At 37.6% G+C, this 72,089-nt stretch overlaps 2 protein-coding genes and 1 long non-coding RNA gene across 4 annotated transcripts; 2 read left to right on the plus strand and 1 right to left on the minus strand.

Annotated features, from left to right (window-relative positions):
• The first annotated feature begins 28,728 nt into the window (after window positions 1-28,728).
• On the plus strand, window positions 28,729-30,537 carry LOC107820736 (uncharacterized). The gene is made up of 2 exons (XR_001655981.2): window positions 28,729-28,935; window positions 30,253-30,537. It is a non-coding gene; the product is annotated as an uncharacterized LOC107820736 (long non-coding RNA).
• Window positions 30,538-37,837: 7,300 nt separating this feature from the next.
• Window positions 37,838-42,341, plus strand: LOC107820735 (squamosa promoter-binding-like protein 6). Of its 2 annotated transcripts, none has more exons than XM_016647076.2 (5): window positions 37,838-38,042; window positions 38,443-39,346; window positions 39,977-40,080; window positions 40,524-41,182; window positions 41,902-42,341. In XM_016647076.2, exons 2-4 carry the CDS (start codon window positions 38,562-38,564, stop codon window positions 41,159-41,161), a joined length of 1,527 nt encoding a protein of 508 aa, XP_016502562.1. In that variant the 5' UTR covers window positions 37,838-38,042; window positions 38,443-38,561; the 3' UTR covers window positions 41,162-41,182; window positions 41,902-42,341. The 2 variants fall into 2 exon arrangements, with proteins under 2 accessions (XP_016502562.1, XP_075096785.1); XM_075240684.1 differs by lacking the exon at window positions 37,838-38,042 and adding an exon at window positions 38,111-38,158.
• A 6,416-nt stretch (window positions 42,342-48,757) lies between these two features.
• Window positions 48,758-51,107, minus strand: LOC107809734 (uncharacterized). The gene is made up of 2 exons (XM_075241404.1): window positions 50,439-51,107; window positions 48,758-48,949 (listed from the first exon to the last, which is right to left on the minus strand). The coding sequence occupies exons 1-2, from the start codon at window positions 50,862-50,864 to the stop codon at window positions 48,917-48,919; spliced, it is 459 nt and encodes a 152-aa protein (XP_075097505.1). The 5' UTR covers window positions 50,865-51,107; the 3' UTR covers window positions 48,758-48,916.
• Between the last annotated feature and the right edge of the window lie 20,982 nt (window positions 51,108-72,089).

Consider the following 72,089-nt stretch of genomic DNA (forward strand, 5'->3'; position numbering starts at 1 on the left):
TTTAAAGAAGGAAGTAAGAAAGCAAAGTGGAAGAGTACCAATAAAGAAGAAGTCAAGATTCTACTAAAGATCTAAAAGTAAGAATCAAGGAATCAATCATGTTATGATTACGAGCTTCATGAAAAATAAATATTTGATTCCAATTATTTACGAAAGGCATATCAATCAAAACGACGTCGTATCTGGCCAATACCCGCCCCAATACCCAAAAAATCAGCCCAATACCCGCCCCAATCCAGTCCGTCTCTGGATATATCCAAACGATGTCGTATCTGGCCAATAAATCCAAGCCTTTGATTTGTTTTGATCGAACGGTCCAGATCACCCCTCCCATAACCCGTTTTTGATCCATTCCCTGTACCCGGTCTAACCCGATCCCCTCACAAAACCAAACGACGTCGTTTCTCATTAGTGAAGTAATCCAGGCCGTTGATCGTGAATGATCCAATGGCCAAGATCAAATTCCCACCCCACTATATAAGCCCAAACCATACCCCCGCCCCCCAAGCCAAACCACCCCTCACCTCTTCGTCTCTAAGCCTTAGAGACCAAAGGAACCCTCCGCCCCTTACCACCGTGCTCCGCCCACCGGAAATCGCCTCACGGCGGTTCCGGTGGTCCAATGACCCCCAATTTCACATCATAGCTTCCCCTCAACCTCCTCACCCCAACCCCTCTAACCACTACCTTCGAATCATCCCCGATCTTCTCGAATCTTCAATCAAAGAATCAGCCAAAAACCTCACCTTCTCCGATAACTACCAAATTCACACCCCTGAACCTTCTAACCACCCTCAACACAAATCCCTACCCCCTTAACCTCGAATCATTCCGGTTTGTTTCGAATCTTCAATCGAAGATTCGAGCAAAACCCTAAATCTACCTAACCAGTCCCAAAGTTACCCCATTGAACCACCTAGCTACCCTCGTCCCAAATCCCACCCCAGTTCTATCCGAATCTTGTTAGAGCCTTTCGAATTTCAAATCGAAGGCAAACCCTAAAAGAACTAAACTTCAGACTGTGTACGGAGTTAAAATTTTGAGGTTTTAACCGACTTTAGTCGAGTGTTCTCAGTCGAGAACACTCGATTAAGGTCTGTTTTGGCTTCAAAATTTCAAGACGAAGTGTCAATAAGAACGGAGTTCATTTGGTTTCTGATTTTGAGGTATTTCTCCTCTTTTCCTTTTTCTTTTTTTGATTGTTGTTTGTTGTTTGCCTAATTAGGTTTCATTGCTATGTTTGTCAATTACTTTTTCCCCCCTCTTTCGGACCTTTTTCTGGTCCAAATTTTCATCACTGTATTAATTGGATTTTATAGTTAATTGGATTTAGTTGAAATCGCTCGAACCCCTATCTGTTTGGTTTCACTCTGGATTAGTTTCTTCTTTACATTGTTGAGTATTTCGAGTTAGGCAAGTTCAGTGAGTGATTGTATAAAACTGTGATCGTTTGATATTACTGTTGGTTCAAATTATCTTATTATGTTATGTTTGATTCTTTCCTCTCCGTTGCCAATCAGTTTGTTGCATATGAATTCGTGATATTACAATGTTTCATTCATTTTTGTCTAGGTTTGGTTTAGAATTGTGAATGTAGTCGGTTATTCCCATATACATGTGCATCTTAGCAGTTTAATATCAGTTTGCTATTTGATCTAATCTGTATAGTTTGAGTTGTTGTTTGATTTTGACTAAGGAAATTGGTTGTAGCTGATGAGGTACAAGGGATTGGACTAGGACAGTAAATCACAGTAATTTCAGGGGTACTTTGGGGTTTAAAAGTTTGGCAAATGGTCTTGCTAGTGGGTTGTCAGTAAAGTACTTAATTAACCATTAATCTAATAGTTAGTGGGAAACAAAACATAATGGTATGTGGAGGCTTAAAAGGAATTGATTAAAATATAGCATTGCCCATACACCTTTGAACTAAACGATGAAATTAGACACTTAGTAGTGGCTGTCAGGGAATGTGATGGAAGAAACACATTTCTTAATGATTAAGTGTTAAAACAGGCTGGAAAAGGGGTCTGTCTTAGGGTATAATAAACAGGGAAGACCTTAGAAGGAGGGGGACAGAGTTTTGAGAGTTCTTTGAAGAGGCAGTCTCAGACAGCATTTTAAAGCTAAGGCATTCAGTTTTTTTAGAGTTCTGGAGAGTTTAAGAACAGAAAACCAAAAATATATTGTTTCATTGCATTCATAGGTGTAAGTCGAATTCTGGACAGTGATTCTCATTGATGAAATGGTTCAGTAGTCTACTGATTAAGTTTTGGTTTAATTCAAACTCTATTGAGTCTGTTCGTTTTGATATTTGCTGTTGCTATTGGTTTTTCAACTTGTTCTGGGTTGTGGTCGAGTTGATCCTAGGTAAAAATTGGTCTTGAACTGTGATGGTTGCTGTTTGAATTCCTGGTTGTTGTTGTTTGCTCTTCTGTTGCTAACTCCTCCTTCTACTCGATTATATTTCTAGGTACCTTGTTGTCTCTAATGCCTTGAAGTTTCATTCGATGTATCTGAATGATTATGAAATCAAATGACGAGGCACTGCTACCATATGAATTTGCTTCTGTATTTCACTATTAGTATAGCTTGTAGTTATAGATTTCAAATACGCATTAGTAATTTCTGAAACTTGTCTTGTAATTAAACTAGAGAGACTATGGATTATTGATTATATGACCATGAATCTGTACTGGACTGTATAAGCCACTCGGATTTGCTATAGTTAATTTAGTTAATTGTGACGTTAATGTGAAGGTGAATCTGGATCGTAATAGCCAATCACTATAGCTTCCATATTTAGGGTGTTGGGATCACAAACGGGTATAAAATTAGACATGACTAATTTTACGAATAACATGGTATAGTAGCTAATCACCTCAACAAGTTAAGCTTTTCCATGATTGTCCGTGTTAATTCCTAGCATGAACAACGGCTCTAAATCTGATAGACACATGAACTCGAGTTGGTAATTTTGGTTAGCATAAGGGCTGGGGTAAAAAAATCAGAATAATTGTTCGTTGAGTTGAGTTAGTTCATTAAACTTGATGGTTTAAAACTTTCAGTGAACACTTGTGCATAATCGAACTGAAGCATTGCTTAATTTGACGGCTGGGGCTCGACAGCACCTTTGCATAAAGTGTAAGCTTCAGGGCCGAAATAAATGGCCCAGGCCTGGGTCTAACATGCATATCCGTTTGGGGCCTGGACCCATGTCTGCGATTGGTCCAGTTTGTGTTGGGCCTGGATTATGATTCCCTCACGCAGACTGTTTGGAGTTTGCAGGTCTAGATGTAGTACTTCTTAAAAGATAATAATCAGTTAGGTTTTATTTTTTATTAGAGACAAGTTAAGTAGAAAATTATAGCTTGCTTTAGGATACCCTTTTAAAACAAATGAGATGAGCCTCGCCAAATAAAATGTCTAACTTGCGAGGCCTTCTTTCAAGGTTCGTATTAAAATACTTAGATTTCGGGACGGGCCGTTTAGCGAATTTCACGGCCTTCCCCAAAATAATAACACGTTAGTCTCTGTAGGCGCGTATTTTTATAACATTACCTCCCTAAACTCGAGTGCGCATTTATGTGACCCAAATCCAAATCCCAACGATGTTAAAGTATGTCCAAAATCCACGGGTGCATTTATGTGACGTGGTTCAAGACTTGTTTTAATGACGTTGCAATATTTTTTTTAAAATGAATAAAATCGGTTAAGATTAAAATTTGCACATAGGTTCATAATTGTTAAAATCAAATAATTTAAGTCAAATATAACAGTTGAGCGACCGTGCTAGAACCACGGAACTCGGGAATGCCTAACACCTTCTCCCGGGTTAACAGAATTCCTTACTCAAATTTCTGGTTCCCGGACTGTAATACAGAATCAATATTTTCCTCGATTCGGGATTCAACCGGTGACTTGGGACACCATAAACCTCCCAAGTGGCAACTCTGAATTAAATAATAAATCTCGTTTCGATTGTCCTTTAATTGGAAAAAACTCCCTCTACGCCCCTGCGGGTGCAGAAAAAAGGAGGTATGACAGCTCTGGCGACTCTGCTGGGGACGAACCCAGAATCTCTGGTTCAGGGTTCAGAATTCGAGCTTTAGATAATTGTTATAATTGGCTTGTTTTATCCGATTTTTACATGTTTGGGCCTAATGTGCTAAGTGATGCTTTTTACCGCTTTGATATTATCTGAACTGCATATAAACTGCTACGAAGCCCTTCTCTTCTCATCTTCGGGGATGTGCTCGCTGGTCAAGACTCTCTATTCTGTTAGTGTCATACCTTGAAATAAGAAAGAGGCTCGGACAGGTTACTAAGCCGGATAGCCTTTTGGTTCCCGGTACGTAGCCCCCTCCTCGACTCGAGTTGTCCGCTCGTGTACACATTCTAGAACAAATACCCAGGTTATAAACCTAGAATAACTCAGCTTCATGCCGGATCCCTAGTAGGAACGTTTGTTTGCATTACGTGCATTTGACTTTGGAGGCTCAACATAGGGGTTGGGTCTGTCTAGAACAGGTGTACCAAAAATGACAAAAGACCATCCTGATGCATCTTACTTGCTACTTGTGCATTTGTTTGCTTCGGACTTGCATGTTGACCGGCTTTTGAATATTTTGAAGAAAGAGAGATAGAGGTACGAGGGTTAAAGAGAGTTAATCACCTGTTTTGAAAAAAAAACAATGTCCAAATAGTGTCGAAACTCTGCCGAATTTTTGAGAAAATAAAAAAAAAGAAAAAAAAAGGAAAAAAATATAGTTTTATTTGCCAATGAAAAGAGTCTGGTTTTCAAAAAAAGTTAGTTTTATCGGCCTCAACTACGCCAGTTTGATTCTCACAGGGTGTGAGATACGTAGGCAACCCCCATCGGGTCCAACTTCACTTTGCGAAATTAGCCAAAAGAACAAAAATTTTATTTGAAAATAACTAGGGCGATGTCATTCTTGCTAGAAATAGCCGAATATCCCTAAAAAGGCGTCGGAAGGCTATTTTGCAAGAACAGCCGCCTGTGGTCATTTTTTAGGGCTTTCACCGGTTAGCCGACACAGCCTTAAAATCTTCGACCCCGAGGTGCTGAAAGGCCGTATTGGCAAAACCAGGTTTTATTTTAAATGAAAAAAAATAGAGAAAAGTGTCCATGTTATCTTTGAATCGTGATTTTTGCTTAACCACCCTAATAAATGTGCAGAATGAGCACAAGTCAGAATTTGCACGTAACAATTGTGAACAAGATCCCATTGGAGTTGCACATGTGGTGGGATGACTTGGGCGAATCAGGGCGCGACACAGTCAATCTATACATGGGAGGCCTCACTGGATTGCTGAAGATTAATCCTAGGGGGGATATCATAAAGGCCTTGGTCGCATTTTGGGACCCGGCTCACAACGTACTTCACTTCTCGGATTTTGAACTTACCCCAACATTGGAAGAAATATCCGGATACATCGGGGGTCCCAAGGTTCCTCTGAGACACCAGTACCTGATTGCTCCAAGGGCCGTAGCCATACACAGGTTCCTAGACTCTTTGAAAATAAGCAGGGAGTCCACAATCCAGACTTGGCAGCTGGTTTTTGTACTTTGCGGTTTATATACAATAGATATGGCCACATAGGGGGGTTCAATAAGCCGGAAAACAAAATCTGTAGCAAAGGAAATCGCCTTAAGTGGGAAGAACATAGGTGTTTTGCATTCATGGCAGCCTTTTTGGGACTCCTGGTGTTTCCTAGAAAAGACGGGAACATTGACATACGAGTATCTGGGGTTGTCAGCACTTTACTTACTCAGGCCAACAACACCCTCGCACCCATGATAGTAGCTGAAATCTTCCGCGCTCTCACAGCCTGCAAAGCTGGGGGAGACTTTTTGAGGGGTGTAACGCGTTGCTGCAGATGTGGATGATCGAACACCTATGTCGTCGTCCTCAATTTATGAGTTATGGGTCGACGAAGAAAACATGCATAGAGGAATTTCCTACGAAGTTTGACGGAATCAGCTTACCAGAAGGGGTCACAGAGTGGACAGCGCGCCTCCGTTCTGTCACTGCGAGCCAAATAGAATGGACATTTGGATGGTTGCCTGTGGATGAAATCATATATATGCCAGCTACTGGACCTCATTTCCTTTTGATGGGGCTCAGGAGTATCCATCCCTATACCCCTTATCGAGTTTTGAGGCAATTGGGGAGATGCCAAATAGTTCCAAAAGATGAAGATCTTAGTGGCCAAGTAGTCGAGATCGGGCCCAACGGACAATTTCATGAAGCAGCAGTCCAACAAATTTGGAGTGAGTGTCAATACTTAACAGCAAATACATGTGTATGTGATCAGTCCAAGGGTGAAGTTTTGCCAGGATACCTTGCTTGGTTTAGGAGAGAAATCGAGTTTGGGAGACCGGCCAGAAGACCCATCTCTAGGAGTTCGTCAAGGCGTCGCAAGAACAGTGGGATTGGTTGGCTAAAGAAGTGAGTTACAGGGAAGAAATAGGCAAGCTGAAGCAACAGATTAGAGACCTGGAATTTGAAAATAGTCTGCAAGTTGACGCCGATCAGGGAGAAAAGAACAAATTGGCCCAATAAAATGAGGCACTGAAAGCCCAAATCCGACAAATGAGGATAGATGCTGACAACCAACAAAGGAGTCGATCGGATGACCGGTTAATAAAAGGGTTGAAAAAAGAAATCAGTGAGTGCTGGAATGATTTGAAGCAATCTGAGGGTACCATAGCACCACTCCAGGCACAATGGGCAAAAAGAACAAAAGAACGCACATAGTACTTACAGCAGGCAAGGAAAGATTATGAAAAGACCATTGCCAGTCTAAAAAGGAAGGTGACCACCCTAGAGAGCAAGGCGGCTAAACAAGCCAAGGCTTTTGAAACCGAAAGTAAACACTGCTACAATCTAATGGCCTCAATGGAAGATAAAATACAGCAGTTACAAAAACAACATCTGCATGATTCTCGGGTTTTGAAGGCTAGAGGGGATCAGATAGAACGCCTACTCCTAGAGAAAGACCGAACCAGGGACAAGATTCTAACTATTGCTCATGCTATTACTAGGAAATGTCGGGTGTGTGAAAACATGACCCGCACTACTTTCTTCTCGACGGTGATGATATTTGTGAAGCAAATCATGTATGAATTGGAACAGCTGGAAAGGGACCTTACACCTAAGCCCGCGGCGAGGCCGAATGACGCCCCGCGGGCACCCAAATTTAAAACTTTAATGTGTTCATAGTTCGAATCTGCATTTTCTTTTTTCTTAGAGTCTGTTGTTTGTTAGAGTCTGTTTTTTCTTTCGCATCAGAGTCTATCAGAAGTTATTTAGTTCGTACTTGGTTTGGTTTCGAGGCTGTTATTTTCCTTTCCAAAAGCGTCTGATTTGTAATAGAATGTTTATTAATGAAAAATCGAAAATTTTCAAAAAATTGTCTCTTTACTTTTCGCACTTATAGGACAGAACTACGCACAGTCTGATTCATGTGGGGACATGATACGTAGGCAATCTCTATAAGATTCGACCACCACTAAAAACGAAAAAGGGGAAAATGAAAAATAAATAAAGAAGGATAGAATAAAGGAAGCTTAAAAGAAGGGGCACAATTATGAGAGGTCGGAGTGATGCACGCAACCGAAGCAAATACATGATAGAAAATGGTTAATTGTCTAGGTGCATTGCATCCCAACATGTAATTGCATATGTGTTAAACTTTAAAAACTAACAAGTTTGTTGATTTCTAGAGAATTCAAGAAGTTAGTTTATTTAGAGGATACTTGCACATTATCATTACCAAACCAGATCAAAGGGACCAATACCAGAAATCATGTCTATCCCGGAGGTCGACACTAGTGTTGAGGTAGAGGAGTTGGACGTCAATAAAATGAAAGAGGAGATGTTCAAGCTTAAGCAACAGATGGCCAAAATGTACCAGGCCTGGTCCCATGGGCAATCACCACCGTCTTACCCAGCCAACCCGGCTTTTACCCCACCATTAGCCCAGTCTCAGGATCATCCCGCCACCAATCCAGGTTTTCCCATTTATCAACACTACCATGGCACTACTTCTCATATGTCGCAAGCTCTACCGCCAAAATCGATTCCATGCCCTCCTCCGCCAGTCACCCCTATCTTTGTGATATCTCCACCAGTTGCACTCTATAGATCCCTGAGTGAACCCGTGTTCCAAGCTCAGGACAACCAATATTATCCCCTGAAACCCACATTCAAAGCTCCTGAAACCTACCCCTACGATCCACGTTCTGATTTCCCGAGAGAAGTTGAGAGACCAGCCAAAAATCCCGAACATGAAGAGATGTTCAGAAAAATGAAAAGCATAGAATAATCCTTCAGGGATATGAGAGGACTAGGAGGTCAGGTAAGCGTGGCTTACAAAGATTTGTGTTTATTCCCAAATGTACAACTACCGGCAGGGTTCAAAATGCCCAAATTCGACTTGTACAACGGACACGGTGATCCGGTGGCTCATTTGAGAGGTTTTTGCAGTAAGATGAGGGGAGCCGGAGGAAAGGATGAATTGCTAATGGCTTACTTCAGTCAGAGTTTGAGCGGAGCAGTATTGGAGTGGTACACCTGCCAAGATCACGGAAGATGGTACACATGGGATGATCTGGCACAAGCATTCGCTTGTCACTTTCAGTATAATCTTGAGATCATTCCAGACCGACTATCTTTGACTAAACTAGAGAAGAAGCACAGTGAAAACTTTAGAGAATATAGTTTCCGGTGGAGGGAGCAAGCAGTAAGGGTAGATCCCCCAATGAAAGAAAGCGAGATGGTCGATTACTTTTTGCAGGCTTTGGAGCCAACTACTTTGGTCATTTGGTGTCCGCAATTGGCAAGTCTTTTAATGAGGTTGTAAAAATGGGAGGCATGGTTGAGGAGGGGCTTAAGTCCAACAAAATCATGAGTTATTCAGCGATCAAGGCGACCACTCAGGCCATCCAAAACAGCACTGGGGGTGTACTTGGGAAGAAGAAGAAAGAAGATGTCACGACTGTTGAGTCCGGAGCCTGGTTCGGATCTAGAGGCCCATCACCCTACTATATCCAATCACGACCCTACCACCAAAATTACCCCCACACTTCATATATCCCTCCACAGCACTACTACCCACAGCCAGATCCCTATTTTTCCGTCCATCATGCACAAGCCTATACCCAAACCCCGGCACACGCACAATGGCGTGTGCCGGCTCCACAAAATACATACCCAGCTCCACAAAACACATATCCACCCCCAAGGGCCTACAGAAATCCCCTCGGGACAGGTTTTCGACCAAACCCAGCCCTCGAGAATGAGAGGACATAGAAGTAAAAGACTTTCACTCCACTGGGAGAATCATATACCAGTATTTTCCACAGATTGAGGCAGTTGGGCATGTTGAATCCAATTGAGCCTAAAATTCCAAATCCTCCCCCTAGAAATCTTGACCACTCGGTGAGTTGTGAGTACTGTTCAGAGGTCCCTGGGCATGATACAGAGAAGTGTTGGAAACTAAAAACAGTTGTGCAAGAGCTTATTGATACTCATCGAATCGAGGTTCAATCCCTAGAAGCACCAAATATCAATCAGAATCCACTACCAACTCACTAGGAGACACACATGATTGAGTTGATACACAAAGAGGGGGAGCCCAGGAAGCCCTCACAGACGGTAATGATGATCCGTTCCAGCGAAACCAGCTCAAAGGAAAAAGTAATCAGTGGGAAATCAGCGGTCCAGTTGAGAGGGGTAGATGATAAGCCAGCTGTGGTAGCCGAGAGAGGGTCGTCAAGCATTGTTGTAGTGAAACCAGAGAAAGTTAAAGTGGTAGTGTCAGGCATCGCAAGTAAACCTGTTGTGGTCGTGAAGGGTGCTCGCACAGAGCCTGTTATTATAAAACCAGTAACTCAGCTTCCAGTAATCAACAGCAAGGTTGTTCCTTGGAATTATGAACGGGTGACGGTGATTTACAAGGGGAAAGAAGTCAAAGAAGAAGTTTGTGAAGTGCAAGGTTTGACTCGCTCAGGAAGGTGTTTTGCTCCCGAGGAATTAAGAAGAGCCAAAGATAATTCAACGCCGATAAAGAAAGCTGTAACTAAAGAAGAGGCAGAGGAATTTTTGAGGAAAATGAAAGTACATGACTATTCTGTTGTAGAACAGTTGAGGAAAACGCCCGCTCAGATCTCATTACTCTCTTTGCTAATCCATTCAGATGAGCACCGTCAATCACTGATGAAAAGCCTGAATGAGGCCCATGTTCCCGACAAGATCTCGGTAAACCATGTAGAAAAGATAGCCAACAAGATTTTTGAAGTAAACAGAGTCACTTTTTCCGATGATGAATTGCCGAAAGAGGGTACTGAGCATAACAAAGCCCTTTACCTAACAGTGAAATGCGAGGATGCCGTGGTTACCCGGGTATTGGTTGACAATAGTTCAAGTGCGAACATCTGTCCTCTCTCCACTCTAAGCAAGCTGAAAGTAGAAGAGGAGAGGATCCATACGAACAGTATCTATGTGCAGGGATTTGATGGCGGAGGAAAAGACTCAGTCGGGGAAATAATGTTGGAGCTAACCATAGGTCCAGTAGAATTCACAATGGAATTCCAAGTGCTGGATATCATTGTTTCCTACAATTTGTTGTTAGGGCGACCGTGGATTCACGCCGCTAAAGCAGTGCCATCAACACTCCATCAGATGGTCAAGTTTGAATGGGACAGACAGGAAATAGTGGTGCACGGCGAAGATAATTTGTGCGCTCACAACAACACCATTGTGCCTTTCATTGAAGTGGAAGATGACAAGGGACCATGGGTCTACCAAGTTTCTGACGCAATGTCAATCGAGAAAGTTCCAGAAGGGAAGTGTATACCAAGTCCGAAGATAAATGCCGCATCAGCCATGGTAGCATATGAAATGCTGAAGAATGGTTTTGTACCAGGAAAGGGTTTAGGGTCAGATCTGCAAGGCATCATACAGCCCGTGTTTCTTCCTGAAAACTCGGGAACATTTGGTCCGGGATCAAGCCCACAGCCGCGGACATGAAAAGAGCCAGGAAATCGAAACAGAGGGCATGGGTCCTTCCAAAGCCAGTCCCACATCTTTCCAGGTCATTTGTCAAGTCTGGTACAAGGAGTCACCCAGTAACAGCAATTCCCAGTTCTGTGATTGATCCTGACAATGAGTTGATTGAAAGATTTGAGAAGTTGTTCGGCAGTGTGAACATGGTGGAAATTGGAGAAGGTTCTAGCAACACGGAAGTGCAATTTGTCGGGCCAAAAACAAAGCTTAACAATTGGAAGGCTACTTCTCTCCCTACTCGGAAGGAGTCTTGGTAGTTCGCTTTGATTTTCCTTTAAGTTTGTACGGATTATTCCAGGGTTGTAATCCAGATTTCATTTTTTTCCAGTTTGTTTGAGTGTGCAAACCTGGTTATCTTTTATCAATCAATGATATACAATCTCCCTTTCTTCATCATTCCTGATGGTTTTCCTTTTGTTTTGTTTTCTTTTCTATACAGTTCTTTTTTTGCTGGTTCTAATGACATGGCGTGCATAAGGAATCCTCAGCCCAGTCTTAAAAATCAATCTGATTCCGAAATGTTAGTTCAAGAAGTAGATTGTGGTTACGAATCAGAATATGATGATGAAGCCTTCGAAGAGATTAGTAAGGAGTTAATTCACTTCGAAGAAAAACCCAATTTGAATGACACATAAGCCGTCAATTTAGGGGACACAGACAATGTCCGAGAGACTAAAATAAGTGTCCACCTCAAGCCAAAAATCCAGGAAGAGTTAATCAAAGCACTCATCGAGTACAAAGATGTTTTTGCGTGGTCATATGACAACATGTCGGGTTTAAGCACTGATTTAGTGGTCCACAGATTGCCCACTGATCCGGCATTCCCCCCCCCCTCAAGCAAAAGCTGAGGAAATTTAAAACTGATATGAGTGTGAAAATTAAAGAAGAAGTACCAAGCAGTTGGACGCAAAGGTTATTCGGGTCACCTGATATCCTGTTTGGTTGGTTAATGTCGTGCCCGTATCGAAGAAGGATGGCAAGATCAGAGTATGCGTCGATTACCGCAATCTCAACAAAGCAAATCCGAAGGATAACTTCCCACTACCCAGTATCCACATTTTGATCGATAATTGTGCCAAGCGCGAGATTGGATCTTTTGTGGATTGCTATGCCGGGTATCATCAGATTCTAATGGATGAAGAAGATGCAGAAAAGACGGCGTTCATCACGCCATGGGGAATTTATTGCTACCGGGTAATGCCATTTGGTTTGAAGAATGCTGGGGCAACTTATATGAGGGCGATGACTACTGTATTTCATGATATGATACACAAGAAGATTGAGGTATACGTAGATGATGTGATCATAAAATCAAAGCATCAGGCCGACCACGTCGAGGATTTGAGGAAATTCTTCTAGAGGCTTCGCAGGTACAACCTCAAGCTTAACCCCGCCAAGTGTGCATTTGGTGTTCCATCCGGAAAGCTGTTAGGATTCATAGTCAGTCGACGAGGCATCGAGTTGGACCCATCAAAGATCAAAGCCATACAAGAATTGCCCCCTCCGAGGAACAAGACTGAAGTGATAAGCCTGTTAGGAAGGTTGAACTACATTAGCAGGTTTATTGCTCAGCTCACGACAACTTGTGAGCCTATTTTCAAGTTGTTGAAGAAGTACACTGCGATCAAGTGGACTGATGAGTGTCAAGAAGCGTTTGATAAGATAAAAGGTTACTTGACAAACCCACCTGTACTGGTTCCGCTAGAACCAGGGAGACCTTTGATTCTTTACTTGACAGTCTTGGAAAATTCATTTGGTTGTGTACTGGGGCAGCATGACGTCACCAGCAGGAAGGAACAAGTCATCTATTATCTTAGCAAGAAGTTCACGACTTATGAGGTAAAGTACACTCACCTGGAAAGGACATGTTGCGCCCTAAGTTGGGTGGCAAAGAAATTGAAACATTATTTGTCATCCTACACTACTTACCTCATTTCGCGTTTGGATCCGTTGAAGTATATCTTTCAAAAGCCTATGCCGACAGGAAGACTCGCAAAATGGTAGATTTTGCTCACAGAGTTTGACATAATCTATGTGACTCGGACGGCGATGAAAGCCCAAGCATTGGCCGATCATTTGGCCGAAAACCCGGTCGATGAAGAGTATGAGCCACTGAGGACTTATTTTCCTGATGAAGAGGTGATTTACATTGATGAACTAGAACAGGTCGGAAAACCAGGTTGGAAACTTTTCTTTGATGGGGCTGCTAATATGAAAGGAGTCGGAATAGGAGCTGTGCTTATTTCTGAAACAGGGCATCACTATCATGTTACGGCTCAGCTTCAATTTTATTGTACCAACAATATGGCAGAGTACGAAGCATGCATTTTGGGTTTAAGGTTAGCTGCAGACATGGATGTTCAGGAAGTCTTGGTCTTGGGAGACTCGGACCTTCTGGTACATCAAATTCAAAGAGAATGGAAAACGCGAGATCTGAAGCTCATTCCATACCGACAATGCTTGCATGATCTTTGTCAACGGTTTAGATCAGTGGAGTTCAGGCATATTCCAAGGGTCCATAATGAGGTCGCCAATGCTTTGGCTACCCTAGCGTCAATGCTGCACCATCCGGATAAAGCCTTTGTCGTCCTTTGCATATTCAAGTACGAGATCATCATGCTTATTGCAACATGATTGAAGAGGAATTTGATGGCGAACCGTGGTACCATGATATCAAGGAATACATCAGAATGGGGATATACCCAGGGCAAGCCACGGGGGATCAAAAGAGAACAATTCGACGGTTGGCAAGCGGATTTTTCTTGAGTGGAGGAGTTTTGTATAAAAGAACACCAGACCTGGGATTGTTAAGATGCATAAATGCTAGACAAGCTACGTCTGTCATGTCCGAAGTACACTCAGGAGTCTGCGGACTACATATGAGCGGATATGTGTTGGCAAAGAAAATTCTCCGAGCAGGTTATTATTGGCTCACCATGGAGCGAGATTGTATTAGTTTTGTGCGCAAATGTCACCAGTGCCAGATACACGGAGATTTGATTCATTCTCCGCCATCGGAATTACACACAATATCAGCGCCATGGCCCTTCGTCGCTTGGGGCATGGATATCATTGGACCAATTGAGCCAGCAGCATCCAACGTGTATAGGTTCATTTTGGTAGTCATTGATTATTTCACCAAATGGGTTGAGGCCGAAACTTTCAAATCTGTGACCAATAAAGCAGTGGTCGATTTTGTTCACTCTCATATCATCTGTCGATTTGGAATCCTGAAGGTGATCATCACAGATAACGATGCTAATCTTAACAGCAATTTGATGAAAGAGGTATGTCAATAGTTTAAGATTACACACCGCAATTCTACCCCATATCGTCCCAAGGCAAATGGAGCAATTGAGGCAGCCAACAAAAACATAAAGAAGATACTTCGGAAAATGGTAGAAGGTTCTAGGCAATGGCATGAAAAATTACCATTTGCATTACTGAGTTATCGTACTACTGTCCGTACTTCAGTAGGGGAAACTCCTTATTTGTTGGTATATGGAACTGAAGCCGTAATACCTGCAGAAGTTGAAATCCCGTCCCTTCGGATTGTCGCTGAGGCTGAGATTGATGATGATGAGTGGGTCAAAACCCGTCTGGAGTAGTTGAACTTGATTGATGAAAAAAGATTGGCAGCTGTGTGTCATGGCCAGTTGTATCAAAAGAGAATGGCGAGAGCATACAACAAAAAGGTGTGTCCCCGAAAGTTTGAAGTGGGCCAGCAAGTGCTGAAACGCATCTTTCCACATTAGGCTGAGGCAAAAGGCAAGTTTGCCCCGAATTGGCAAGGGCCATTCATTGTAACCAGAGTATTGTCCAATTGTGCTTTATGTTTAACAGATATCGAAGGAAAATGCATAGACATGGCTATCAATTCTGATGCAGTAAAAAGATATTATGTATGATTTCTTTGGTATAATTGATTGATTGCTTGTATTTGGCATTATTTTGAAGATTGAAATGATGAAGGCAATGTTCTACTATCTAAACACTTTACCCTTTGTTCCCCTTTTTGAGCCTTATTTATTTCTTTCATACCCCTCTTTTGGAATCAATAACGAAAAAGAAAAGAAAAAGAGAAAAGAAAAGAAGTGAAAAATATAACAACAAGGAAATTCAAGTATGAACTACGTTTGACCTGATCCATGTTAAGGGTATGTAGGCAGCTTTACGGCTCGGTCATAGTAAAATAAAATATCCAAAGATCCCTAAGCAAGAAACTGGGGCAGAGGTTGTATCTGTAATGAGAAATATGATTCCAAAAGTTGTAATCTTAAACCCATGTCAAATTATTTTGAGCCTTTGATACCTTTTCTTTCTAATCCCATCCAAAAGCCCACATTACGGTCCAAAGAAAGACCTTCTGATCAGTTTTTCAAGAGATGACAAGTCGAACAAACAGAAGTGATTCATATCAGGGTAATACTCCGGTCCAAGTAGGGAAAATAATGAAAATGAGAGAGTCTTATTGGTGAAAACCTTCACAGGCACCATAAGGTGACAGAAGTTGAGAGAAATAAAATGAGAGAGTCTTATCGGTAAAAATCTTCACAGGCACCATAAGGCGACAGGAGTTGAGAGAAACGAGAGAGTCTTATTAGTGAAAACCCCTTGAAGGGCACTATAAGGCGACAAGGAATTAAAAGGGGCAAATGAGATAAGCTTGATAGAAAGGATCCGTCGAGACATCAAGCAGAATAAAGATGTTGTTTCGGTAAAAGAAGATGGGTTGCGGGACCTTTTGAATGTAAGGAAGGGACATCAGAAAGATCGGTTGGTGTAAATAGACTAGGTTGATTAGTCCAAAATGCACGACATGACCATTGGGATCGGTTATACCATTCAGATAAGTTATTTTCTCTTCAAACAATTGCTTAGAAAGATTTTTCTTGTTCTATCTTTCGAAGTCATCATTTTCCATTTCTTTTTGGTCAGTAGTAGTTTGTTTTTAAGAAGGATTTTCAAAGCCAACTACCAGTTGCCAACATGGTGCAAGGTAAATGGGGATAAGACAGGCCGAAGATAATGTGACGGGACAAGAAAGACGTCATTATAAGACCAAATGATGGATTACTCTAAGATGTCGTGGAAAGTATGGAGTAAAAGTGGAAAACAACGGTTGAGAAGTTGGAGAATATAGAAGCATCAAGAAGGTTAAAAGTTATCGGCCAAGTTTCAAGACGGTCGAACAACGCAGAGCATGGAAAAAAGAAAAAGGGAAAACCATCCCCAGCAGGAACGTCCCCCACATTTTAAACTAACAAATTTTCTTTGATTTGAAGCAGGAACAGGAAATGTTATTGATGACGGAAAGACATGCCACAAGAAAGATTGTTAAACTGGGGTAGAAAATTTTCTTTCATTTCGAAAATTTTCTGGAAGTCTAACACAAGTTTTGAGGGAAGCGGTATCCCCAGCAGTTTTTGGAAGAAGGCAATACAAGTTTTAAAGAAAGCAATTTCGGGAGGAATATAACACAAGTCTTAAGGGAAGTAGTTCCAGAGGAAGGAAAACACGAGCTTTAAGGGAATTAGTCTTTGAAGGAGGAGGATAACATATTTTTGAATGAAACACTGGTGTTATCCCCAGCAGTTTTCAGAGGAATGAAACACCAGTTTTGAGGGAAGCAGCTCTGAAAGAAGATTATTCAAGTTAGAAGGAAAATGGTTCAGGAGGCAGGAAGGAACAACGGCAATAGAACGTATTTCTAAGAAGTTGTTGAAGTCAGGAGCCCGCCTGGAGAATGGAGGTGATATTGTTTTGTTGTAATTGAAGTCAGGAGCCCGCCTGGAGAATGGAGGTGTTATATTTTTAAGTCATTGATGAAGTCAGGCCCGCCTGGAGAATGGAGGTGTTATATTTTTAAGTCGTTGACAAAGTCAGGAGCCCGCCTGGAGAATGGAGGTGTTATATTTTTAAGTCATTGACGAAGTCAAGAGCCCGCCTGGAGAATGGAGATTGTTATATTTTCAAGTTATAGTCGAAGTCAGGAGCCTGCCTGGAGAATGGAGGTGTTATATTGTTAAGTCATTGACAAAGTCAGGAGCCCGCCTGGAGAATGGAGGTGTTATATTTTTAAGTCGTTGACGAAGTCAGGAGCCCGCCTGGAGAATGGAGGTTGTTATATTTTCAAGTTATAGTCAAAGTCAGGAACCCGCCTGGAGAATGGAGGTGTTATATTTTTAAGTCATTGACGAAGTCAGGTGCCCGCTTGGAGAATGGAGGTTGTTATATTTTCAAGTTATAGTCGAAGTCAGGAGCCCGCCTGGAGAGTGGAGGTGTTATATTTTTAAGAAGTTGTTGAAGTCAGGAGCCCGCCTAGAGAACGGAGGTTGTTATATTTTCAAGTTGTAGTCGAAGTCAGGAGCCCGCCTGGAGAATGGAGGTTGTTATATTTTTAAGTTGTAGTCGAAGTCAGGAGCCCGCCTGGAGAATGGAGGTATTATCTTTAAATTGTTTATTGAAGTCAGGAGCCCGCCTGGAGAATGAAGGTATTATCTTTTTAAGTTATAGTTGAAGTCAGGAGCCCGCCTGGAGAATGGAGGTATGTTATTTTTAAGATGAAGATGAAGTCAGGATCCCGCCTGAAGAATGGAGGTTGTTATCTTTTCAAAAGTTGTTGAATTCAGGAGCCCGCCTGGAGAATGAAGGTGTTGTGTTTTTAAGAAGTTGTTGAAGTCAGGAGCCCGCCTGGAGAATGGAGGTTGTTATTATTTCAAGTTATAGTTGAAGTCAAGAGCCCGCCTGGAGAATGGAGGTGGTATATTTTATGTCGTTGACGAAACCAGGAGCCCACCTGGAGAATGGAGGCGATATATTTTAAGTCGTTGACAAAGTCAGGAGCCCGCCTGGAGAATGGAGGTTGTTATATTTTAGTCATAATTGAAGTCAGTAACCTGCCCGAAGAGCGGAGGGTTGCAACAAAGATCCCCAGCATAAATTAAAGTTCAGAAGTCAGAAGGAAGGCAACTCTAGTCAGAAGAAGGCAGTTCAAGCTTCGAAGGAAAAATAATTCGAAGCTCACAAGAAGGAAATAAGCAGTTCAAATTTGACCATCAAGAGAAGACTACGAGTCAAGACAGAAAGAAAGAAACGTCAGAGGAAACACCAGTCAGCAAGACATCAAAGCAACAAGAGACACAAGAGCAAGACTGAAGATTTAGATAAGATTCTGTAATTCATAGACTATAGTTTGGTCTAGCTTCTTGTTTTTCTTTTAGCATGGTGTAATAAGGAGGTCAGTAAGTAGCGGCAGCAGCAGCAACAACAGTAACAGTAAAACCACAGCTTCATGGTAGTCCCAGCTATCGAAACTTCCCGAACTACATTGACCTGATTCCCTTTTAGCCAGGGATATGTAGGAAACCTTTGAAGCAGAGGTTCGGTCAAATCTTTCAAAAATGCTTCACACGGAGTAGCCCAACGGGCAAAAAGCGCTCGTATCCGCTCACTTTATCTTTGCACGAAAACTCTTCATGTTTTCGGACAAAGAGGGGCAGCTGTGAGCACTTGATTTTTGCCCTACAAGAACTACTCTCAAAAATTCAAAATAAAATAGTTTTGTGTTGCTTGTGATTTATTTGTATTTGTCTGTACATGTTTATTTTTTACTTTAATTAAGAAAAATACAAAAAAATGTGTTGCATGTGCATTTAGGATTTAATTTTACAATTAGGAATTAATTAAAAAATATTTGCGAGGATGAAAATCACAAAAAATATGTACTTGGCATTTTTTTTTAGCATTTAATCTCCAATTGTGTGATTTTATTTTAGTTGGTATTTAATGGTGTGATAATTGTTATTAGGAATTAATTAGTATTTTTTAATTTGGTTTATAATTTAATTTAGAATTTTAGTTTTATTAATTAGGAAATAAAAGAAAAGAAGGAAAAGGAAACCGGACTGGGCCAAATTGGCCACAGCCCAGTTCTTACCCAAAAAATCAGCCCAATACCCGGCCCAATCCAGTCCGTCTCCGGATATATCCAAACGACGTCGTATCTAGCCAATAAATCCAAGCATTTGATTTGTTTTGATCGAACGGTCCAGATCACCCCTCCCATAACCCGTTTTTGACCCATTCCCTGTACCCGGTCTAACCTGATCCCCTCACAAAACCAAACGACGTCGTTTCTCATTAGTGAAGTAATCCAGGCAGTTGATCGTGAATGATCTAACGGCCAAGATCAAATTCCCACCCCACTATATAAGCCCAAACCATACCCCCGCCCTCCAAGCCAACCCCACCCCCCCTCTCACCTCTTCGTCTCTAAGCCTTAGAGACCAAAGGAACCCTTTGCCCTCTTACCACCGTGCTCCGCCCACCGAAAATTGCCTCACGGCGATTCTGGTGGTCCAATGACCCCCAATTTCACATCATAGCTTCCCCTCAACCTCCCCACCCCAACCCCTCTAACCACTACCTTCAAATCATCCCCAATCTTCTCGAATTTTCAATCAAAGAATCAGCCAAAAACCTCACCTTCTCCGATAACAACCAAATTCACAGCCCTGAACCTTCTAACCACCCTCAACACAAATCCCTACCCGCTTAACCTCGAATCATCCCGGTTTGTTTCGAATCTTCAATCGAAAATTCGAGCAAAACCCTAAATCTACCCAACCAGTCCCAAAGTTACCCCATTGAACCACCTAGCTACCCTCGTCCCAAATCCCACCCCAGTTCTGTCCGAATCTTGTTAGAGCCTTTCGAATTTCAAATCGAAGGCAAACCCTAAAAGAAATAAACTTTAGACTGTGTACGGAGTTGAAATTTTGAGGTTTTAACCGACTTTAGTCGAGTGTTCTCAGTCGAGAACACTCGATTAAGGTCCGTTTTGGCTTCAAAATTTCAAGACGAAGTGTCAATAAGAACGGAGTTCATTTGGTTTCTGATTTTGAGGTATTTCTCCTCTTTTCCTTTTTCTTTTTTTGATTGTTGTTTGTTGTTTGCCTAATTAGGTTTCATTGCTATGTTTGTCAATTACTTCTTCCCCCCTCTTTCGGACCTTTTTCTGGTCCAAATTTTCATCATTGTATTAATTGAATTTTATAGTTAATTGGATTTAGTTGAAATCGCTCGAACCCCTGTCTGTTTGGTTTCACTCTGGATTAGTTTCTTCTTTACATTGTTGAGTATTTCGAGTTAGGCAAGTTCAGTGAGTGATTGTATAAAACTGTGATCGTTTGATATTACTGTTGGTTCAAATTGTCTTATTATGTTATGTTTGATACTTTCCTCTCCGTTGCCAATCAGTTTGTTGCATATGAATTCGTGATATTACAATGTTTCATTCATTTTTGTCTAGGTTTGGTTTAGAATTGTGAATGTAGTCAGTTATTCTCATATACATGTGCATCTTAGCAGTTTAATATCAGTTTGCTATTTGATCTAATCTGTGTAGTTTGAGTTGCTGTTTGATTTTGACTAAGGAAATTGGTTATAGCTGATGAGGTACAGGGGATTGGACTAGGACAGTAAATCACAGTAATTTCAGGGGTACTTTGGGGTTTAAAAGTTTGGCTAAGTTTTGGTTAAGTTTTGGTTTAATTCAAACTCTATTGAGTCTGTTCGTTTTGATATTTGCTGTTGCTATTGGTTTTTCAACTTGTTCTGGGTTGTGGTCGAGTTGATCCTGGGTAAAATTGGTCTTGAACTGTGATGGTTGCTGTTTGAATTCCTGGTTGTTGTTGTTTTCTCTTCTGTTGCTAACTCCTCCTTCTACTCGATTATATTTCCAGGTACCTTGTTGTCTCTAATGCCTTGAAGTTTCATTCGATGTATCTGAACGATTATGAAATCAAATGATGAGGCACTGCTACCATATGAATTTGATTCTGTATTTCACTATTAGTGTAGCTTGTAGTTATAGATTTCAAATACGCATTAGTAATTTCTGAAACTTGTCTTGTAATTAAACTAGAGAGACTATGGATTATTGATTATATGACCATGAATCTGTATTGGACTGTATGAGCTACTCGAATTTGCTATAGTTATTTTAGTTAACTGTGACGTTAATGTGAAGGTGAATCTGGGTCGTAATAGCCAATCACTATAGCTTCCATATTTAGGGTGCTGGGATCACAAACGGGTATAAAATTAGACATGACTAATTTTACGAATAACATGGTATAGTAGCTAATCACCTCAACAAGTTAAGCTTTTCCATGATTGTCCGTGTTAATTCCTAGCATGAACAACGGCTCTAAATCTGATAGACACATGAACTCGAGTTGGTAATTTTGGTTAGCATAAGGGCTGGGGTAAAAAAATCAGAATAATTGTTCGTTGAGTTGAGTTAGTTCATTAAACTTGATGGTTTAAAACTTTCAGTGAACACTTGTGCATAATCGAACTGAAGCATTGATTAATTTGATGGTTGGGGCTTGACAGCCCCTTTGCATAAAGTGTAAGCTTCAGGGCCGAAATAAATGGCCCAGGCCTGGGTCTAACATGCATATCCGTTTGGGGCCTGGACCCATGTCTGCGATTGGTCCAGTTTGTGTTGGGCCTGGATTATGATTCCCTCACGCAGACTGTTTGGAGTTTGCAGGTCTAGATGTAGTACTTCTTAAAAGATAATAATCAGTTAGGTTTTATTTTTTATTAGAGACAAGCTAAGTAGAAAATTATAGCTTGCTTTAGGATACCCTTTTAAAACAAATGAGATGAGCCTCGCCAAATAAAATGCCTAACTTGCGAGGCCTTCTTTCAAGGTTCGTATTAAAATACTTAGATTTCGGGGCGGGTCATTTAGCGAATTTCACGGCCTTCCCCAAAATAATAACATGTTAGTCTCTATAGGCGCGTATTTTAATAACATTACCTCCCTAAACTCGGGTGCGCATTTATGTGACCCAAATCCAAATTCCAACGATGTTAAAGTATGTCCAAAAGCCACGGGTGCATTTATGTGACGTGGTTCAAAACTTGTTTTAATGACGTTGCAATTTTCTTTAAAAATGAATAAAATCGGTTAAGATTAAAATTTGCACATAGGATCATAATTGTTAAAATCAAATAATTTAAGCCAAATATAACAGTTGAGAGACTGTGCTAGAACCACGGAACTCGGGAATGCCTAACACCTTCTCCCGGGTTAACAGAATTCCTTACTCAAATTTCTGGTTCGCGGACTGTAATACAGAATCAATCTTTTCCTCGATTCGGGATTCAACCGGTGACTTAGGACACCATAAACCTCCCAAGTGGTGACTCTGAATTAAATAATAAATCCCATTTCGATTGTCCTTTAATTGGAAAAAACTCCCTCTACGCCCCTGCGGGCGCATCAAAAAGGAGGTGTGACAAAAGATATAATTAATTACAGTACAAGATATTCTTGATCTTAGAGTCTCAGAAAATATTGAATGAAATAAAGAGAGACAATAGGGAAAAGAAAAACTAGGAACTTAATCTTGAAGTGTGTGAAATCGAAAGAGATATTCTTCAAGAGGAAGTTCAGGAATTGCAATTGCAACTAAATAGCATGTATAAATCCACCAGTCACAGTTCTGTGAAGTCTAACCAAACGACTTTTAAGTCAACTAGTAAACGACCTATTGGAAATAAGACTACTCGCAAAGACACCAATAGTGGATCCAGTGAAAGATCCACTAATGTTTGTCATTTTTTAATAAACTCGTCGCAAGTACTCCTTTTATATATTTCGTAATTCAAATTCCGCCAAAAGGATCTGGAGGCCTAAAAATGACCCTGATATTAATAGAACTAATCAAAGGAACCAAGCAAGCTTGGATACCTAAAAGAAAGTAATAATCTTTCTTTCAAGGAGCACCATAAGAAAAGTCGAAAGGGAAGTTAGTATCTCGATAGGGCATGTTCTAGTCACAAATTTTTCTCAAACTCTCTTCAAAGAAATTACCAAAATTAATGGAGGAAATGTTAGGTTTGGTGATTACTCAAAAGGCAAAATTATCGGTACTAGAACAGTTCATTTTAACAATAACTGTGATATTACTGAAGTTTATCTTGCAGACGGGCTAAACTACAATCTGCTAAGCATCAGTCAACTATGTGATTTTGGATATGAAGTGAAATTCGAGAAAACTGGTGTGTTATTAAGGACGAATCAGGTAAAATCATCCTTTCGGGAAAGAGGTATGGAAATGTCTACATTTTAGATTGTATTGATAATATGGATAGTTATTTCAGTTTAGCATCCATCACTGATGCTCCTTGGCTTTTGCACAAGAAGCTTGGTCATGTCAACAAGCATTTGATTAAAAAACTATCCAAGCATGAATTAATCATTGGCCTTCCTAAGCTCAACTACTCTAGAAATCATATATGTGATGCATGTCAACTTGGTAAGCAAACTAGAACCTCTTTCAAACCCAAGGATATTGTTTCTATAATCAACCTCTTCAGCTATTACATGTGAATTTGTTTAGGACTACTAGAACTGCTAGTATAGGAGGAAAAATATATGCTTTTGTTATTGTTTATGACTACTCACGTTTTATATGGGTAATATTCTTGGCTCACAAAGACGAAGCTCTAAAGAGCTTTGAGTTCTTCTGCAAAAAGATAGAAAGAGAGAAGAGGTACCTTATCTCAACTATTCAGAGTAATCATGGAGGAGCATTCAAAAGCAGATCATTTGAGAAATTTTTCAATGACCAATGATACACTCATAAATTCTTGGCACCGGGGTCACCATAGCAAAATGGAGTGGTTGAACGTAAAAATAGAACTCTACAAGACATGGATAAAACCATGATGCTGGAGCACTCCCAACCAAACTACTTACGGGAAGAAGCAGTCATCACAACACGTCATATACTAAACATGTGATTGATTTGACCCATTCTAAAGAAGACTCCATGTGGAATATAGAAAGGTAAGAGATCTAACATCTGGATAAGCAAATGTTTTGTCTACAATAATGGTAAGGACAACCTTGGTAAGTTTGATACAAGAAGTAATGAAGGTATATTTCTTAGTTACTTTAATAATAGTAGATCCTTTAAAATTTATAACAAGCGTACTCTATGTGTAGATGAATCAGCTCATGTTATTTTTGATGATAATAACTCTATGGCCGAGAAAAAAGTTCTTGCATGTGATGAAGAGATCAACCAAAATCAACCTAAGATCAGTGAACAGATGTAATACCCTATATTTTTAATAAAGGTGTATTGGTCATTATCAAAATAATAATAATAATATTGTAATAAGAAACTAACTATAAAAAAAGAACTAAATAAATAAATACATAAATAAATAAATAAATAAATAAATAGCAATCAAATACTATAAGACAACAAAAAAATGAAATAATAATCTATCTATAATTAAAAGCCAAAGACAAAAGCCCCTCATAAAGCCAAGTGGCAGATTCCTAAAAATACACTTGACACTTTAAGACATTGCTCCACATTATTAGGAAATATAATATTTGGAGTAGCCTTCAAACCGTTCATGAGTAAACCGTTCCACCTTCTCTGAAATTTTCTTATTTTTTTTATATATAAAACATCAGCCATCATCCCTTAACAATTCCCTTTCCATCACATCACTTTGTAAAAATTTACTCTTTCACAAATTACCTCCACTACACACGATCTCACCCACGTCACACAGCACAAACCTGCACTTTTCTCTTTTATCCCACGTCCCAACCGCTATATCCCCTCAATCCCATATTCTCCCACTCCAACTCTTTTGGCACATGATCACATACCACTAGATATGCTCCTCTATAAAAGGGAGATATCACGTTGAGAAAAGGAGGTTTTTTTTTGGGGGAAATTTTGATTTTTGGGAGTGAAAAGGATTTCTTTGAGACAGTGAACTTTGAGAGAAATTTCCAGATCTTCTCTTCTTCATATTTTCTGCAATTTGCTAATATAGTTTTCAAAAAAAAAAAATAGTGTAGAGAATGAAAAGTTTGAATCAGCCGATTAGCTATTGTCATTAGAGTCCGACGTCGGAGTGTTCCTATTATAGTTGATCCGTACTCGCCAGGATTCCTTATTACATCAAAGGAGTTTTATTTTATTTTTGCTTTCAACCAGGTTCATATTCTTTCTTCTATTTTTTTTTGTTTAATTTTATGTTCTCCCTTTTCGTTTTTCTTTTTCTCTTTCTTTCTTTTGTGCTGCATTTGTTATCTTTATGTTTATATAAACATGTGTTGATTTTGTAATACATTTGTGTTTCTTATATTAAATATCATTCCCATGGGTTCTATTGGAAATATATTATGAATATTCCTACCGTGATGATTTAAATCATTTTATAGCTTATGTCAGTTTAGTGCATGGATTTTTTTTATATATTTTTAAAGTTAAAGGAAATAGATATTGTAGTTTGATTCATTAGCTGACATTCATATTTTAATTGTTAGTTCCCTTTCAAGTGTAAGGAATATTTTAGTACTAAAATTTGCATATGTTTATATATGAATCTTTCCTGGCCCCAATCATCTTGGGGTTTAGATATCGTTTGGCCCCAATCATCTTGGGGTTTAGCTGACATTCATATTTTAATTGTTAGTTCCCTTTCAAGTGTAAGGAATATTTTAGTACTAAAATTTGCATATGTTTATATATGAATCTTTCCTAGCCCCAATCATCTTGGGGTTTAGATATCGTCACAATAATTTTTTAATAAGTTCAAATTTCCTCTCTTCAAATCAGCTTGTATAATTAAAAGGAGAGGATAAAGCCCTCTCCTTAAGCCAAGTGGCAGCATAATTAATTTCTTTATTTTATTTTGTTAAATTATTTTCGTTTTTCTTTTTCAAAATAAAAAGTGTAATCTATCTATAATTAAAAGCCAAAGACAAAAGCCCCTCATGAAGCCAAGTGGCAGATTCCTAAAAATACACTTGGCACTTTAAGACATTGCTCCACATTATTAGGAAATACAATATTTGGAGTAGCCTTCAAACCGTTCATGAGTAAACCGTTCCACCTTCTCTTCAGTTTTCTTATTTTTTTTATATATAAAACATCAGCCATCATCCCTTAACAATTCCCTTTCCATCACATCACTTTGTAAAAATTTACTCTTTCACAAATTACCTCCACTACACACGATCTCACCCACGTCACACAGCACAAACCTGCACTTTTCTCTTTTATCCCACGTCCCAACCGCTATATCCCCTCAATCCCATATTCTCCCACTCCAACTCTTTTGGCACATGATCACATACCACTAGATATGCTCCTCTATAAAAGGGAGATATCACGTTGAGAAAAGGAGGTTTTTTTTTTTGGAAAATTTTGATTTTTGGGAGTGAAAAGGATTTCTTTTAGACAGTGAACTTTGAGAGAAATTTCCAGATCTTCTCTTCTTCATATTTTCTGCAATTTGCTAATATAGTTTTCAAAAAAAAAATAGTGTAGAGAATGAAAAGTTTGAATCAGTCGATTAGCTATTGTCATTAGAGTCCGACGTCGGAGTGTTCCTATTATAGTTGATCCGTACTCGCCAGGATTCCTTATTACATCAAAGGAGTTTTATTTTATTTTTGCTTTCAACCAGGTTCATATTCTTTCTTCTATTTTTTTTTTGTTTAATTTTATGTTCTCCCTTTTCGTTTTTCTTTTTCTCTTTCTTTCTTTTGTGCTGCATTTGTTATCTTTATGTTTATATAAACATGTGTTGATTTTGTAATACATTTGTATATCTTATATTAAATATCATTCCCATGGGTTCTATTGGAAATATATTATGAATATTCCTACCGTGTTGATTTAAATCATTTTATAGCTTATGTCAGTTTAGTGCATGAATTTTTTTTATATATTTTTAAAGTTAAAGGAAATAAATATTGTAGTTTGATTCATTAGCTGACATTCATATTTTAATTGTTAGTTCCCTTTCAAGTGTAAGGAATATTTTAGTACTAAAATTTGCATATGTTTATATATGAATCTTTCCTGGCCCCAATCATCTTGGGGTTTAGATATCGTCACAATAATTTTTTAATAAGTTCAAATTTCCTCTCTTCAAATCTGCTTGTATAATTAAAAGGAGAGGATAAAGCCCTATCCTTAAGTCAAGTGGCAGCCTAATTAATTTCTTTATTTTATTTTGTTAAATCATTTTCGTTTTTCTTTTTCAAAATAAAAGTGTAATTATTCACTAAAAGTAAATGTTATTGAGAAAAATATGATAAAATTTAATATTTAGTTAATTATTAGTTATTATTTTTGAATTTAAATATTTATAAAAAACAAAAATAATAAAAAATAAAAAAACTACAATATATATATATTGGTTACTTTATTTGAATTAATAAATATAGATCTTATAATTAGTTATAATAAAAAATGAAAAATATAAATATATAATAAAAATAACTACCCGTTCAAATTGGCGGGAGTAGTTTTAAGTTGGAGTTTTAAAATTATTTTAAACTAAAATAATTAGCTTTAATAATTAAATGAAAAAAAAGAAGAAAAACTACCCATTCAAATCGGAGAGTAGTTTCAAGTTGGAGTTTTAAAATAATTTTAAAATAAAAAATAAAAGTAAAAAAAAATAAAAATTACCAATTCAAATTAGGGAGTAGTTTCAAGTTGGAATTTTAAGTTTATTTTAAATTAAAAATGAAAATAAAGCAATTAAAAACATATGGCACAATTAGTTAATAACAATTATTTATTAAAAATTAACAAAGAAATTAACTACCTGAATTAACTACTCAAACATGAGTGATATAATAAAGATAAATACATAAAAAAAAAGTTATTCGATGACTACATAAGTCCCTTTAATTTAATCGAAAATTTGTTCATTAAAGTTCAGACAATATTATTGAGCACAATAGAATAAAATTTAAAATAAAATTATTGCAAGATTAATAAAATATATATCTTCTATTATATTACAAAAATAAAGTAGCAGAGAAAAATATTAAATAAAATAATTTGATAATAAAATTTTTTATTAACAATGTAATAATACTAAATATTGGATGATAAAATAAAGAAAAACTAAAAAGTTATTCGTTGCCTGTATAAGTCCCTTTAGTTTAATAGAGATTTTATTCATTAAAATTTAGATAATATTATTAAGAATAACAGAATAAAATTCAAAATAAAAAAATATTTCAACAAAAATTAATTATATATCTTCTCTTATATTAGAAAAAGAAAGTGAGCAGACAAAAATAGTAAACAAAGTAATATACAATAACAATATACCCAGTAATATCTCACATTGTGGGGTTTGGAGTAAACAAAGTAATATACTAATAAAAAATTCTATTAACAATGTAATAATACTAAACAATGGATAATGTAATAAAGAAAAATATAGAACAAAAAAGTTATTCGCTGACTATATAAGTATCTTTAAGTTAATAGAGATTTTATTATTGGGTATATCGTATAGACAATAAGATGACAATTTAAATTTAATAAAGCAATAAGGTCTAATAGGATTAAATAAACACGATCATAATTTAATTTAATTAATATTTTTTTAATATTTACCGCGCATCGCGCGGGTACGACTACTAGTAAAAATAAAGAGTGAATGTAATGAATTAGTGGGCCTTAGCCCATCTGATCAAGTACGGACAAAAAAGAAAGGATTTTAAAAACAAAAAAAAAAAATAAGGATTAAAATTTAAAAGGGCACGAAGCCCATTCTGCGTAAAAGGGTTAGAAACAAAACGAGGAAAAGGGGGAAAGCAGCAAAAGCTGCGTTAAAGAGAAACAGAGCTTTGAGCCTACAAAAACAAAAGAACACGGACCAAGCTCGGCAGAAGCAAAACGGACAGAGGCGATCAAAAGCAACACTAAAGTGAGTTTACTTTGTTCTAGCAAAGGGATTTACAGAGAAGGGGAACAAGGTAGGTAAATTTTGGAACTTAATTCATAGATTTTATTCATAAATTCCATGACTATAGAATTGGGGTTGAGAATTAGTTGAATAATTAAAATTAATGAATTAATAGAGTTCATTATTTTTCATGAACGGTACTATAGGTTTGGGGTATAAACTTATATATTCTGTAAATGCCAAAAAAAAGGAGAGAAGAAGGGATATTCCTTCAAAAACCTTTCCGTTTCGTTAGTGATTGGTAATCAAATATGATTTCTACTAATATTGGTGATATTGGAAAAAAATTTACAATGTAATTTTGGTAGCAATGAGTTGGGATACTGAAATTGGTCTTGATATTTCAAGCAGAACAAGAGGGATTTGTTGGGCTATTACAATTCGACGAATTAAGAGCCAAACATTAAACTCTGAGGGTTGGGCATTCTAAATTAGCTACGAATTAGCCTAAAAATGGAAATTAATATGAGATCGATATCATGTAATTATATATTGATTGGAGAAAGTTGTACGAATTGCTCGAGATGAAGTATTTGGTATTTCGGCACGAGTACTGTGAGTAGTAATCTTCCCGCAATTTGTAGTTTCATAACTTACATGATTTACACATGATTTTTAATATGAATATGTTACCGATTATTTTAAGTTGCATGTGGAACAAGTTTTTTACTCGATATGATACTGAAATAGTTATTTGAGATGATTACCGTTGTTTTAAATATTTTCGTTGTCCCTATATCTGTTTTACCGTTACTTGAATTTACTGTTATCGAAATAAAATTATATGATTTGATAAGAACCGAAATGCCCTATATTATTTTAAAATATTTTTTACGAGTATATACGGATACAGAGACAAGTATAAATGGGAGTAGACTTTGAAAGATCCCGTAACTAATGGCGGGTTCGCTAGACCTGGTGCACCTTGTAATTATCGATGACCGTTACAGCCCTCGCTAGTGGGAAGGTAGAACTAGCATACTGTTACCGATTTCCCTTGAGTAGGGACTACCTTTATATTTGACTTATTGCGAAGAAATCCACAGTTATACCGATTATATAATCCGTTCATTGAAACCTCCCAAATGTGAATATTGATATTATACAGTGGTTACCGAGTTTATTACTGAACTGTTAATTGTATTATACTATAAGAAAAGCATGATGAGATTGAAAATTATTTATTGTTTCTAAAAGGGCATTTTTATGTTATTTTCTTTTTGAGATACTAGCATGTTTTCTGACTTGTCCCCAGTAAAAATGGTTGTGGTTAAGTGTTATTACTCACTGAGCTAGCAACTCATTCCCCGCTAATTTTTTTTTACAGAGACAACAATTGACGCGGGCGAGGGTTTTGTTAATTAGAGAGCACAGGTTGATAGCTCTTGGTGAGCCTCGCACTTGTTCGCGTGGGCGGAAATTTTATCAATTGTTATGGTCTTTTCTTTGAACTCTTAAAGTCGCTCCATGGTCATTCTTTTAGTGTCTTGAGTATTCTTTGTTATTATATACTTATGTTGAGTATCGCTCATTCTTATTAAATTTGGAGATAAAGTCATATTTTTAGTTGTTAGTGGATGGACTATTAAAGGTAGATATTTATTTTGGTTAATTGATAAAGTTATTGTCATTTGAATTGTTATTAGGATGTTTGGTTGTTGATTTGAGACAGAGAAATTTTTTGGGATGGTCCAAAAACAGAGGAAACTTTGTCCGATTTTTTGTAAAATACCGATGAGACTTACTTGAGAGAACTTGCTCCTAAATGCCGGTCATGATCCTAAATTGGGTCGTGACAACAGATTAACCCAAAAGAATCAGTTGACAATGGAAATGAAATCCCAAAGTCGACTAATGAAGTTAAATCTCAGATTGAGTTAACTAGTCAACATATTAAAGCATTACCAAACGAATGGACAAGCGAACCTAAATATCCTCAGAAGTTTATCATAGGAAATCCAATTGACGGAATGAAAACAAGAGGAGCTCTAAAAAAAGGCTAACATTGCACTCATATCTCAAATAGAGTCAAAGAAAGTGGATGAAGCTCTGAAAGACTCAAGTTGGGTATAAGCTAAACAAGAAGAACTTGATCAGTTTGACAGAAATCAAGTTTGGACATTGCTATCCAAACTAGCAAATGCAGCAATTATAGGAACCAAATGGGTATCCAGAAACAAGCTGAATGAAGAAGTCAAAGTCTTCAGAAACAAAGCAAGGCTAGTCGCATAGGGCTACTCTCAGCAGGAAGGAGTCGATTATGAGGAAACCTTTGCTCTAGTGGCTCGGTTAGAATCAATTCATATTCTGCTTGCATATTCTTCTTTTAAAGGTTTTAAACCATTTCAAATGGATGTTAAAAGTGTATTTTTAAATGGTTTCATTGATGAGGAGGACTATATTAAACAACCTCCTGGATTTGAAAACTCACAATTTTCTTACCATGTGTTTAAGTTGACTAAGGCTCTCTATGGGTTAAAACAAGCACCTAGAGCCTGATATGAAAGACTAAGTTCATTTATGGTTAGTCGTGGCTTCTCAAGAGGTAAGATCGATACTACTCTCTTTATTAAAAGGTCATCTTCATGTAATCTCATTATTCAAATTTATATTGATGACATTATATTTGGAAGTGCTAACCCTGTTCTATACAAATAATTCTCACATCTCATGCAAAGCAAGTTTGAAATGAGCATGATGGGATAATTGACTTTCTTCCTCAGACTTCAAGTTCATCAATCAGATGAAGGTATCTTCATATGTCAAACAAAGTACACGAAAAAACTGATACAAAAATTTGCAATGAGCAATGCAAAGGTACTTGGAACTCCCATGAGTCCAGTTACATCACTCGACAAAGATGAGGAAGGAAAATCGGTGGACGAATCAAAATATCGTAGAATGATTGGATCTCTACTTTACTTAATTGTCGGTCATCCTGAAATAATGTTTAGTGTGTGCAGATGTGTCATGTTCCAATCAGCTCCTATTGAGTCTCACTTAATGGCAGTGAAACGAATTATTAGATATCTCATTGGGACTACATCACATGGTTTATGGTATCCACGTCGTAAGAAGTTTAAGCTTGAAGGTTTTTCAGATGCAGATATTGTAGGAGACAAAGATGACAGTAAAGCACAAAATGGAGCATGTCAATTACTTGGAAAATCACTCATTTCTTGGAACAATAAGAAATAGGGATCAATTGCATTATCTACGATTGAGGCTGAATATATTGCCATCGGACAATGATGCGCTCAACTACTCTGAATGACTCACCAACTAAGTGACTATGATCTGTCTTTTAAGCCTGTTAAAATTTTCTGTGATAATTCTAGTTCTATCTGTTTATCAAAAAATCCAATGCATCATTCTAGGGCAAAACATATAGATATCAAACATCATTTTATTAGAGACCATGTTCTTAAGGGTGACATTGAATTATCGTTGTTACTAAAAACTAATTAGCTGATATTTTTATTAAGCATCTTCTAGAGGACAGATTTCAAAACCTTAGGGACTTACTTGTCATTATTACTTTTTCTAATTAAGCTTTTGGAATTTTCGTACTCTACAAAGATTGTGTGCTTAAGTGACTTTGTTAGAAAATCTTTTTTTTACCGTGTATCTCATTATTACTACATGTTGCATTAATGAAGCGCCTCCAATTTTAGCATTTCTTTCCACATCTTTAGTAAACCAGGAAGGAAACAGAATAAAGCAGTCGTGTATGTTCCCTTTCTCTACAATATCAGTCACGACGGTTCAATCCCGTCTTTTCATGCCTCTCTTCCTTTCTCTAAGACTTAATCTTACTTAAGCCCCCACTTCGTAATCTTCACCCTATCTCTCAAATGGCTAAAACTTCGAAAAATCTTTTTGCTTCCACTCACAAAACACCCGGTCCAAAGGGAAAATCGCTTCTCAACCATAAAAACCAGTCACTATTGGGTCTGACTACTCTGAGGGTTTCTCATCTTTTAAAAATACCTCTCTGATGATACTCGAATGGAAAAAGCCCTAGGGAAGCGTCCCATGGAAGAAGGAGTAAAAAGCTTTCATCCCAAAAAAGTGAAGATAGACTTGGATAATGTGCTAGAGTTAGAATTGAACTACTGGGATTCACCCAACAGAGACAAGTTCGTCACTTTCAAGGAAAAGTCAATTGATCATGGAAGAATCATCAATTTGGAATATATGGAAGCCCTTAATTGCAAGGTAAACGACTTCTTTAGTTTTCAGGGATGGGAAATTTCTTTGTTCTAACCCTTCCAAAAGTCTATGAAGATCTTGTTCGCATGTTCTATACAAATCTTCGTTCCCCCAAATTTGATAAAATTAAGTCATTCGTGCTAGGTCAACGTATCATTCTAGATTGTTCTACCTTTGATTTTCTGTTTAAGTGTAAAAAAAATACGGTTACTCTGCTTTGTTTATAAACTCTTGCCTTAAGATTTTGAAGTGTCATTTGAACAAGTCAAACAATGTCTTGCTGATTCACTATCTGATCCTTTGCCAAATCAACTACGGCTTAGTGACATCAATTTTGAAACATGTATTCTTGCCCACACTGTTGCCGCCACCATTCTTTCCAAAACAGGACCCTACATTACTTTATCTCAAAGGGACACCTTATTGGTCTACTACCTTCTCACCAAGCACAAAGTGAAGTTGTCCTCTTGATAATCAATTTTATAGTTGAATGTGCTGAAGAACCATCAAATTTTCCTTAGGGGATGGTTATCACTCACCTCCTCAAAGCTTTTAATATCCCTCTCTCAAACTACCCTTATGTGTTTGTCTCCAAGTGTTATAACAATAGAGCGTTTGTTAGCATGGGTTATGTTGTTGTGGATGGTACTTAGATAAAGAAGTAGTAATTGAAGTCAAAATGATTCCCTCTAGCTCCAAGGTAAAGGCTTATTCTTCTTAGGTTGTTGTCAACCATCCAAAATTGCTTGCAAAGATTGTTGCACTTGATGACAAGCTAACTGTCATCAAAGATCAGCTCCTGACTACTCAGTTCTTAGTTGCGATATCTAAGAAGTTGCCAAGGAAAAAGGTTTTGATGTCTCTAAGCTGAGAGTCATAGTTCTGAAAACTGCAGAAAAGGCAGTAAAAACCTTCAAGAAAGTTCACGATCGAGTTGATGGATTCTCAGACACAATGAACGCAAGTTTTGATCGTCTCAAGGAAGCTATTTGCAATATCCTTACCTACTTTCTTCGTCGATGATCTATGTGGTTGTGTCTAGATAATTTTTTTGGATATTCTGAATATTTTTTTGCTTTCATGCTTTTGGATTATCTGGATGATTGTAATTAAACTTACTATCTGCTAATTTTATCTGCTTGTAGTTAAACTTACTTAGTGCTCTTTTTGAGTGACGCCAAAGGGGGAGAAAAGGATAAACTAACTTGTAGGAAAATTTTGAGTCAACTGCTGGGAAGGGCCAATCGACAAGTCAACTAACTAAATAAGAGTTGACTAGTCAATCCACAAAAAAAGGGGCCACAGGTTGAGGGGGGGTGGGGGCGACTCAAAAGACCCGACAACAAGTTGAGGGAGAGCTGACTGAAGACGAGATAAAGAGGGAGTAAAATGAATTAAGTTATTTTGTCATCATAAAAAAGGGAGATTGTTAGATATATGTTTTAATGATGGAAAATAACTTACTTCTATTTATAGAAAAACAATTCAAAAGAAGGAAGTCAAAAGGCAAAGTGGAAGAGTACCAATAGAGAAGAAGTTGAGATTCTACTAAAGATCTGGAAGCAAGAATCAAGGAATCAATCATGATATAATTACGAGCTTCATGCAAAATAAATATTTGATCCAGTTATTTACGAAAGACATATCAATCAATCTGCAAGGGAGATTTGCGGAGGATAATTAATCACATCTATCAGGGAAGCAATTGCTTGCTGCAAAAAATCAACCATGAAAGCAACAAACCAAGTATAGAAAGTTACTATCTTATTCTTGGAAGAAATCAATCTTGATTGATTCTAAGGATCAATTTCCTTGGGTTGCCCTCCGTCTATAGATCTATCACACTTAGAAGATTGGCGTTCAAATCACATATATACAACAAGAGGCGCAAAGGAAGAATATACTTTGATCGAACTACTATCAATCTATTTGTTCTACTCCAAACAAGTATTATAGTTCATTCAAGATTTACTATGTAACTAGGGAGAGAAGAAAGGGAGAAAAATCACTGGTGAGGCATTGTATCTGAAGCAAGAAAAGTACTACTATCGAGACGAAGTTGTTGGTGCATAACAACACCAACATACCAATATCAAAAGATTTCAAATACTTGAAAAAGGATTCCCTTGTAACCCAACGGGACTAGAGTAGGATTCACTTTGAATCTGAATCATTATTGAATATTGGGTGTCATTTACTTTCAGTTATTTATTATTCTGTATATTGTTTATATCTCTCGCATCAAGAATCCAGTCGACTAGAAAGAAAATTAGTCAACTACCTTGCAAAAGAAAAAGAAAAATTATAATTCAACCCCTCTTGTACTTCACAACGAACTCAAGAATCGATAGCAAATCACACTTTTATTTACTTTATATTAGAAAATAATGCAGAAGGAAGAAGGAGGATTCAGAATTTCGAAAGAAAAATATGAGGGAAATGACTTGGTATTTATAGCCAACACGTTTGGTTCGAAGAGGTACAACTCTTTTTGGTGACCTTTCGCGTAAAATAACTATTACAAAAATGATTATTTACGTAAAATAAAACGAAAAAAATAAAATCAGAGGAAAAGTTAAATACAATTACGATAACGGTCATTAAATACATAGAATAAATTAATTATTTAAGATTAAAGCAAAATTAATCAAAATTACCATATAAGTGATTTTATGAAAAAGGGTGAAAATTATTTTGATCCCCCCCCACTTCATCTTAAAAATCAAACCCATCCTCCAACATTAAACAATAAACGCCCCTTCAAACTCAATTATATTTTTAAAATACTTATTTTACAATCGATCTTACCGTCCTTGGTATATATTTTTTTTTCTTTTTAATATCACAATATTTTTCTTAATCTATGTTATGTATTAATCGCTAGTGAAAAATAAAAAAAATTAAAAATTAAAAAACGATAATCAATCATATATAATTTATTGAAATTGAATATGAAAGATATGTGCGCAACTAAAGTATTAGAATAAAAGATCTCACTAAATCAATCAAATAAAAGTTAGTGCAACAATATAAAAATAATAATTATAGAGGTAAATTTTATAATAAAGTACTAAAAGATATATATTAATAACTTAGATGTTCTTTAAATTATAGCTTAGAAAATATTTTGTTAATATATATTAATAACTTTTATATATATAAAGTAAAACTTAAATATATACTTAATATTAAAGTAACAATAAAAAATGTATGAACAAATTTTCTTCCAAATTCAGAAAAATAATATTCTAGTTAAATTTTATGAGCTTTAATTATGAAATTTATAATGAAATATTTAAATTGGTAAAACACTTAGCTAAAGGAGGAATTTAATTGAATAAAAATATTATATGCATAGAGGGGGAATTGAAAATATCAAGATAAAATAAACAACGCGTATAATTATACGGAGCATAATATTTATTGTTTAATATTGAAAGAGAAGTTTGGTTTTTTAGGTAAAGGTGGGAAATCAATATGATTTCCACCCTATGAAAAAATAATACATTAAAACCTTAGCCAACTATCAACTTTATAACTCTCAAGAGTAAAAAAGGAATAATCATTTTAGGACAGATGTAATGTAAGGATCTCAAGTAAGTAAAATTTGAAAAATCATTTTGAGACAGATGGACTGATAATCATTTTTACTAACATTAGAAAGAAGGAATATTCTTCAACTACACCCTATTTATGCCAGAAGAAGAAAATCACAACTTCCTTAATCTTCCTATATAGTACTATTTCTTTTCTACTCAACCAAACCCAAGAATAGGTGGCCAATCTAGAAATATCATCAAATGTCTTTCTTTTTCAAGTAACTTGAAATCCTAGCAGCAAATCAAACTATTACCCTATAGAAAGAAAATGAAATGTAACATAGAAAAATGTTATAAAATATACAAGATTGTGTTACCTTCCAACTTTGATGTGTAATTAGGTCCCTACTTAAGTATTAAATTGGACTAAAGTATAAGCGTGGCATATAATTGAAAGGTTGAGTGTCAAAGGCAATAGTAAAGGTCAGTTAGCATCAAATTTCAACACTCTATAGAGTCTAGTGATTAGACACACCTAACTACCTACATTTAGTAATAATTTATACTTTAGCCCCTTTGCTCCTCATAATTTAATCTTTAATATCACCTAAAAATGGAAACACATGCTTTTGGATTTGTTTTTTTTTTAAAAAAGAAAAAAAATGCTCTCTCTCTCCCTCCCCCTCTCTCTCACACACAGGTGGGGACAAAGCTATATTGTTAGTTATGGATTTGGACGAACCCAATAAATTTCGCTTAGAGCTTATATTTATATTAGATATATATAGTTTTGATTATTAATTTATTAATTGAGTGGTCGTTTTGATATAAGAACTGTGAAATTCTAGAAAAAATGTGGAAAAAAATTCAAGTTGAAAATGGTATTTGAAATTTAAAAATTAGAGTTGTGTTTGGACATGAATATATTTGAAGTTGTTTTTGAATTTTTGTAAGTGAATGAAGTGAAAATTTTGAAAAACAGTTTTTTGGAGTTTTTCAAATTCCGAAAAATTTGAAATTTAACTTTAAGTGAAATTTGGAATTTTAATTGCTAAATACTGATTCGAAAAAAAACATTTGAAAAAAATAATTTTTTTCAATGACCAGACAGCCTCTAAAATACATTAACTTTAAATCTTGACTCTTTAGCCCTCATTAAGCACCCATGAAAAGTTACAAAAGACCTTGAAGTTGCCTATTTTCTTTTCTTTTTTCTTTTTTTCCCCCCTCAAAATGTCGGGAGTGGAAATTGTGTTGACTCTTTAATAAGTGTATCTGGTTTACTAGTGCTTCTTTCCAAGAACAAAAAGTGGCACACCACCAAAGCACCTGTTCCCAGTTCTTTCCTTTTCCACTCTTTTTCTTGGTAAGTTTGATGTAAAGTTTCAATCTTTTTACATTAAAGATGATTAAATTTATCGTATCCTATGATTTTCTCAACTGGGTATTTTCTTGTTTGTTGTTTGATACTCTAAGATTAAGGTTCTGATTTGGTCAATTGCTTGTTTCCTGATTTGTAAAGTCTGATAGTAAATTAAACTTGGGATTTTGTTATTTGGGTGATCTTGGTTTTGACTTTAGTATCATTCTTGCTAATTTTAGTTTTAATTTTCTAGTTCTATATAATAGTGGGGGCAATTAGTTTTGCTTGTGTATTCTTGTAAAAAGTTAGTATATTTCATGTTTATATCTAAGGTTTGAATTTAAAGATTGGAACTTTAATTTATACTGATGTGTTTCTGTCACTTTGTATTTTTCATATTCAGAAATTCAGTTGGATTTGGCTAGTGGTGAAGACTTAACTGTGAAGTTTATAAATTTGAAGCACCAATTTTGTAAGTGTTTGCACTTTGTATAATTTGAGAAATTTTTGTTTCTGCCACTGATGGAACCTTTGAGCTATGGTTTGGAAGGGAGAGGTTTTCTGTTTCCTGATAATGTTGAACTGTCTGTTGACACATTTTCAAGAAGTAGAAATACTGTAAAGGAATGGAATTTGAACCCTTTTTGTGATGTTGATAAAAGCATTTGTGGTCCTAGCCAAGAAATAACTGAAAGCACGGGGTTCTTGGAATCCGGTATTGCTGATATTTTTAAGAAATCAGCAGCCAGTAACCCGTGCCCAGGAGCTTTAAGTGGTGAAATAGGTAATGGTTCTATGTTGGAACTTGGAGCCATGTTTAATCATAGTGCTACTAAATCTAATAATCCGATGTCATTACCAATTGGTTTGAAATTGGACGAGTTGACTGATTATGGAGAAGTGAGGACTAGTCAATCGTCAAAAGAAAGTTCAGTTCTTTCTTCACCAGAATCTTCATTGCCAACTGGAAAAGCTGCCCAAAGAAAGAGTTTGCATTCTCAGTTTCCTATCTCTCAGGTTCGTGGTCAGAAGGAGGAGGAGTCGATTGTTTATAGGGAAGTCAAGAGTAACCAATCTTTAAAGAGGAACCCGGATTTGTCTACAGTCAATTCATCATTGCAGGGAAAAAGACTACGTACTACGAATTTGCATTCTGAGGTTCCTTTCTGCCAGGTTCATGGTTGTAACAAGGACCTGACCTCGTCAAAAGACTATCACAAAAGACACAAAGTATGTGATGAACACTCAAAAACTGCTATAGTTATCGTTAATGGCATTGAGCAAAGGTTCTGTCAGCAGTGTAGCAGGTATGGTCTAGCTCAGGTTTGCTCCTTTTTTCATGTAATCTAGGTTGCACTCTTTGTTTCTGACTTGCAAACAGAATTGAATGTGTGTGTGTGTGAACGTATACACAAACACACATACAAATTTCGTTAATCTGACTTTATAAATGGTATTGCATTTGATCTGGGAAAACCAGCTATTATATTGAAGTTATGTGTTTCACGAGGCTTATGAAACTAAATCAAGGGGCAGATCTTGTGGATGTAATGTCCACGGACAAAAACATAAACTGAAATTCCTAAAATGAATACTCTTGGTTTAGTGTCGTAGTGTTTCTGTAAACTTCAGTTTGAATGATCTGCCAAAACCTCTACAAAGTTAGGAAATATAGAAGTTCCTTTATTCATTTGTAAAGTTACTTATCATAACCTGCTAATGGACCAGCCTCTGGATTCATTGTTCTGCATATCATCCTTAAAGTAGAGCACTGTTCTCGGTGTTAACAAAAGAGACCAGTGTAGGTTTTTACTCTGGCAATTTATATGCTGATTTTATTCATAAGTCTGAATGTCATAATTTCGTGGTTATGATCTGGCATGAATTTCTTGGCTTCTACTCCTGCATAGAATTGCAGTAACCTTTTAAAAATGCAGGTTTCACTTGCTGGCAGAATTTGATGAAGGTAAACGCAGCTGTCGCAAACGCCTTGCAGGCCATAATGAGCGGCGGAGAAAGCCTCAATTTGATAGTCACTGGGGTAACCTTTTCTCTGCTAATTGTCCTGGATTTGTTGATTATGTTGAAGTTAGTAAGAGTTCTATGCTTGATTTGGCTTTTAGTTTCTTTAAAATCGAGTTTTTTTAACTTTGTTGAACCTAGCGTTTCATTCTCTGCATTCCAAGTCTCTTCCTTTTTCCTATGCCAGTTTTGAATATAAAAGCATACTGTTGCTTTTCCTAACCCTGTTTTCATGTGAAGCCGTGATAGAACTTTTATTTCTTATCCCAACTTGCTTATCTTGGGTGTTTTCGGGAACTTTATTCTTGCTACTTATCCTATTTACTCAAATCATATCGAGTTAAAGGTAGTTTTTGTGTTAAGTTTTTCAATTTTATTTGGTTAGCATATCCTCAAATGCTTCTAGTCATTCTTTTAGCTTCTAGCATTCTCAGTTTGTTCTACCAATTTATTGAAATGCAGGATCAAGATTCTTGGATATGACTCAAAGGAGAGTTCCATTTCTTTTCCCAGAAATACTTCCTGGTAGTTTCTTTTATCAAGAAAATTATGAAGTGAATAACAATGACCAGCATCTTAGATTAGACCGTAAGCCATTCTGCATATCTCAATTGGCTATGTCAGTCACAAGCGGGCAATCCCCTGCGGAAAGCAATCAGCATCAGTACGGAGTGAGAAAACAAGATCTATCCAAAGTTCCGGTTGGGTCAACAATATTATCAGTTCAAGAAATTTCTGCAGGGCAAAACTCCTCTTGTGCTCTCTCTCTTCTGTCAGCCCACTCACAAAACCTTCTACGCAATTCAACCGGCATTTCACCAACTCTGCCGTGGATGGTTAAAGGAGATGCTCATGCCTACATTAAAGACGATCATCATAATCTTGCAAAATCTCCCAGAGTTAGTGTTCCTGAAATGCAGAGAGACGGACATGATCAAAGAGCAAACTCTATGAATTCCAAGAATTGCCTTTCTCCAGAAGGTGGACCTACTATGGATTTAGTGCAGTTGTCGTCGCACCTGCTAAGGGTGGAACAGCAGAAAAATTCTGTCCAAGTAAAGCAGGAAAATGATATCTTTAGTTCTTTTGCTTCCACTTGAGGGTCTTATGAGAGCTACAAGGTCTGTAAACATGTCCAGTTGATATTTAATGCTTCTTTCATTTCTATCAGGAATTTAAAATGTCAATACATGTAAATCCATACTGTTTGTCAAGAATGCTTTAAACCAAGGACTTATGGTAGTTGAAATGAAACTTAAGCAAGATGTTACATTTCAAAACAATGTATTGACTCATTACTAGTTATCAAGTTATAGGAAAAGTAAATGTGAGACAAAGGAATGCCCGCAACCAATAAACAAGTGTACTTCAGGTCGTATGTCTATGTTAAAACACGAACAAATGTTTCTGAGTTCAATAGACAAAAAATGTGACCCCCTGCTGTAGTGTAGCAGGCTACCAATGTGACTTTGCGTTATTAAGATCTTTAATTTTTTCAACCCTTCCACCAGAGGCGGACCTATGCCGTACCAAGCGGGATCACCGGCACCCATAAAGTTTGGCAAAATTTCCTTTATACATGTATATGTCGTTAGAAAATAGTGATATATTAGTAGTGGACACCCTATATACAAAACAGATTTTGGTTGAATCCAAAAGTACACCCATGACCTTCGAATCCTGGGTCTCCCCACTCCCCCAACTTTCTCCTTCTTGAAAAGAGAGAAAACTCAAAAGCAAAAGCTTTTAGGAATAAGAACTCTTTGTCTGAAATATGTACTCATATAAGTTGTTGTTTTCATATATGACCTTGTCTTGATTTTCTTCATTCTTACTGCAGCCTGAAGGGTCAACATCTGAAATGAAGATTCCGAAGATAATGAGGAGATTAAACTAATCCACAAGTGGCCTTTCCAACAAGTCAAAAGGCAAAGGCAGATTAATAAATGATTGATATCAGTATATCTTTTGTAAGTGTCAGCGATAGCTTTATATTTATTTTCTATCATACATCAAGTGTTCCTTTCAATAGATCCATTTCGTCGAAACAGTGTTCTTTTATTTTAGTAGTCGGTATTATATTTGGAATCTTGCAGAATATACTGATGTTTAAGAAGAAAATGGTATCAGAAGGATAACATTTCTTGTGTGTAATATGTATATAGCATCTCTTTTATGTTAGGTGGAAATGTAAAAACATGTAAAAACCCCTTGAGTTATAGGGAAACAATGGTAGTACTTGCCTTTATCATGACAGATATAAAGCTTCATTTTCCATCAGCAGTTTTTTGATGCAAATTCATCTCCTTATTATACTGGTAGTATGTACTGTGCTGGTGAGAGGCAGCAGGTACATAGTGGATTAGTAATATGGTCGACTGTCGAAGTACATGCAATCTGGTCCGAACACCGTCTTTATAAAAAAGAAAAAGTTGTACTTACTGTTTGTAGCAACAATATCAGTCTTTTTGATGGCTTAGTCTACTTTTCAGTTCAACACTTCTGCTGCCATGCATGTGTGGCATCAGCATCATTCCTGAGTTTAGTATTCCATTTTATCTTGTTCTCGTTATTGGTTATTGCTACTGCTCTTTCCTCATTTTTTCCTCGTGCCGAGGGTCTACTGGAAACAACCTCTCTACATTCACTGTAGGGGTAAGGTCTGCGTACTATCTACCCTCCCCAGACCGTACTTGTGGTACTCCATCCATGTGTGCACACGTGTATGTTAGCGAAAAAAGAACATTTCAAACAGTTATATATTGGCATAACTTTTTTGGGTTGTAGGCGTGCAGAATTGTATATGGAAAATATGATTAAGTATAGTTACTTATGTCAGGGTTTGTGATCTTTAGCTGAATTTTGACTTGGTTGGTTAGCTTTTCAATTCACTATTAGTGTTATTTTATGCATTAGATTAGTGTGTTTTTGTTGTGGTCCTTGATAAAGAAAGAAGGAAGAAAGAGGATGTGGTCCATCTATTCTTGGTTTTGCAACATTCCATTTGGTTGTAAAAATAGGCCTGTTGTTCCCATCATGTAGTATCATTCTAGTAAGCTGTGAAAAATTGTTCAATATTTCAAGTGGATGATTTTAAAAAACAGAACTTTTGGGAATAAAATTTGTGATTAGTTAATTTTCTTTTATAAACAATACAAATTGGAATTTCATAAAGTGGGATTGAGCATTGAGCGTTTGTTTGCTGGGAATCTATCAGTGCTAATTTGTAAAAATTACACGGGGCGACCAAATTTAACCTAGAGAGACTTTCAGAAATCACTATGTTTTATTGGTTATTAGCTAGTTGTAGCTACCATTTACTATACTAGTATTAGTACCCGCGTGGATGCGCGGACACTAATCATGTCAAATATTTATTTATTTGAATTATGTGTCAATAGTCTTAGAATTTAAACCTTCTTGATAAATATAGATAATTATTGGATATAAATTAAGAAACACTACATGAAAAAGATTAATTATTTCTCAAATTTTCTAGTTATAATTCTATTTTTTTTTGGCCATTCTCAACGGTGTCATTGAATCCTGAAAATAGTCAGGAAGCAAAATAATAACTCATATATATGTCAAAACAATCAAAGGTTAAGACTATGAAGGATTCTTTGGATACGACTTGACTCTTGTATTACTACTTGAACTCTTATTTGGTGGTTGATATCTTTCAAAAAATATTTCTATTTTAAAATTTTAGTTTCTAAAATTTTATTTTTTAATAATGATTATTTTTGTAATAATGGAAGTAAAAATATTATCCTTAATTCAAAAACTAAATTTAGTCGGGTATCTAAAAATTTAAATAATTCTTTAGCCAGTGAATTTATTTTTTTCAGTATGACTCCATTTTGATATTTGACACTAACCATATTAAACATCTGAGTTATTTGAATTATATGTAAATAACCTTAAAATTTAAACCTTCTATATAATTATAGATAATCGTCAGATATTAATTAGGAAATATTACATGAAAAAAAACAAATATTTTTTCATCTCGTAGTGATTTTTTTTTTGCACCATTCTTATTGGAGTAATTGGAACCTAAAAAGTCACGAAGCGAAATAATAACTCGTATTTATGGCAAAGCACAAAGGCTGACACAATATGAACAACTCTTTGGTTACGACATAACTCTTTTACTATGATTTGAACTCTTCTCTGGTATGTGGTTATCTTTCAAAAAATATTTTATTTTGAAATTCTTATATATGTGGTTATCTTTCAAAAAATATTTTATTTTGAAATTCTTATATATATATATATATATATATATGTGTGTGTGTGTGTGTGTGTGTGTGTATGTGCAAGCCAAGATATTATCCTTAATTTAAAATTCACTTTAATAGACTATCTAAAAATTTAAATATTTTTTAGCCGGCGAAATTTTATTTCAGTGTGGCTCTATTTTGAGTTTATCAATATCTCCAGCCACAGATTTTAAATTTTGAATACCCTATATATACAAATTTTTTGTTCTTTGAATCATTAAATGTTAAATCAGTTGATTGTTATTATATAACATTGCACATATTGTCTTAAAATTACCATGTAATTTTTTCTCGACACCATACTTGGCTTAACATCAATGCAAACTACTCAAATTGCATCTAAATTCATATTCGAATATCATATCAGTTTGTTAGTAATAGTAATTTTTTTAAAACGACACACAATGTAAATTAGAAAAATATATTCTAAGATATCCTTATCTTATAATCTATGTATTTGAGTTGAAAAAAATATTTTAAATCAATGAGATTAGCTTCCAATTTTTTTATACTCAACAGAGATAAAAGAGAAGAAGAAATTCGTTGTCATCTCTATTTTCTAGTTCTTAGATTTTCCATACATTTTTTTCTATATTTATTTTCTTTTATCTTATTTTTATGTCTTTCTTTTGTAACAAACAATTAATTTATATCGCTATAAAAGGATAATTTTTAATAGAAATTGTCTACATAAGAAATTTATTTATATTTTTAGTCTTTGGTTAAAATTATTTCATATTTTTTTTGGCTTTATCTAATCAACCTAAATATGTGCTCACCCAACCACTTAAATTAAAAAAATAAAGGATGTGTAATTTATATATAATCCATATATAATATGTGTATAATCATGTATTGTCAGTATATCATCTATGTATATCAGCTATAAAAGAGCAACAATAAATCTGGCCAGATATTTATGTAAATATTTCATAAGATTTCGGTTACTTGATTTCATCCATGATATGACTTCTATTATAATAATTTAAAAATTCTCTACTAAAATTCAAAAATATCTTATCCTTTTATTTTTAAAATTACATTATATTTTAAAAAATAATCACATTTTGAAATAATTTTTTTACAATATTTGGTGTCATACCATTTATTTTTAAATTGTTACACTTGAAAATTTGATATAGAAACTACCAATTAGAAACCAATATCCCTCTTGTTGAAATTCGAGAAACCTTTCACATAGTTTAATGATTCAAAACTAATATTCTTCAACGAAAAAAATATTATACTCATGCAATGATGGCTTGACTACATCTAAATGAAAAAGTTTCAACTTATACCCTTCAATTCCTAAAAGGTGCTAAATTAAAATTAATGATAGCAATTGTATAACCAATATTTTGTTATTTTTTATGTCCATTTATACAATTTGACTCTTCAAACAAACATTCTTCAAAAAGAAAAAGAAAAATAACTTTTTTTTTGAATATTAACACATTTTTGTGATGTTTCTTTCTATACCATGTAGGTTTACTTCATTATATATGTAAGTAAACTTTTATTTGATTTTTAAATTTTTTTTTGTTATTTGAATAAACATAGACATATATCCTATATATTATATTTATTTTAAAAGAAATCTGCTTTATTCAAATCTAGCTATAGTGTTTTAAAGAACTGTAATTATAGGGTTTTAGATGTGAAAAAGTTTAGAATTATATGGAATAATTTTTTCCCCTTTATTGCCAGAGGCAAAGTAGAATTTAAATAATTATAAAAAATTATCAAAAGTTTTTAACATGATTGCATATGATCATTAATTAAATTAAGCATGATAACATGATAACATGATAACAAAAGATAAATTTCTTTTTATTTTTATTTTAATTCAAATTTTAAAAATTTATATATATATATATATATATATATATATATATATATATATATTATTTGACTAACATAATTAAATATAGAATAAAGTTACCATACATTATCGACATTTATTAGCTTGCCACTTGGCTTAACCACAATGCTAATTATATTTGGTAACTTTATTCCTTTAATATATATATAGATTACTTCCTATAGTTATGTTTTCAGGTTTTCTTAGAGTGTATTCGATGTATTTAAGCTACTGTATTCATGAATATAGTAGCATTTCTTGGCGTGAAACATGGGATTACAGCTAGACAGATTATTGTATTCGACTGTATACGATTGTATTCACGCGTGAAACAGGGGATTACAGCTAGACAAATTATTGTATTCAACTATATCCGACTGTATTCACGATATGTATTTGTGAATACAGTAACGTAAATAGCGCAATTCATGGTCTATTCAGATGTTTTAAACGGAAAGTGAATCAATTAACACAATAGACTCCTAATATAACTCAACAAACACAATTATAAATCTGAATACATAAAATACATAAATTATATTAATTAAAAAAAATATATGAATACATTGATGGAATATAGCGAGATAGTGAGTACAATGAAATACATGGAATACAGCGAGATATATTGAAATACAATGAAAAAAGAAGACAATGAATACAATGAAATACATAGAATTTAGCGAGATACATTGAAATACAATGAAAAAAGATAATAGACTCTTCAAGTTGCTCAGCCCCAAACTCCGTCGTCTTTGTTCAAGAATAACCCTAATATCGTCTCGTCGATAGCAGATTTCGAACCTCTATTGTCAGCCCCAATTTACCCTATGTCAGATTTCGATATTAATTCAAAACATAAGACATTGATTTCTAAATAGACTCTTCAACCACTAAATCTTCATCTTGATCTTGACTCTTGACATAGAAAATCATGGCTTCATCTAAGTCTTGATAGAAAGAAAAGTTGGGGAAAAGAATAAAACAAAAGAAAGAAAGAAAAAGACAAAATGGAATATCTCAAAGAAGGGATGAATGAGACGTTTGGGTGGTGCAACTATTTGAGATTGGGGGAAAACGGGAAATAACGATGAACTTTTTGGTGCTTCTTCGATTTCTTCCATGGTGTATTCTGTTTCAATCTTCTGTTGTGTGAGAACTGGCGTTGAGAGAGAAAGGGTGGAGAAAAATCTGAAAGAATGAGAGAAAAAAATAATACAAAGCTTATTTTATGGCTTAAGGGTAGGAGGTGACCATAAATAGATATTTGGCTATAAAAATCAAAATGTAGCTATGGAATATAATTTTTTAAAAGGGTGTTTATTTAAAATAAATAAGGTATCAACATTTGCTATAGGAAGTAAAAATTCCTTTAAGCTATACCCATTTTTTTTAAAAAAGTTTTAACTTGTACCCACTTTTTAAATAACTTCAGCCCCCTTTCTACTGTTGTTGGTGCTGTCACACCTCCTTTTTCGCCCGCGTCGCCCGCGAAAGGGTGCAGAAGGGGTTTTTCCAATTAAAGGACAATCAAAACGGGATTTGTTTATTTATTTCAGAGTCGCCACTTGGGAGATTTAGGGTGTCCCAAGTCACCAATTTAATCCCGAATCGAGGAAAAGAATGACTCTGTATTACAGTCCGCAAACCAGAAATCCGGATAAGGAATTCTGTTAACCCGGGAGAAGGTGTTAGGCATTCCCGAGTTCCGTGGTTCTAGCACGGTCGCTCAACTGTCATATTCGACTTGTTTATCTGATTTTATACAAATATGAACTTATGTGCAGATTTTAACTCTTTACCGCTTTCATTATTATTATTATTATTATTATTATTATTATTATTAGGGGAATTGCAACGTTGTGAAAATGTATCTCGAACCGCGTCACAATCAATGTACCCGTGATTAGAGACACATTTCGACTCCGTTGAGATTTAGATTTGGGTCACATAAATGTGCACCCAAGTTTAAGAAAATTAAATTATTAAAGGCGCGCCTAAAGCGACTAGCGTATCATTTACTTTGGGTAGGGCCGTGAAATTTTGCTAAACGGTCCATCCCGAATTCTAAGCAATTTTAAAGCAAATATTTATTGAGGGCCCCGCAATTTTGTATTTTTATTCGGCGAGGCTCATCTCATTCTTATTTTTAAAAAGGAATTCGCAACGTCATGGACACGCATCTTGAACCACGTCACAATCAATGTACCCGTGATTAGAGACACATTTCGACTCCGCTGAGATTTGGATTTGGGTCACATAAATGTGCACCCGAGTTTAAGAAAGTAGGATTAATTAAGACGCGTCCTAAAGAAACTAGTGTGTTGTTATTTTGGGTAAGGCCGTGGAGTTCGCTAAGCGTCCTATCCCGAGTTCTAAGTAATTAACACATACATTTTGTGAGGGCCCCGCAATTTGCATTTTATTTGGCGATGCTCGTCTCTTTATTTTTTATTGTTTTTTTTAAAAGATAATCTTAGAATGACTACATTTTTTATTTTTTCCGTTTTCTCTAAAATAAATGAAGAAAATGTCCTACTTTATTTACATACTTTCGAGTTATTATAGTCAAGTTTCGAAAGTGAGTCGTTTAAAAAGTTTACATGGACAGCGGATATAATATTCTATATACAGACAGTAAAAGAAAGAAAAGACTACATTAAATTACAACTTCAAATCTTTCTCATTTTTGCATTCATGCTTCGAGTGACTTACAAGATGAACCAGTGTATCAGTTTGTGTACCTGGTATTTGGAAAGCAAGGAAAGAAGATGAAGATCAGTAGAAGCAGCAGTAGTGTAAATACACAGCAACACAACAACAACCCAACAACAGCAATTCGAACCAGGTTCAAGGCCCAGAAAACTTTGAAGAAAACCGAACAACTCAATAGAACAAACCCAAAAGTATGTAAACAAACTAAACAACAACAACCCGCGCGTGTATTAAACCCGAAACTAAACTCGTTTCTCACTTTGTTTTTGTTTTCTCTTTTTAAACTCTACCACACTCTCTTCAGATTTTCAGAATGCATTCCTCCTAAAATGTTCTCCTAAAATGTTCTCCCAAAATCCTCTTCAAGTTCTCTCCCCTTTTTTCTCTATCTTTTCTCTGTATCTTTTTCTCTCTGTCCTCTTTTTTGTTCTTTTTTTTTAAATCTGATCAAGTCCCCCTATTTATTACCATCTTTCAGCATTTTTAAACATAAAACCCACTATCTTTCCACTCATCCCCCTTTTAATCCCACTACCTAATGTTTTGTCCCCTAATGTTTTGTCCCCCACTATATTAAACAAATACCCCATTATATCTTGTCCCCCATGCTTATATTAAATAATTGCATTATTCCCCACCATTATATCTTGTCCTCCCATTATTGATTATTTTAATCCTAATTGACAGAGCACTCAAAATAAATAATTGTTCAGAATTTTAATTCCAAAAATACCCCTCTAACCTTACTGAAATTACCATTTTGACCCTGAAAATATTGTAATTTACCAATCTATCCCGTCAGCTATAACAAGTTCAACTAATCAATTCTAACCAAAATATAGCAGCTATAACCAATTCCTAATCAGATTTTATGAACAAACTCAAACTATATGATGAACAACAAAGAAATAACTTGAATTATTTTGACTGAACAATGTTTTTACACAACAAACCTATTTTCAGATTCACCAACAATAACAAACAAATATATTCAAAGCATGAACTCAAATTCAAATTAAACTTTAAACAAAATAAATAAACAGATTCAAATCACTAAACTCAAATAATCAATTGATCTTTAAATTAAATCCAACAAAATTATAACAAAGATACATGATTCAAACTAAAAACTTAAAACATAATCTCACATTAAATCACTGAATTAACATGAACTTCAAACAAAAAAATGAATATGAATTATATCCAAATTAAATAACAAAGAACGGATTCAAGCGATTTAAACTAACACTCTTCTATATTAAAATTAAATCCTTTTAAATTAATATAACAAACTGAAAAATAATTAATTGAATATTAAACTCAAATCTAACAACATTATAATTAAACTAATCAATTTCTACCTAAAAATAAACAAGAAAAATGAATGAAAACAAAACTAAAAGATAAAAAAAAGAAGAAAAAAACGATGAACATGAAATTAATATCAAACATATTTGATTTCAAATCCGAAAAATATCAAACAAATTACGGACAGAAACGAAATTTAAATCAACTAACCGGATCGGAACGACGAAGAACTTTGAATGAAAACAAATCTGTCCGGAAGCGATTATCGCACCAAAACAATTCGACGACGAAGACGATCCGAATAAGAAGCAACTGAAGGTCAGCTAGATGTGAAGCAGAAGACGCAACCATGGCAGAAGTGAAGCAGTAGCAGCTGCTACTGCTGAATATGGAGCTTGACTGAAGTAGAAACTCGATTGAAGAAGACGAAGCAGACAACGTGTTTGGATGGTGAAACAACATCGAGGGCAACAATGGTGGCGGAGCAGCACGACGGGCAGCAACATTGGATATGGCAACATCTTGAGGAGAAGAAGCAGCGGGCAGCAGTAGGTGGACACAGCCATGGCAGCAGTGGCGCGACGCAGCAGCCATCACGCATGATGAAGAAGACGCAGCAGCGAGAGGGGAAGCCATGGCTGCTTGAGCTCAAGCTTGACGCAGCTGAAACGAGGACGAAGACGAAGAGGAAACAACAGCCCGTGTGTGTGTGTGTTGAAGGTGAAGGATGGGGGGGAAGGGCAGGAGCCATGGTGCCATGGCTGCCATGGGAGGGGAGCTTGGGGCGTTTTTGGAGAGGAAGAAGAAAAAGAGAGGTGGGGGGCGGGTAGTTTAGGTCTTGTTCTTTTAGGGTTTTGCAATTTTTTTTTGTTCAAGAATGAAAATAGAAAGGGTGGGGTGAGGTTTTGGGTTATGGACTGGGTCGACCCGGTTTGAAATGGACCGGGTCGTAGGGAAAGGTTGGGTATCCTTGGGCTTGTGGTTTAAAATTGAAGAAGAGGCCCTTAACCGATTTTCGTCTATTTTTTTTCTTTTCTTTCACTTATTAATAAAACTAAAATGTATTAAATTATAAAAAACCAAAATTATCTAAAAATACTAATTAACTTTTAATAATGATTATCACCCAAAATTAAACATCAAATAAAATCAAATCACACAATTTGGACATTAAATGTTAAAAATGCAAAAAAAAATGCCTATTTTTGTAATTTTTCATTTTTTAAAACAAACTTAATTACTCCTAATTGTAGAATTACGTATTAAATGCAAATGTGACTTATTTTTTTATATTTTTATTAATTTAAACAAATAAGCATGCACAGACAAAAATACAAAAATACCACAAAAATACAAAAATTGCACACAAAAGGAAAATTGTTTTATTTTGAATTTTTTTGGGAGTAATTCTTTCATAGGGCAAAAATCACGTGCTTATAGCTGCCCCTCTTTGCCCGAAGACACGAAGGGTTTTCGTGCAAAGATAAAGTGAGCGATTTTTGCCCATCCGAGTACTCCGTGTGAAGCATTTTTTGAAAGATTTGACCGAACCTTTGCTTCAGAGGTTTCCTTCATATCCTGGGCTAAACAGGAATCAGGCCAATGTAGTTCGGGAAGTTTTGGTAGCTGAGACTACCATGGGACTGCAATGTTACTGCTGTTGCATGCTACTTTTACTTGTTTGCTGACCTCCTTATTACACCATGCTTAAAAGAAAAATCAAGAAGTTAGGCTAGACTACGGATTACAAGATCCCATCTATCTTCCATTTGTTCTTGATGCCTTGCTTTCTTGTCGGCTTGCGTCGATTCCGGTGCTTCTTTCTTCCGAGAACTGATGGGGGTGACACCGACCTTTTGCTACTCTGAATACCAATTCTCACTGTCTGGTTCGGTCCGCTAGGGATATGGCTTTCTTCATTAAGCTTTGTTATGCTGGGCATAATTCAATGTTCACAGGCCGCTTCTTTCAAGATGCGTCTTTTCTCCCTTTTGACTCATGCGCTTGATTTTGCGCTGGGATCTCTTGTTGCAACCTTCCGCTTTCCGGTGTTGGGAATTTTTATTGTTTCCCGCTGGGGATTCCTGTTGGATTCTTCTGCTTTACTGACTTGCAATGTATTTCTCTATTATATGGGTGGGCTCCCAACTTCAACCAACAACTTTGAAAATAAATTCGCCATTCCTCTCTTCAGGCGGGCTCCTGACTTCATCAACAACTTTGAAAAATAAAACGCCTTTCCTTTCTTCAGGCGGGCTCCTGACCTCAACAACAACTTTGAAAAATAAAGCGCCTTTCCTTTCTTCAGGCGGGCTCCTGACTTCAACAACAACTTTGAAAATAAAATGTCATTCCTTTCTTTAGGCTGGCGAGATTTCAAAAATAAAACGTCTTTCCTCTCTTCAGGCGGGCTCCTGACTTCAACAACAACTTTGAAAATAAAATGCCATTCCTTTCTTTCCTTTCTTCAGGTGGGCTGCTGACCTCAACAACAACTTCCTGACTTCAACAACAACTTTGAAAATAAAATGTCATTCCTTTCTTTAGGCTGGCGGGATTTCAACAACTTTTAAAAATAAAACGTCTTTCCTTTCTTCAGGCGGGCTCCTGATTTCAACAACAACTTTGAAAATAAAATGCCATTCCTTTCTTTAGGCTGGCGGGATTTCAACAACTTTTAAAAATAAAACGCCTTTCCTTTCTTCAGGCAGGATCCTGAACTCAACAACAACTTCGAAAATAAAATGTCATTCCTCTCTTCAGGAGGGCTCCTGACCTCAACAACTTTGAAAAATAAATCTCCTTTCCTTTCTTTAGGTTGGCAAAAATTCAACAACTTTTAAAAATAAAACGCCTTTCCTCTCTTCAGGCGGGCTCCTGACTTTTCCAACTCTAATAACTTAAAAATAAATCAAGCTCCTTTCGAGCTTTGGAGAAAGATTCATCGGACTAAGATTTGATATCTGAGGAGAACATTTCATCGGACTAGGACTTTTATCCTAGGAGGAAAATGTAGAGATCAAAGGTTTGAGAAACTTACCTTGATAATTTCTTCTTTTCTTTTCTTTTTCACTGCTTTGTTCCTGTTTCAACTCTCAAGCAAAGAAAATTTTTATCAGTGTTTTGTTTTTTAAATGGTGGCCGATTTGTGGCCTTGCTGGGGGATGATTATCTCCTTTAAAAGCTCGTGTTGTCTTTCCCCGAGACTGCTAGGGATAACACTGTTGGGGAATTATTTACTTACCTGTTGGGGAATAATATTATTGAGGAGTCTCCTTTCTTCCCCTTTTCTCCAAAGCCACTTCATTCAAAACTTTTCTCTCTCAACATTGCTGGGGATAAAATGTTATCATCCGGGGATAACGCTATTGAGGATAACATTGCTGGGGGATTTTGATTCCTTCAAAACTAGTGCTTCACTCTTCTGAAGGCTGCTGGGAATGATACTGGCCTTTTTCTTTTTCCGAGCACAAGTTTCATCCTTTTGTTCTGTCCGCTGGGGAACAACTTCCTTTATTAAAACTTGTTACGATGGGGGTAAAACTGGTTCAAAGACCACTTCCATTGAGACTAGTGCTATCTTTATTCTTCCCCGAATGGGTATCTGACTTTTAGAAAATTTTCTAAATGAAATAAAAATTTTCTGCCCCAGTTTGACAATCTCCCTTATGGCATGCCTTTCCGCCATCAATGCCATTTCCTTTTAAGATTCGACTGTGGTGGTTGGTTGTGATACTCCTACTGTGGATGGCTTTTCCCTTTCTCCTTCCCTGCTCTGCGTTCCAAAAAACTTGCTGGGGATGATATTATTTGATGGGAATGATCCCTTTCTGCTGGGGATATCCCTCTTCTTTTGTGGCATAGTTCGGAAACTGTCATTTTCCCGACCTTTTAGTCTCGTATGAATTTCCCAAATCATGCCCATTGCTCTTCTTGATTTGTCCACGGGCCTTGGCCTTGAGGTTTATAACCTTTGATTTCGGCAAGGATATCCCTCTTGACACTCGTCAATCCTTTTGTCAATTCCCTTTTGCTGGGGATATCTTTCTTGACACTGGCCTCACGTTTGTTCCTTGCTGACTATACCACTTGGATGTACTAGTCAGATCTCATCTTGCATAATTGGAAAACTGATGGCATATTTTGAAGTCATTTCTCACTTGTTCTAACCAAACAGACTCTACTGGGGAATTTTTCTATGAAAGGAGAAAGAAAAAAAGGAACAGAATAAAAGACAAAGGAAAAAAGATGACTCTTTAACAAGAGAAACTATAAATAAAAAAACCTATCAAACGCAAATACCGACTCTAATGGTCATGACATGCACATGTGGCCTATCCTCCGCCGTCAATCGTCTTTCAGGATCTTCATTTGGCGATTCCCCATCTAATTCTCAATCTTATTCGACTTGTAGTGCCCGAAGGGTTTTCACTATCAAGCCTATCTCATTTTGGTTTTGTCTCAGCTTTTATCGCCTTATGGTGTCCGTGAAGATTTTCAACGATAAGACTCTCTCATTTGTATCACTTTCCAGCTGAGGATTTGGAGTGTTGCCGATATGACTCTCTCTGCTGGGGATTAGAGTCCTTTCTGCTGTGGATCAGAGTGTTATGTTCATCGGTAAGACTCTCATTTGTCTGACTTGGCATCTTTTGAAGACTGATCAGAAGGTCTTTCTTTGGACCGTAATGTGGGTTTTTGGATAGGCTAGAAAGAAAGGGTATTAAAGGCTCAAAAACAAATCAATTTGGGGTTCAAAATTACAACCTTCGGAACCATATTTGTTTACAACAAGCGCAACATTTGCCCCAGTTACTTGCTTGGAGATTTTTTTTTAATTTTTTATTACACTATGACCGAGCCGTAAAGCGCCTACGTATCCTCTTTGAGGAATCAGGTCGAACGTAGTTACCAATTCCTCTTTTTTTTTCATTTACCTATTATTTCCTTTTCTTTCCTTTCTTTTTCTCATTTCTCCTTTCTCTTTTGTCATTTTGTTGTTTTCTTTTCTTTCTTCTTTTTTTATTTTTATTTTTTCTTCTTTTCTTTTGTTTACCTGCCATGCTTGTGTTTTCAAGTCATTGCTACTGATTCCGAACGAGGGGTACGAAAGAAAAATAAATAAGGCTCAAAAGGGGTAACGAAGGATAAAATATTTAGGTAGCAGAACAAAATGCCTTCGTCATTCCAATCTTCAAAACATGCCAAGTGCAAACAACACAATTAAACAAAGATTTGTAGTGTCTTCTGATGGTGCTGTTCTTGACAATTAGATTAACACATTTGCTTTGTTCATTTGTCATTTCTAAAGCACCGTTGGGAGACACTCTCACTCTCATTATCATGAACGACCCTCATGCCAATTTGGCGAATCTTGCTTTTAACGGTTTTCTGTGTTTTACTTGCCCTAATTCCACATGACTCGAGCTCCGAATAATCTCAAACCGTCCTTATTTCCTTTAAATGTTCTGATAACCTTTTCGGGGTTTTATGATTTAACTTTTAAGATTAGGCCCAAACTGTGTGCACATGTCATGTCACTAGAATCAGCGCTGAACAAAAAATGATAAAAGGACTAAACAAAAAGATGACTGGAAATAATAAAAGACTAGACTTTGCATTAGACTACCGGTGAAATGGTTTGAATAACAAAACAAACAAAAACAAACCAGAATAAAATCCTAAAACAACTTGGACAAAGCTTAAACAAACCGCTATGACAAAATGGAAAGATAAGAAAGTTTGACACAAGACAATATCCGAATTACAACCTTAATAATCCGGACAACAGAAATGACAACAAAATAAGCCACCAAAAGCTTCTCTCTTGCTAACCAAGGAACGGAGCGTCCTCCCACTTTATCAAAACTGGCATCTTAGCCACTGAGCTTCGCATCAGTATTGCCCAGACCATTGCCAACTTCAATATCATCAACTTTAGTCAACAAGTCCCCGATAGGATTCGAGTGCTTCTGTTATCAAGCCTTATCCCCACAAAGTGTGTATCATGATGTGCAGGTAAAGGATTCTGCGCGATATTCTGGGTGTCATTGTCTTGGATCACAATCAGGGTTTCCTGGATCTTGTGTTTCCGGCTTACCACAAACCAACCACCTTAGCTTTCTTGCGATTCAAAACAAAACAGGTTAGAATGGACTCATTCGGTCTTCATTATTAAGATTTTTTTCCTTTTTCTCTTTTTTTCTCTTTTTTTTTCTCTTTTTTTCCTCTTTTTTTTCATTTTTTTGTCGTGGTCGAATCTTATGGAGATTGCCTACGTATCATGGTCTCGCATGAATCAGACCTTGAGTAGTTTGGACCCATAAAAAGTAAACAATAATAAGACATTTTTGGAATTATTTAAAGACGAACAACATGCTCGAAAGTCAAACGGCCCACATTCTCTAATCCAAAGAAATATAAATTCAAGCAAAATAAAATGACAGATTCCTTCCCTTATATGTCGATTTTAACTAAACGTCTGTTTTTGCAAACATGGCCCCTTCCCAATTTCGAATGAATTTTGAGGCCAGGAAGATTATTTTATGACATTTCACAAACTTGTCTGTTCTTTTACGAAAATAGCCTTTTGAAAATTGAAAGATACTTCTAAGGCTATCTCAGCAAGAACGGTTTAAGACACCGCCGAAGTTGGCTCGGCTTATTTTGACTAAAAATCCAAATAGTATTCAACTGGCTATTAACTCTTTTTTTTTTAGTTTTTTTTTTTAAAAAAATTAAAATAAAAGACCCGGTGTTGCAAACACAGCCTTTCAGCGTCTCGGGGACAAAGATTTTAAGGCTGCGTAGCTAACCGGCCTAAATCCTAAAAAATGACCCAAGGTGGCTGTTTATACAAAGTCAGGTTTCCGGCGTACCTTTCGGGAACATTCGGCTATTTTTGACAAAACATCGTCAACCGTCATATTTATGACCTTTTCTTGTTTTTCAAAATAATAAATTCAATATTGCAAACACGGCTTTTCAACGCCTCGGGGACGAAGATTTTTAAGGCTGTGTGGGTCAACTAGAACAAATCTTAAAAAATGACCCAAAGGTGGCTGTTTATGCAAAGTCAGCCTTTCGACGTTCCTTCAGGAACAATTAGCTATGTTTTGACAAAACAGCGTTGTCACACCTCCTTTTTGCGCGTCCACCCCGAAGGGTAAATGCGCGAGGGAGTTTTTCCAATTTAAGTGACAATATTCGAAATGAGATTATTTATTTAATTCAGAGTCGCCACTTGGGAAAGGTTTGGCTTTTGGTGTCCCAAGTCACCGGTTTATCTTGAATCCCAAATCGAGGAAATTTTCGACTTTCCAAATGAAGTCTGCGAACCAGAAATTCTAAGTAAGGAATTCTGTTGACCCGAGGGAAGGTGTTAGGCACCCTCGAATCCCGTGGTTCTAGCACGGTCGCTTAAATTGTTATAATGGCTAAATATCTTATTTAAATACATGTTATGACTTATGTGCTTTTATTAAGTTTAAACTGCTTTTATTATTATCACTTATTTTTTATAGAATTGCAACATCGTGAAAATGCATCTCGAACCACGTCACAATCAATGCACCCGTAGTTGTTAACACATTTCGACTCCGTTGAGATTTGAATTTGGGTCACATAAATGCGCACCCGAATTTAAGAATGTAATTTAATTAAGTCGCGCCTAAAGAGTCTAACGCGTTATTATCTTTGGGGAAGGCAGTGAAATTCACTAAACAGTCCATCCCAAATTCTAAGTATTTTTAATATGTACATTTATGAGGGCCCGCAGTTTGTGCGTTTTATTTGGCGAGGCGCAATTCATTTATTTTAAGGATATCCTAAAATGACTACATTTCTATTAAACTCGTCTCTAAAAAAAAAAGGAAAAAAAAATCCTAGTTCATTGCATGCTAAAGAAACGTGACATATTAATGGCTAGATCAATACAAGTGTTAATGGAAAAGAATATTACAAAGATTGAAATTTTAAGCAAGATCGAGGTTGACAAGATGATACATTCGAATAAGATTAATTATCCTAGAACTGGGCTAACTCCACAAACCAATGATTACCTGGGACTATTTAAAACTAAAATTACCCTTAATTATTAATGCTTATCCGAAAATCTATTAGATCTAAACGCTAAACCTTCTTGCTAAATTCATGCTTATTAGATTAATGCTCTTAACTTGTTACATTGATTCGTGCTCCCAAAAATGTAAACCTACTGATTCTATTAATAGCCGCTTTGTTTAAATGGCGGGCCAATGCCAGTATTAATTACTACTCTACGTTATTGAGACTGTATTGAAGCAAGGAATCCAACAAGAGAGTTGACGTATATCGCTAATCAGTTGGTATTAACTAACACAATATGAAAATTTATGTGAGATACATATTTCTTAAAATCAAACTGAACCGGGCCATAACAAATTTAAACAGTCCAAAGGTCCGACAGGGTACATACAGACACATATTAGATTATGCGTTATACCATCATCGTCAGCTAAGTTAAACTAAATTGCTAAACACATGGTATACATCTAATCAATATAACAGCATACTACTTAACAGTCCACATTGGTTCGAGTACGCCCCAATTTATAGAAAACAAATACGATTAGAATGAGCCCAAACAAATACGAACTAATTGAATCATTTTATCCTATTGCTACATCTTAAACACAGATATTGTGAAAGCAGGTGAACGTTTCATTTCTTTGTTTATTTCAACTCAACTTCCTATTCAAGCTTACATCAACCTATAGTTTCAGAAGTGTGTACCTGGAAACATTTACAATTGAAGAGAAAAGAAGTCAGCAAAGCAGCAGCAGTACACAGGCAATAGCAAAGGCAGCAGTTCCAACAACACCAAATACCCCAGAAATATACTTAAAGGAGGCTCGAAGTGATTTGTGAAACCCGACAGCAACTAAACAACCCAAACAGACTCAACTGAACTTGAATTTAGACCAAAACTGGACCAATAGATAGCCAATAGGTTCCAACAAATTGAAATCAGTCGAGCAGACCAATGTCAGCTACTGGGACTTGACACTAAACCAGAACTCACTGAAGTAGTGTTTTGTTGCTTTCGCTATCAACTATTTTCAAAGCCTCTCTTCGATGCTATGTGAACTCTATCTACTTCTTCCAACTCAACTCTCGCTCACTCTTTCTTCTCTTCTATTTTTCAGTCTTTTTAGCTTGTGTATCTCTGTTTCCCTGTGTATTCTGTGTATCTCTCTATGTCTATTTCTGTTTTTCTCTTCTTCTTTTTTTGGCACTCTCCTCTATCTATGTCTATATATGCTATTAGAAAGAAGGAGCCCCTTCCCTTTGACAGGCTGCCCTAGTGTAACCATAAATCCTAATCTGTCACCCCACTTAAAGTTGTCTAGGTATGGAGTTATTATTTTTAAATCTTCTGAAATTCAAAAATGTAGTGCCTATCCTACTGTACAGCAGGTTCCACTAACATTTCCATGTGCATTTCAGCTTTTTATTATTAAACTCATCTTACACCTGACTTCCATCTTTAAAGATGTCAGCCAGTGGTGTATTTGCACTATAGATTATTCTAGTATTTCAAACCATACTCACTGGCAGTCCACTAGCACTAGCCATTTTTCAAACTTTGACACCCCAAATTACCCCTGAATCCACTGATTATTACTGTATTACCCTAAGTTTAGAAGTCTGAAGTTACAACCTATATAAACTTACACTTAACACTGATTTCAGGTTGAACTATTAGATTACTACAGCTATATCCAATTCTTAGCTTAGGCTCAAACAAGTCATAACACATAAGGGGTGTTAATCAAATGGCATGAGTTGGTCATATTGGGAACCAATCCTGACCAACTCAAAAACCAACTGATCAACAGGGAGTTGATAATGCAAGCTAAGGAATGAGGCAGTATCAATCAGGTCTTAGCACAGACAAGAGAAACATGCAAGTAATTACACTGACATGAGCAAACTCATGCTTCTCTAGTTTTCAGATAATTTTAGTTAACGATATTTATTTAATCGACTATACGAGCTCTAACAAATAACAAACAATCGATAAACAAACTAGACAAAATAGGTTACCAAATGGCTTCAGTGACTTTAGACATAACAGGGAAACTATATGAACTAGCTATTTGACGACTTTAAACAGGTTGAACACATAACTCACAATAGGTACAATTAACAAACAAATAGAAGAATCGACCAAATAAAGGGTCTTATGAAGACAGACAAAATTAATTGATTAAAAAAAAATAGAAAACTCACATAACTAAACTAAACATGTAAAGAGATACGAATAGAATCACTAAAAGAACAGAAGGAAAGGAAATATTACCTCAGAAGCTTAAAAACAAGGATGACCCGGGCTCGAACTGGACTTCACTTCTTTGAGGTCGAACGGACTTTAATCGAAGTGTTCTTAACTGAGAAACCTCGATTAAGATATATTAGACCCCCAACTCCTCTTTTAATTGGACAGACCCCCCATGGTTTTGAGTTTTAGGGTTCATACAGGCCGATTTGGGGCTCAAAGGGTTCTACCTAGATTCGAACGGAACCACCGTTGATTAGGGTATGAGGGAGGCAGGGGAGTAACTGGTGTGAATTTGGGGTCGGTTGGTATAGGTTGAGGTTTGGCTCGAATCTTCAAATGAAGATTCGAGACGATGTAGGTTGATTCGAGCCAAACGGTTTGTAGATTCGTGTTCAGGGGGTCAAGATGCACTAGGGGTGTTAATTTGGTGACCGGCGGCATTGATACCGCCGGGTTTCAGGAGATGGGGTAAGGGGGCGGCGCTAGGGTTTCGTGGGGATCATCTGGTTCAGTCCCTGAGATGATGAAGACGAAGGGGGGGGGGGGGAGGGTTGGTTATGGGGGGTGTGGGGTGAGAGATGTGGGATTATATACCGGGGTGGTCGTTTGATCATAGCTGTTAGATCAGTCTAGATCAACGGCCTGGATCTCTCACTTAAAGAAAATGACATTGTTTGGTTAAGTGAGACCGAGTTGGTCTTTGGGTGGAATGGGTCGGGTCAGGTAATGGGTAAGGAAGATGGGACGAGGGCCGTCAGATCAACTTGGTTTGAACGGCTGAGATGAGTTATTCTTGAAACGACGTAGTTTTGGTATCAAACTACGTCGTTTGGTGGCCTGGGAGATGGGTCTCTTGGACCGGCTGCCTTGGGCTGGTTTTGGTGCTTTTGGGCCTCGAATTTTCCTAAAGAAACTGGCCCAGTCCGATTTTTAGACCAATTTGCACTCTTTTCTTTTATTTTCTAATTTAAAACACAATACCTAATTAAAGTAAAACTAAACACATATTAATTAACACTTAACACAATTATCACACACATATTAAAATATTTAAATAGGTAAAATCACACCATGGCAACAAAACATAAGACGAAAAGCATACTTTTGCGATTTTTCTTTAAAAACCAAACTATGATTTAATTAATTCCTAAATGTACAATTAAATCCTAAATAAGCATGTAATATATTTATTTTATATTTCGCGATTAACTACAAAAAAGTAAACATTTACGGACAAAAATGATTACCAAAAATGTCACGCAAATTCTCAAAATTGTACCCGAAGGTAACTTGTTTTATTTTCGATTTCTTTTGGAGTAATTTTCGTGAAGCACAAATCACGTGCTCACAGCTGCCCCTCTTTGCCCGAAAACACAAAGAGTTTTCGTGCAAAGATAAAGTGAGCGGGTATGAGCGATTTTTGCTCGTCGGGTACTCCGTGTGAAACATTTCTTGAAAGCATTTGACCGAACCTTTGCTTCAGAGGTTTCCTACATATCCTGGGCTAAACAAGAATCAGGTCAATGTAGTTCGGGAAGTTTCGGTAGCTGGGACTACCGGAAGCTGTGTCTTTGCTGTTACCGATGTGGTTGCTGCTGATGCTGCTTGCTGAGAGTCCTTATTACACCAAAAGGAAAAATCGAAACTGAACTAGCTATGCCTATCAAACTATGAGTTATAAGATTCCTATCTACAATTCTCTTGAAACTTGATCTTGAGTCTTAGCTGATTCTGCTTGTAGACTTCGATCTGAATCTTGATGCTCGCAAGTTGTAGGTGCTTGTTTATTTCTGCAGCATTGAGTAAGACAGGATTGGCGGAGCTCGGGAATTTGATCAAATTTTGAGCGACCTGCCCTTTGTTTGTTCCGATATCAGGGAACATCTTTTTTTTGTTCTTTTCTTCTTTTCTTTATTCTGGATTGAGACTCATTCCGTAGGTCATCTCGATCCACGTGCCTCGAGTTCAGACCTGTTGAGACAACAAAACAAACGAACAAAGTTTTCTGCCCCAGTTTCAACTAGGCAAATTTCGTGAGTTAATTGTCATGAAAATTTACAGCACTGATGAGGGGATTGGAAGAAACTCTAGTCTACAAAGCGCAACTCAGGGATTGGAGCCCTAATGCCGGCCAAATGAAAAAATGCTCGACTCAGGGATTGGAGCCCTAATGTCGGCTTGACAGAAAATGCTCAGTTCAGGGATTGGAGCCTTATTGCTAGCTAAACGGAAAAGTGCTCAACTCGGGGATTGGAGCCCTAATGTTGGCTTAACAGAAAAACGCTCAGTTCAGGGATTGGATCCCTAATGCTGGCTAAATGGAAAATTGCTCAGTTCAGGGATTGGAGCCCTAATGCTGGCTAAAACAAAAAATGCTCAACTCAGGGATTGGATCCCTAATGTCGGCTAACAAGAAAACGCTCAGTTCAGGGATTGGAGCCCTAATGCTGGCTAAAACAAAAAATGCTCAACTCAGGGACTGGAGCCCTAATGTCGGCTAACAGGAAAACGCTCAGTTCAGGGATTGGAGCCCTAATGCTGGCTAAATGGAAAATTGCTCAGTTCAGGGATTGGAGCCCTAATGCTGGCTAAAACAAAAAATGCTCAACTCAGGGATTGGAGCCCTAATGTCGGCTAACAGGAAAACGCTCAGTTCAGGGATTGGAGCCCTAATGCTGGCTAAATGGAAAAGTGCTCAGTTCAGGGATTGGAGCCCTAATGCTGGCTAAAACAAAATGCTCAACTCAGGGATTGGAGCCCTAATGTCGGCTAACAGGAAAATGCTCAGTTCAGGGATTGGAGCCATAATGCTGGCTAAAACAAAAAATGTTCAACTCAGGGATTGGAGCCTTAATGTCGGCTAACAGGAAAACGCTCAGTTTAGGGATTGGAGCCCTAATGTTGGCTAAATGGAAAAGTGCTCAGTTCAGGGATTGGAGCCCTAATGCTGGAACAAAAAATGCTCAACTCAAGGATTGGAGCCCTAATGTCGGATAACAGGAAAATGCTCAGTTCAGGGATTGGAGCCCTAATGCTGGCTAAATGGAAAAGTGCTCAGTTCGGGGATTGGAGCCCTAATGCTGGCTACTACAAAAATGCTCAACTCAGGGATTGGAGCTCTAATGTCGGCTAACAGGAAAACGCTCAGTTCAGGGATTGGAGCCCTAATGCTGACTAAATGGAAAATTGCTCAGTTCAGGGATTGGAGCCCTAATGTTGGCTAAATGGAAAATGTCGGGGATTCTAACTGACCCTCTTTTTTTTGAGTTTTTCTTCTTACTTCCTTTTTCGTTTTTTTTTATATTTCGTTTAGTAAAATGCAGGAGAGAACTTTGGGGAAACTTCCCTTTTGGGTCGATTCCTTATTGCAAAGCCGTTTCTTGCACTTGTGCATTCCTTTTCTTTTGGGGCGGCACCTGCTTTTGGACGGTTGCCCCGGATCACACCTGTTCCAATCTTCCAAACAAAGAACAATTGTCAGTTTGAAAATGGTGGTTGGTTCGGTGACCTTGATTGTTCCAATTGCTTTGTTGCGTCCTTGTTCCTGTTGAGAAACTCCGCCATTGATTGGATTCACAGGCGAGATCCCTTTAGGCTGTTCAAACTCGCGTTCCCGGATTCTGTGATGATTTGCCCGTGTAAGGCTTTGGTTCTTTCATCCCATTCTGCTTGGGGATTTTTACTGAGGCAGACTCAGTGGGGATTTTTATTGGGGAGACTCTGTGGGGATTTTTATTGGGGAGCCTCTGTGGGGATTTTTACAAGGCAGACTCGTTGGGGATTTGCTGGGGCAGACTGAGATTTTTACAAGGGGAGACTCTGTGGGGATTTTTTTAAAGGGGGAAACGGGGATTTTTACCAGGGGAGACTCAGCGGGGATTTTTTTTTAAAAGGGGGAAATTGGGATTTTTACCAGGGGAGACTCTGTGGGATTTTTTTTGTGTGGGTATGTGTGGCTTCACTTCGAAAGCAACCAATATCATGATCAAATCGGGACTGGACCGATGTACCACTTGAAGCGGGGTGTTTACTTCTTACTAAACGGAGCTCCGTGAGACCGGTCCTACCACCTATTCTTTCCAGTATATTCGAAACTTGGGGTAAAAAAAAAGGGTTTCAAATAAAAGTAAGACAAAGAACGGAGGAAATAAATTTAAGAGAGGAGTGTCTTTTTCGGGACAAGAAAGACTTATCTGAGGAAAACATGCCGACTTTAAATTGATATGACATGCTCTTTGGACTGGATGCCCGACTTTCACGAGCTCGCATTTCCTCATGAACCAGAAACGGATCTATGTTTCCAAATCGGTGGAACCTTGCCAAGACTTTATGAGGTGGAATCACATTTTCGGCCGACAACGCCCTTTGCGGGTTTTCGCTAGTCGACCTCTCTCATTTCTCTTCTTGTTGTCTCTTGATAGCACTCTTTGCGAGTTTTTGCTAAACAAGCTCTCTCATTTTCGATTTCTCTGCTCCCGTCGCCTCACGGTGCCTGAATGTTTTCACCGACAAGACTCTCTCATTTTATTTCTCTCAATTTGAATGTGCCAGCCTTCAATCATGATGTCTCTCGGCTTTCCCTGCCTTTGGCGATTGATCCGAAGGACTTGTGCTTGGTAAAAGAATGGTAGATGAAACTGCAAATTCTAAGCCATTTGGTGTGCCCCGGTTTCAATTTCAGGGTAAATGGGATTTTATTGTTGTTGTGACTGAACCCTAGAGAGAGGCTGCCTACGTATCCTTTCGGAATCAAGTCAAATGTAGTTCAGACTCAATCATTTTTTTTTCTTTTTTTTTCTTTTTTTTTTCTTTTTTTTATAAGGTAGCCAAAGAAATGTAACCGGCTCAAAAGGCTCGTGGAGAGTGTTTATAGTGTTTGGGCAGTGGGAACAAATCCTTCATCATCTCAAATGTGTCAAGACATCACCGAAGTAAACATCAAACATAGTACCTTTTGACTGCATCTGCATTCACTGCTGTTTCAGGATCATTTCCTTCAATATCGCCCAGATACAATGCGCCTCTCGGCAATATCTTCCGGATGATGTATGGGCCTTTCCAATTAGGAGCAAATTTTCCTTTCGCTTCCTGGTGATGTGGCAGAATGTGCCTCAATACCAGTTGACCCACTTCAAAATTCCTGGGTCGGACTTTCTTGTTGTAAGCACGGGCCATTCTTTGTTGGTACAACTGCCCATGACAAACCGCAGCCATTCGTTTCTGGTCAATCAAAGTCAACTGCTCCAATCGAGTCTTAACCCACTCGCTATCTTCAATTTCTGCTTCGACAATGGTTCGGAGCGAAGGAATTTCTACTTCTGCTGGTATTACAGCCTCGGTCCCATACACCAACAAATAAGGGGTTGCCCCTACTGAAGTACGTACTGTAGTGCGATATCCTAGCAATGCAATGGGTAACTATTCATGCCATTGTCGGGAACTCTGGATCGTCTTCCTCAAAATCTTCTTGATGTTCTTGTTTGCTGCTTCAACAGCGCCATTGGCCTTGGGCCGATAAGGAGTGGAGTTCATATGCGTTATTTTGAACTGTTCGCATACATCCCCCATCAAATGATTATTCAAGTTTGTCGCGTTATATGTGATGATAGTTGCGGGAATACCAAAACGACAGATAAGATTTGAATATACAAAATCCACTATAGCCTTCTTAGTGACGGATTTGAGAGTGACAGCTTCTACCCATTTCGTGAAGTAGTCGATAGCAACCAATATGAATCTGTGTCCATTCGAAGCCTTCGGCTCGATCGGACCAATGACGTCCATGCCCCAAGCAAAAATGGCCAAGGTGCAGACATGGGATGCAGTTCCGTGGGAGGTGCATGAATCAAATCACCATGCACCTGCCACTGATGACATTTTTGAACGAAGCTAAAACAGTCCTTTTCCATGGTCATCCAGTAATAACCAGCTCGAAGGATTTTCTTTGCCAAAACATAACCATTCATGTGGGGCCCGAACACTCCTGCGTGTACTTCTTGCATGATTCTTCCCGCCTCCTCGGCGTCAACACATCTTAACAAATTGAGGTCCGAGGTCCTTTTATACAATACCTCGCCGCTCAAAAAGAAACCTCCTGCATGCCGTCAGATAGTCCTCTTTTGATCTCTAGTAGCATGTTCGGGGTATTCTTGTGTCTTCAAGAACCTCTTGATATCATGGTACTATTGAAGCTAAGGTAGGGTAACATTGAAGCTAAGGTAGCAAGTGCATCCGCTAGTTCATTGTGACACCGCGGGATGTACCTGAACTCTGTTGACTTGAAACGCTTGCTGAGGTCCTCCACGTGCTGTCGGTAAGGAATAAGCTTGACATCTCGAGTTTCCCATTCGCCTTGGGCTTGTCGGATAATCAGGTCAGAATCCACCCTAATCAATAAATCTTCAACATCCTGATCGATCGCCATATGCATGCCCATGATGCAGGCTTCATATTCAGCTGTATTGTTCGTGCAGAAGAAACACAGTCTAGCTGTAGCAGGATAGTGTTGGCCAGAGGGTGAGATCAAAATTGCCCCAATTCCTACACCTTTAGTGTTTACGGCTCCATCAAAGAACATCTTCCAAACATGAGCGCTTTCCGAGGCTACTTCTATGGTGTTTATTTCTTCATCCGGAAAATAAGTACTCAATTGTTGGTATTCTTCATCAACCGGGTTTTCGGCTAGATGATCTGCTAACACCTGGGCTTTCATCGCCGTGCGGGTGACATAGACTATGTCAAATTCGGTAAGCAAGATTTGCCACTTGGCCAGTCTTCCCGTAGGCATTGGCTTCTGAAATATGTACTTCAAAGGGTCCAACCTGCTTATGAGGTAAGTAGTGTGAGCTTGGAGATAATGTCTCAATTTTTGAGCAACCCATGTCAAAGCACAACACATTCTTTCCAACAAAGTATACTTGGCCTCGTAGCCGGTGAATTTCTGGCTCAAGTAGTAGATTGCCTGCTCCTTCTTTCCGGTTATGTCATGTTGCCTGAGGATGCAACCGAAAGAATTTTCCAAGACTGTCAGATACAAGAACAGGGGTCTTTCTGGCTTTGGCGGGACCAAAACTGGGGGATTTGAAAGATATTCTTTGATCTTGTCAAAAGCTTCTTGACACTCACCTGTCCATTTGATCGTTGCATCCTTCCTCAATAGCTTAAATATGGGCTCACACGTGCTAGTCAGCTGGGCAATGAATCGGCTGATATAGTTTAACCTGCCCAATAGACTCATCACGTCTTTCTTCGTTCTTGGGGGAGGTAGATCTCTGATAGATTTTATCTTTGTTGGATATAATTCGATACCTCTCCTGCTTACTATGAAACCCAAAAGCTTGCCTGATGGGACTCCGAAAGTGCATTTGGCCGGGTTCAGCTTCAAGTCGTACTTCCTCAGTCTCTCGAAGAATTTCCTCAAGTCTTGGATATGATTGTCCCGAGTCCTGGACTTGACTATCACGTCGTCCACATACACCTCTATCTCTTGATGCATCATGTCATGAAAAATGGCAGTCATGGCTCTCATGTAAGTTGCCCCAACATTCTTCAGACCGAATGGCATAACCCGATAACAGTAAGTGACCGAAGGTGTAGTGAAGGTAGTTTTCTCGGCGTCCTCTTCATCCATCAACACTTGATGATACCCAGCGTAACAATCTACGAAAGACTGGATCTCATGTTTGGCGCAATTATCCATAAGGATGTGGATGTTCTTTGGGACTCGCCCTGTTTAGATCTCGATAATCCACACATACCCGAGTCTTCTCATCTTTTTTCGGCACTGGAACTACATTCGCCAACCACGTGGTGTACTGGACTACCCGAATTACTCCCGTTTTCAGCTGCTTGGTGATCTCTTCTTTAATTTTGTCACTGACATCGGTTTTGAACTTTCTTTGATTTTGTTGAACTGGAGGACAATCAGGGTGAATTGGCAATTTATGCACCACTAGATCAACACCTAATCCTGGCATGTCATCGTATGACCAAGCAAACACATCTTTAAATTCAAGAAGGAGTTGAATTATCGCGTCTTGCGTTCTCTCATCTGTGTGAATGCTTATTTTGGTCTCTCGGATTTCTTCAGGAGTTCCCAAATTAACCAGTTCAGTGTCATTCATATTCGGCTTAGGTTTATTCTCAAAGTGTTCCAATTCTCGATTTATTTCCCTAAAAGCCTCTTCTTCATCATATTTCGATTCTTGGTTCATTATTTCACAATTAAACAGCTCGTTGTGATCTGGGCGTGAAGTCCGCAAGCATGTCATATTATTTAAAGCCGCATTATTATAACTGAAAGAAATGATAAAGGAAAAATAACAAAAATCAGAATAAAGGAAAAATGAGAAAACACTGATTTTTATTTCTTGGAATTTGGAAGATAACAAGGTTTATATTTCAGGAATTCAAAACAAGAAACTGAAGGAAAAACATCCGAGTTACATCCTAGGGATAACTCGTGATGTAGGAAAGGTGGCAGGACAGGTCTACCCGGACTCCTGCCTAGTTGGGAGCGGCGTGGCCTCCCAATTTCGAAGCTTGGTATGTGGCCCCACATATATCATCTCAGCGGTGCTTGTGCCTTCTCCCGGTTGAACCATGTGAGCTTCGTAGAGCATTCCTCTCATTGCCCCACATATCTCCTCGATCTCTTCTGCCGTGAAAACCTCATCGTCTTCTTCCTCGATGTATTTCGGTCCAACGAAAGCCTCGTATAAATCTGGCAATGGCTGAGGCAGTTTCCAACCCTCATTTTTCCTCTTCTTTGCCCACTCTTCATCTTTTGGAGTGGGTTGAAAACCTATCCCAAAAAGTTTCTTGGTGGAAGGCAAGGTGATGAGTTCTGTTATTCCTTGCAACGTTCGTCCAAGCACTTTCCCTGCCTGAATCCATGTCGGATCATTTCTTTAGCCACCATGATTGAGGCGTTGGACAAGAAGGGTTGGGGGCAAGGTCTTCCTTCTTCATACTGCTCCGCTAGCACAACTTCGAAAGCCTGATAAACCATGTGCTCGCTCCCTTCCCTTGCTTCAAGATATGGGATGGATGGGTCCCGATAAATAGACTGTTCGTCTTCTCCGTGGACCACAATTTCCCGATCTTCGTATTCAAACTTCACCATTTGGTGAAGAGTGGAAGGCATAGCCCCTGCCGCATGAATCCAAGGTCTGCCGAGGAGAAAATTGTAAGACGTATCCATATCAAGCACCTGGAAAGTTATTTCAAACTCCACTGGTCCTATAGTTAACACCAAGTCTATTTCCCCGAGGGTGTCCCTCTTGACGCCATCAAAAGCCCTTACGCAGACATTATTGGGGCGAATTCTTCCAATCCCAATTTCCATTCTCTGCAGCGTGAAGAGCGGACAAATGTCAACACCTGAACCTCCATCCAACATTACCCGTTTGACGTAGTAGTCTTCACATTTATCTGTCAGATGTAAGTCTTTGTTGTAAGCTGCTCCCTCTGGAGGTAAGTTGTTCTTGCTGAAAGAAACCTGGTTAATTGCGAAGAACCTCTCCGTCATTCGCTCCAGTTGTTCGACTGAAGTTTCAATTGGTATGTACGCTTCGTTAAGGGTCTTGAGAAAAATCTTTTGGTGTTCGGCCGACCTCATCAGCATAGATAGCATGGACACTTGCTCGGGGCACTTGCTTAGCTGATCCACCACTTCGTAGTCTGGCATTTTCATCTTCTGGAAGAAAGCTTCCGCTTCCTCAACGCTTACAGGTTCCTTGGGTGGGAAGCGTTTCCGTGTGGCATTGTTTAAATCTTGGGTGTTTGAATATCTTCCGACGAAAGTATTCTCTGGAAGTTCTCCCGTGACTTCTCTGCCTTTGTATGTAACCAATGTTCTTTGATAGTTCCACGGTACTGTGGACGGGTCTGTCATCGGCTTCTGTGGCACGCGTCCGATAACCACTGGCTCATTCAGCCGAGGTGGTTGAATCGTCCCCTGGACCACATAGGCCCCCTTTGGTACGTACATTGGTTTTGCCCTTTTGACTTCGAATTTCTGAGGCTTCTCTGCTCAACCTCGTGGAACGTAGAGAACTTCATTCCTCACAGGCACCATCATTACTGTCTTTGTCTCGGCCTTCTCTTCGGGCTTAACCTTGACAGCACTAGCCTTCTTTTCCCCTTTCTCTAGCTTCGGGGTGGTTTTAGGCCTTTTCCCTGCATCGACGATGGTGATTATAGCTTTTAAGGCAGGATCAAATTCTTTGTCCTCACATATCATTCCAATCAACGGCCCGTTGTTGTGAGCGGGCAACAGATTATTTATCACATTTGGGACCTCCTCGTCCCTCAGTACTATCTTCCCCTGCTCTATTAAGCTCTCAACTACCCTCCTCAAAGTCCAACAATCATTTGTATCGTGCCCTTCTGCTCCTGAATGATAAGCGCACCTAATACCGACTTTGTAAGCAAGTGATGCCGGATTGTGCCTTGTCTGAGGGACTGGCTGCAGGAAACCCATCTGGACTAGCTTTGGGAACAAGGTAGAATATGGTTCGCCGATGGGTGTGAAAGTCCGTCTTCTAGGTGGTTCCTGAGGGCTGAAGTTATTTTAAGGGGGCTGTGGATTATAGTGGTTCCGGTAGGGAGGCTGATTTCTAGGAGGTGGAGCTTGGCCTCGATTGGCTTGCTGTGGTAGATGGACATAGGGCTGGGTATTCATGACCATGTAGGGTTGAGGAGCATACGTCACATTTTGGTGGGGGTAGTAATGCTGTGGGGTTCTTTCTAGAAATCGGGGCCTAGGATTACGATATTCCCTGGCCTCTGATGCTGCCATGGACGTTTCTTCCTTTTTCTTTCCTCTTGCCATTCCTCCGGACCCGCTTTGGAAGGCTTGGGAGGTTTCCCTTATGGCTGCCTGACTTAAGATTCTTCCTGTTTTCAAACCATTCTCTACCATCTCCCCGATCTTGATTGCTTCCGTGAAAGGCTTTCCCATGGCTGACATCATATTCTGGAAATAGTCTGATTCTTGAGCCTGGAGGAAAGTGGTGACCATTTCTATCTCGTCCATAGGAGGTTTTACCCTTGATGCCTGCTCGCGCTATTTAATAGCATATTCCCTGAAACTTTCAGAGGGTTTCTTCTTTAAGTTTGATAGGGAATTTCTGTCTGGTGCAATGTCAATATTATATTGGAATTGTCTCACAAAATCTCTGGCGAGATCATCCCATATATGCCATCGGGATATGTCTTGGTCCATATACCACTCTGAGGCTATTCCTATCAGACTTTCCCCGAAGTATGCCATCAACAGTTCTTCTTTGCCGCCAGCTCCCCTCAATTGGTTGCAATACTTCTTTAGATGAGCAATGGGGTCGCCGTGCCTATCATACTTTTCAAACTTTGGTGTTTTGAAACCCACGGGTAGGTGCACGTGAGGGAACATGCATAGATCGGTATAGGAAATACTCTTTTGCCCGCTTAAACCCTGCATGTTTTTTAAACTCTACTCGAGGCTCCTCATTATTTTCGCCATCTCATCTTGTTCAACAGCTTTGGGGTTTTGATCCTGC

This window comes from Nicotiana tabacum, chromosome 20, assembly GCF_000715075.1.
Source record: "Nicotiana tabacum cultivar K326 chromosome 20, ASM71507v2, whole genome shotgun sequence".
In the NCBI taxonomy this organism is placed as follows: domain Eukaryota; kingdom Viridiplantae; phylum Streptophyta; class Magnoliopsida; order Solanales; family Solanaceae; genus Nicotiana; species Nicotiana tabacum.

Excerpts from the sequence above, each read along its gene's own strand:
- LOC107809734 (XM_075241404.1), bottom strand. The coding sequence starts at position 50,864 with ATGGCTTCCCCTCTCGCTGCTGCGTCTTCTTCATCATGCGTGATGGCT. Across the intron at positions 48,950-50,438 it reads TTCTTCGTCGTTCCGATCCG|GTACACAAACTGATACACTG; the intron begins GTTAGTTGATTT and ends TCCAAATACCAG.
- LOC107820735 (XM_016647076.2), top strand. The coding sequence starts at position 38,562 with ATGGAACCTTTGAGCTATGGTTTGGAAGGGAGAGGTTTTCTGTTTCCT. Across the intron at positions 39,347-39,976 it reads TTCTGTCAGCAGTGTAGCAG|GTTTCACTTGCTGGCAGAAT; the intron begins GTATGGTCTAGC and ends TTAAAAATGCAG. Across the intron at positions 40,081-40,523 it reads TCAATTTGATAGTCACTGGG|GATCAAGATTCTTGGATATG; the intron begins GTAACCTTTTCT and ends ATTGAAATGCAG.